Genomic DNA, 72089 nt, shown 5'->3' with positions numbered 1-72089 from the left:
TCTCTCTCTCTCTCTCTCTCTCTCTCTCAGAGAGAGGCTCAGAGAGAGAGAGAGAGAGAGAGAGAGAGAGAGCGCATGTGCATGTCTATTAGTTCTGTTCTAAAGGCACACAAGCAGGGTGAAAGAAAAAGGTAGCTACCTGTTTTGTTTGTATTTTGCCTGCAAGGTTCCTTGTGGGAGATTGGCTAAAAAAAAAAAAAAAAAGGCAAGGTGCACATTAAATAAAAGAAATGAATCCTATTAACCACCAGTTTTTTTTTTCCTCAAATCTGTGCAAAAAGTATTTTGTTGTTACTGTCTCAGGCCTAAAACAACCTGTACTGTTAGACATCTTGGTTATATAGATCTTACATGTTCAGAAGCATTGTACCTCTGAATAATGATTACTGGGTGAAGTAATAACAGAGGAAAGCTGTTGCCTCCGCGTAAGGACCAATCGCTATATAGTTCTATATGCAAACTATTGAGTTACACAGAACTCAGAATGGATACTCAAGAAAAACAAACTGTAAAGGGGGAAAAGAAGATTTTTCTGAGTAAAACCATGGTATGAAACTCTGGTCTGTTGGGTCTTTCAGTCATTTCTCCTGTGCATTTATAATTGATCCCAAAGGCAATCAGTGTCAGGAACTTGTCTCTAGCCACTTGCTCTGTACCATATATAATTTTATAACATCTATCCCTCTCAACCTCCTACATGTTGTCCCTCCTTTACCTCCACACTTTTCCGCCATTAGGGACTAGAAACTTACTTTCAATTAATCCTGAAGCTCTCGGGATGCTCCCTCACTTCAAAACCTGCTTGAGTCAGAATTGTGGGACACACACAGTGCTGCTGTTATTATCACAGGCTGATCATTATTATTATTCTGGGCATTTTCAAAGACCCTGAAATATTTCATAGGCTATTAATATTAAATAATCCAAAGGGACAGCTTCATTTATCCATGAAAAGAAGTTGGTTCTCTTGATTGTTTGATAGGTAACAACCTCCGGCATAGGGAAACACACACACACACACAACTGACACGAATGCATAGATCTAACTTAAGCCTTCTGTCAAGCGCCGATTTGCAAGCAGGCAGTTCCATTTTGTTAAGGGGCCTTATGAATCTTTCATTTATACAGATTAGCATCTGTGGGATATTTTACAGTTCACTAAACCGCAACATATAGGAAAGCCACATTTCCAGGGAAACAAACAATTAGGCTGTCATCTTAAAAATCATAAATCCCAAGTAATTAGTGCTCAGGGAGGAAAAAAAAAAGATATGAACACTGACTGAATCAGCCGTTTTGGATTGAGTTGATATAAAATTTGTAACATATGGGGCATTTTTTTTTATGTATCTGTCCTTCTTTGCTATGGAATTCACCCGTGAAAAAACTCCAATGATAGAAGGGAACATTGATGCAGTTCCTTAATAGTATGCATAAACTTGTGTATGCTAATATTCGCATGGCCTGTAGAGCAGCGATTTTCAACCACTGTGCCGTGGGTGACCCCAAAAAAACAGAACCCATAAAAATTTTATTAAATCCTACAAAGGTCCAGTAAATTTCAAGAAACTTACTGGACTCAAACCAAGACATATTGGGGAAGATTATTGTTCCAATATTTCATGCACAAAGTCGACTTGTATATCCTGAAAGAAAAAAGATGAAAAATTGAAATTGACAGTTTTATTCAAAGATTTGTGAGTTCTGTTTTTTTTTTTTTTTGGGGGGGGGGGTCACCTTGTACATTGGTGTGCCATGTATGGTCTGTAGGTATACTGTGGGAATTTGGGAAAAGGTCATATATTAGGAGGGCTATTGGAGGATGTAAGCCCCTGGACGGCAGTGCCCCCCCCTGCCGACAAATGCCTTGTCAATTGCCAAAGAAAAAAATTGATGGTGTGCCTTAAAAATTTATCACCTTCTCAGTGTGCCAGGAAATGAAAAAGGTTGAAGATCACTGCCATAGAGAATGATGTCACCAGTGGATTGTCACTGCCCAATGACTGCCAGGTCAAACTGTTTGTGAGACTGATTGAGGTAGTTACCTCAGACAGTGGATTGGGTGGGAGAGCCCCCTGCTCCCTGACTCCCCTGCTCCTCCTCCTCTTCCTGGATTTGCAAAGGAAGAGGGGGCGGAGTAGAAGAGGAGAGGAGAGTGGTGGGCTAGAGTCAAAAATGCTCTAGTTCACCAATCTCTCCTCCACACTTCTGCTCTATTCCCCCTTTCCTTTTCAAATTTCCAAAGTGGAAGGAGGAGTGGCAACTGCTAGTGCCGTTGGGTAAGGGGGTGGCATTTGGCGCATGACCTCGTGCACCAGGAGGTCCTGGATACACCCTCATCAGAAGTCAAGCTCTATCAACCAGGACCAGGGGAGGTCTATGTTAAATAATATTGTGCTTGCTCCACAAGTTAAAACTGGCACCACATTCATAATAAACAACACTTTACATGAACTGGAGTTTTATGAATGTTTGAATGGCACTGGTGCGTATATGACAATTCAATCACATGGACATCTTCTCATAATGTTGCTGTCATCAAGTGAGCAACAACCTTATCCTTAAACAGTGAAGAGAGGGAAGTTTTTTGCCCTCTCACACAACACCAGAACCAGGGGACAGCCACTAATTGAGTGGCAGGAGAGTTAGAACAGATGGAAAAAAAATATTTCTCTACCCAGTGAGTGATTACTCTGTGGAACTCCTTGCCACGGGACATTGAGATGGCACCTGACCTAGATATCTTTAAAAAGGAATTGGACAAATTTATGGAAGAACGTCCATCACAGGTTACAACCCATGATAACTATAAGCAACCTTCATGATTCAAGTTAACCTACTTCTGAATACCAGATGCAAGGGAGTAGCAATGGGACATGGGTAGCTTGTTGTCCTGAGTGCTCCCTGAGGCATCTGGTAGGCTACTGTGAGATACAGGAAGCTAGACTAGATGGGCCCTTGGCCTGATCCTACAGGGCTCTTACGATCTTATGAGCTACTGCAAGCTGCTTCAACATTTGAACATCTCCTCACCACCAGACCTTAAAAATCCCTGCTAAGATAGGTGACCTTTATATATAAAGCATCAAAAGTTTTGATTTTGGGGTATTGACTTATCTGATTTCCCATATGTTATTTCAAGAGTTATTGCAGCAAGCATGTTTATAAACTCCCATTCAAGTCCCTGACTTCAAATTTCCCAGTGCGTATGCGCTCGGTGCATTTGTATTCAGGGGGAAAAGAGTATAGGAAATGTATGTCTCCAGGTGGCAGGAAGCAAATAGTTCTCTATTGAATAATACAGGAAATTAGTGCTGGCAATTTATCAACAGTCGTACCTAATTCTGAATAATACAGAACTACAACATCCCTTTTAAAGACCCATACATTTCAGATGTGAGGCCCCAGACAGCATTAAAAAAAAAAAAAAAAAAGCAGCAGAGAGAATATCTTGAAGCAGTCCAGGATTTTCTAATATCATTCATGCTCCATCTCATTCCTCCTTCTACCTCTCTCTTTTCCATGCTCTTATTTGTTATTCATTTTGTCTCATGTTGTAATTTTAGGGTGGAATGAAGAGATAAACATGAAGTGCAGTCTTGGTATATCAGGGAAGGGGTTATATCCCTGCATTATTGCTCACCCATCGCCTTGTCACTCCTAGATTTTGAGCCAGTCCTCCCCCCCCCCCATGGTGCATCTGCACCAAAAACAGGTGCGCTGTATCCAGTGGGGGGGAGACAGAATGGAAGTCTTCAGGAGGGAAAGGGGATTTAAATTTCTTACCCCTGCATATGCCTTGTGACCTGCAATGGGTCTCCTCGGACCTGCGCTAGCTATTTCACTAGAGAAATTCCAAGGAGAGAAGTAGGGGGGATGGCAGCTGGAGGGGATACACCTTCAGGGATGGATCCACCCCCCGCCGCCTCCCCACCCTGTCACATCCCCCTTCTCACTCCTGCTGCTGTCTCACTTGCTCCAGCAGGTGTAGGCCACTCCAGCAATGGTCCCGGAGCACTGCTGCCTCGCTTCTAAAATGAAGCCTTGCGCAGCAGTGCTCCGTGCTCTGTTGGCAGCCATTTGACAACAACGGAACCAGTGGCGACACTAGGGCTTGCGCCACCTGGTGTGGGAGGCCAGCGCATCGCCCCCACAATGGACCACTTCCCATGCAGTGGGTAGGGCAACATCCTGGGCAGTGGACGTGGTGATGCACCATTGCCCCACTGGTTTTTTGACTATAACATTTGATAGAATAGAGCTATTTCGACATGGTTTGTTTCACTACATTCTACATGAAATTACACATCAAATGATATATGACATGATGGCATTATTCAAAAGTACCACGATTCTACAAATTTTGGCCCATAGTGGTGTCACACACACACACACCCGTGTGCGTCATCCAATGCAGCCGTTAGCTGCTCCAAATGCAATGGGGCAAGCTTCTAAGTAAACATGCATAGAATTGCACTCTCAGCTGAGATCCTTTTGAATGAAAACACCAGGAATTAATTCTGGGGCCTTATGTATGCAAAGTCAATGGACCTATGGGCTGTCCCTTGTCTATTTGGCGTTGCTAATGAGTTCCACTGTCAGGGGGTTTACTTTGAAATGAGACTCTTCCGTTTTGTCTATGTCCAGAGTGTAGTTTATTAGTCTGTGAAAGGACATCATCCATCATACAGCATCCCTTTGGCAGATGCTTATCCACCCAGTCATTAGAAACTTTCTGAATTACTGATCAGAAAATTATCCTATTAATAATGAATAAACGTGATGCACCAGACTCACCAATTCAGTCTCTTGCTGGGTATCAGACCACCATCAGAGGTGCTGCCCCCCCCCAACACCTGTGCCTCATGCCTGGGACCTTGGCAGTAGCCTTCGTTGAGATCCACTTCCTTCAAAGTGTTGAGCCTCACTATGCCAGTAGCAATTAGGACAAAGCAAGACAGACTTTGCCAAAAATTGGAGTCGCAAGATTGCAGACCAGAGTGCAGGTTAATTAACATAACATAATTGAGATTGAATTAAGTTGAGCTCGTTTAGGGCCAAATGAGATGAACAGTGGCAAGCAGACTGGGCCTGAGAATCCAAATCTCCAATAAATATCTAAATAATATTAGAGGGAGGGCTTGATAAGAGCATGAGAAAAGCACTACTAGGTTAGGTCAAGCGTCATCTAGTACAACATTCAGATTGGCCAAGTGGGCTGGTTATAGTTTAGTCAGGTGGTCGGAACTTACTGGTTTTGTTAGGACTAGACTGTGGTCCTTTTAAACCAAACTTGCTTGCCTTGGGCCTTATTGGAGCATGTGGACCAGTTTGGTTATGTCAATAAGAGCCAAAGAGCTTCTAGCTCACATCCTCCCATTTCCCATCAAGTGTGGTGAATTCTTGCTTATGCTAGCATTACCGGAGACCCTCTCCTCTATGGAGAGCTCCTCCTCTATGGAGAACTCGGGCAAGGAAAGCGCCCTACAGGTAGACCACAGCTGCGATACAAGGACATCTGCAAGAGGGATCTGAAGGCCTTAGGAGTGGACCTCAACAAGTGGGAAACCCTGGCCTCTGAGCGGCCCGCTTGGAGGCAGGCTGTGCAGCATGGCCTTTCCCAGTTTGAAGAGACACTTGGCCAACAGTCTGAGGCAAAGAGGCAAAGAAGGAAGGCCCATAGCCAGGGAGACAGACCAGGGACAGACTTCACTTGCTCTCAGTGTGGAAGGGATTGTCACTCCCAAATTGGCCTTTTCAGCCACACTAGACGCTGTTCCAGAACCACCTTTCAGAGCGCGATACCAGAGTCTTTTGAGACTGAAGGTTGCCAACATGACTGGAGACCGTGAAGCAAATCCCTGTACTGCTCACCATGACATGTTGGGCCCCTGTGCCCTGCCATACTTACCAAGAGTAGACAATGGGGAGGCAGGCAAGACTGACTTCTGCCCTTGCAACTGGCCTGTAAGAAGGTCCCTGTGATGATGCGGGGGACTGAACACATTCCAGATGCAACTGTGACTGGAGTCTCTCAGTTGGCTCATCCCATTACTGCCACTCGCCTGAAATGGGGAGAGTTCAAGAGCTGCCTGGCCAGGTGGATCCCCTGATGGCTGTGGTCTCTTGACCAGCAGCTAAGCTGGTTGTCTCCCCAACACCAAGTCAAGATGCTCCCTGGTTCCTATCTTGGTTTGAGGCAAACCACAGTTTATCATTTCCTCTGAACCACAAAATAGGATTTGCAACTGCCCTGCAAATTGGGGCCAGAAACCAGGACCAAACCCAGGTTTTGATGGCATGCAAGCCTGAATTCCTTGGCTCCTCAGAAACATCATTCCAGACAGACTTTGGCTGCAATCCTAACCACACTTTCCTGAGAGTAAGCCCCATTGAACAAAATAGGACTTACTTCTGAGTAGACATAGTTAGGATTGTGCCCTTTGTCATGATTGCTTCATCTTCTTGTGCTTTTTATTTTGCTATTTCAAATGACAATCATATATTACCCTGTTAACTGGTCAAAGAGGCACCTTTTAATGGGGCATCCTCTTATATTTAGTATGGGGAGAGCACCTTTCCCTCTTCACCCCAGCATGACATCTTTTCCAGTAGCTGTTGCATGTCACAAACTAGGGTTTGCACCTGCCCTACAAGGTGGGGTCAGAAAGCAGGAGTAAACCATCTTTTCCAGTGGCTGTTGCAGACTTTTCTTTTTTCAGATTGTGAGGCCTTTGGGAACAGGGAAACGCTCATTTTTTTGTTTAGCTACATCAACCAATGTGTGAACTAGTTTTGAAAAGTGGTATATAAATATTCTTGATATTAAAAAAATAAATAAGATTAAAAAAACAAAATCAGAAACCTCATAAGTAACATGATCAAGGACAAAGAGCATGAAACTGACGCAACAAAAAATGCCAAATGGAAACCATTCAGTATTTTAAAAATTAGAGTTGTACACTGTCCAACAGCAACTCTAACTGAAAGGTCAAATAGAAAAGTCTTAACCTGGTTCCTCAACTTTAATGAAGAGATACTCCAGAACATAAACAATCATGGTCAGACTATCTCCATCCAGGAAAGACCTCGGCTGGTGAAAGGCACATCATATCATAGATGCTACTTGTGCACTCAGATTCAAGGCCTTAGTCATCCATTAAAAACTGGATATACAAACCAAAAATACCCAACACAGATTTATTGGCTGCTTTTTCAACACCGGTTTCAAATGCTGGCAAACGAATCTTGAATTCTGATCCTAGACACATTTACTGGGAGGCCAGCGGGTCCAACTGGTTTCAATGGCATTTGCTTCAAAGGAAGGAAGGGGGAAACGCAACACAGACTAAACGATCAAAGAGGAAATTTGTCCTTGACAAGACTACAGCCTTGTAGTGTGTGTTGAACTGAATTGAATGATATCCTTCCTGTTTCCGTATGTCTGTAAAGAAAACAGAGATCTGTGAAGCCAGAGGAAGATCAGACTCCGAAAGACACTGGTGCTTTTCGTCATCGGTCGCCACACGTATTAAAGATTATGGTGCAGCTGTGAGATAGGCATTTAATAATTTCGTGCGCTGTCCCCCACAACAGGAATTACAACTTGGCAAGATGCAAAGGATCCCTGGTTCATTGCTGCCCCCTAGTGTGACATTCTGAGCTCAGCCTGGTTCCTGCTTTGTTTTTCTGTTTTCCTTTACTGCAGGGAAACAGCCACAGTCCTTAGGCCATATTTAAACTGAAAGTCGATTCAATGCAATAAGGTCATACTTAAAAACACATGCGCGCGCGCGCGCATACGCACACGCACATGAAAAGGAAGACCTTTAAAAATACGATACTTCCACCTCGCCACACCATGGTTCTCATAGGGAGTTTAGGGCACTCTCTTACATCCCAATCCTATGGGCCCTCTGCAGTGCCAGAACTAGCATTTCGGCAACACAGGACGCATTACGGCAGAGCAAAAGTCAGGCCTCTGTTGCACATTGCTGAGCCGCTGCTGCAGATGGCAAGAGGAGTGGCATGTGTGGCAACAGGTCCAAGAGGCTCCCAACTGATGCCAGTGAGTTGTCAGTGGGGGTGGGCCATGGGCAGGGAGGGGAGAAACAAGGCATGTTGGGTGAAGAACTGGGGCATGTCAGAGGAGGGGGGAGATAGATCTGGTGGATAGATCTGGTAGATCCCCCCACCACCAGCATGCAGCACAGCTCCTTTGGTGCAAATGCATAAAATAACCTGGCAGGGGATAAGGTTGGGCTGTTAATGCCACTTCCCATATACCCAAGAAGAACAGAGAAGGCATCACTGTCAGTGATAAACTCTCATGGGTAGAAACAGAATGCCTGCATAGTTCCAACCTTTACCTCCTTTTACTCTCCCCTCTTTACGGAGAGCCCTCAGGTAGCATCAGGTAAATGCAATACTTGTGTCTCTCAGGCCCTGAACTCATACAGCCTAGTGACACCATGTCTAACCTCCCTGCACAGCTACTTGGAGAAAGCCAACGTTGTTTCCCCACCTTGATTGATTGGAAAGCTGATTTAAGTAAAAGAACACATTTGGAAAACATCATTGTCTTGCAATAGATAGTTAGCAGCTCAAAATGCACCTCGCAACGTACATGCACACGTGAAATGTGGTGCCTTAGAGCCAGGACAAATACTGTCCGGAAGTTTCTTCATTTGGGATTTGAGATTGTTTGCCACTTCAAAATGCATTCAGATGTTCAGAGAATGGAGTCGTTCACCCACAAGTAACCTTATAGCTCAATCCTATCTGGGATTGGGCTGCGCTGCGGAAGTTACTTCCGCTGTTGTGAAATAGCTGTTGATGAAGCGCATTTTGCATGCACTGCTTCAAGCTGCAAAAGTGTCATAACTCCACTGCTGAAGTCCATCTAGCCCACCAGACCGCATGGAAAAGGATGGAATCATGGTTGGGAAGCCTTGTAAATGAATGACATAGCTAAGTCACTTGGCACCTGGGGCACATAAATTTTTAACACCCCCCCCCCCCATTTGACACCTTAGAACTTCAGAAAGGCACTCTGGTTTTCAGCAAAAACAGGAAGTGCCTTTCAGAGGCTCAAGGAGATCTTCTGAGGCCCTACCAGTCCAGGAAGCACTAGGTACCTTCTTCTGGGTACGATGCCTTGAAGCGGAGTCTTAGAGGCCTCTAAAAGGCACTTTTGGAGACTTTTAAGACACCCCTTCAAGCCAGGGTACCTGGGGCAATGTACCCCCTACTGCCTCTTAGCTATGCTACTGCTATAAATGGCAAGGCAAAAGAAACTATGAAAGTATCTACATAGAACAGACAGCTATAAAACCCACGTGAAAATATCCAAACGTCATGGCAGAAGCTATGTTTGTTCTGGCCTTTAGAGTTTGTGTGTATTTACATGAATGCGTGCTAGAGAAAAGATGCCGGCATCCATTCCTCATGCAGAGATTTAACTTCTATAGTTTCTCTGGAGATGGGCCTAAGAACCCGGGAGCTTCAAGGAGCAAAAATAGGGACCATAGGGTAACATCTGAGTTAAGAGGCATCAGAGTTAACTGACTGGTAAATAGGGCCAATTGGAGTATGCGAAGGGGTCTAATAACTCCTTCCTTCCCATTGCAACATCAACTATTTTTGTCAACCCTTCATCCATCTAACAGGCAGCAGACCCTCGGTGTAATGCTTTTAATTAGTCTAGAAGCAATAGATAATTCAAGCATTTGGAGGAGGATCAAGTGCGGCTCTTTCAGATGAATCCTTGCCAGATATCTGTAATTATATTTCTTTCATAATGGGGTCTTTCGCTGATTAGATCAGCATTCTGAAAGAAAAAGCTCGTGTCTTACAACCTGAATTGCAACCGTGTACCGCCAAAGGACTTAAAATGATTGATCTTGTTTGTAGTCTTCTTTTTGGGAGGCAGCAGGCATCCCTGATAAAATGTCATTTTAACCTTTTGAGGCAGGTGATACTGAGAAACTGTGACTGCTCCAAGGTAAACCAGAGACAGGCTTAGCAGAACAGTTATTTTAAGCCGAGTCTTCTTAGTTTATGTGCCAATTACAGTAGTTGTCCTTTCCCCCCTAAACTCTAAGGGCACATAATGCACTAAGGGTATAACAGACTTTATGGCTATGACAGACATGACTCTGATGGAGAGTACATCTTGGCGGTTGTCAGAAGTGGCAAGTGGCTGGGTCCCTGTGATGACAGATGCCCCCTGCTTCAGGTAAGGCTATATGGATACTGGGAAGGAGGCAGGGAGGAGTGGGATAGGGCAGGGAGTGGTTGGAACAGGGTGATGACGGGGCAAGGAGATGGGCAGATCAAGCCTGGGAAGGGGGCAGGTTTGGCGGTGGCAGCATCAGACAAATCCTGACCCCCCTTCCTGGGCCTGATCCACCTTCATGGGTCAACTCAGCCTTGAACCAGCAATATTACTGGTGCAGGTCCATGTTGACCCACCAGGCCCTCAGGAACTTACCCCAAGGAGGTCAAACTACCCTGGGGGATTCAGTGGATGCTGCATTGGAATTGCAGTGGATTGGACGGAAAGGCTGCAATCTTAGACACATTTACCTGAGAGTAACCTTCACTGAACATAGTGGAACTTTTGATAAAGATGCATAAGATTATGTTGTAAGACTCCCACAAACTTTATGTTTCTCCCCCCCACAAAGAATGTGCTCCAACTCCTTGATCATTTGGGCTTTGAATTAATACGTTCCAATTAATTAAGATTAAGCAAGTTGTGGATTAGTCTTGCTTGGGCATGTTAGTCAGTAATACTTTATTTACTGAAACCAAATATAGTGCCAGTGAGAGAAATCAAATCCAGGTGAGCTTCTGAGCAAGAAATCCGAGATGAATAATGCAAATTAGAGTTTAGATCATAAGCCTGGACAAATTTATTCTTGACATGATAGTTCCACACCAAGTGGTTGTTAGCAAGAGATTTAACATGTGCTTGTCTCTCATTCTCTCAGCCACTACCACAAACAAAACAGTCTTACACATAGTATATATATCAACCTCAACCAGCAAATAAATAATTCTGTCAAGATCAGTCATCCCAGGAAAATTTCTAAACGCTTCCACTAGGCATCAAATCTTTATTGAGCAGACAACAGGCAAAAGAGAGCACAATGTCTCTTTTGTGTAAATACAAGTGGAATTGTAGGAACACTAGAGAGTATTGTTAGGTTCTCAAGTTCTACTTCCCCACGTTTGAGAAGATCTAGGAAGTAAGCACCAGGGCCGGCCCATTCATGAGGCAGGGTGAAGCAGTGAGCGCAGGTTTGGGGGAGACAACGAACTGATAGAAGGTGGCCTGCACCCTGTCCTTTCTTGCCGGCCACCTCCTCTTCCTATACCCAGTAACTCTTCCACTGCTCTTCTGGTCAGCTCTCCCTGGAGAGAAAACAAGAGGAGGAGGGGGGATGCCTTACCTCCTCCTCCACCACTTCTTCAAAGCAGATCAGACATGCAGTATCCATTCCCCCCCCCCATCCAGCCTACTGCAGCCTAAGTGACAGCAGAGGAAGAACGTGATCACTGCCACCTTCTCCTCCTCCTCTTCCTTTCAAAGGAGACCAGGCAGAGAAGATGCTGGGAGCTCCCAGAATCCTCTCTGCCTAGCCAGTTTTGGAGAAATGGAAGCAGTGATAATGAGAATGAGAAGCCCAAGGAACAAATGTTACTGTGCATGATAAACCCAGGGGAGTGGAACTTCGAGCCCACTTCTGCTTTGACCGGGTAAAGGAAAGACCCAGATAGTGCTGCATAGGCCCTGTCTCTCCTTTGTGGGAGGAGATCCTTTGAGGATCTCCAGATCTCTCCTTGGGGGATCACTGGGGCTTAAGGTGTCTATAGTATACAGTATTTGGTTTACTCAGGTCTGATCATTTACATAGAGTCAGGTAGCATGACTCTGTGTTGCTTGCAAGAACTCAAGCTACATGCGTTTCCCACGCACATCATGCTAGCTGCCAGTTCCTCCTCTTACTGAAACCACATCTCTCTCACTCACAAGATGAAAAGCGAATCCCACAGCAGTATCTAGCATCTAAATATGCAGGTGGCATCGCTTGGAAATGCAATTTTGTAAAGGCCTTTCTCAGGAGAGTAAAGGTCGGCTCAGCAAAATATCTCTGCAATTCATGGTTTAATGAGTTCTGGGATTAGGCTAATATATGGAGGACAGGTCTATCAAGAGTATTAGGCAAGATAGCTAAATGGAACCTCCAGGTTAAGAGACTGTATTCCTCTGAATACTAGTTACTGGCTGGGAGGGGAGAAAATGACAAGAGAAGTCAGGAGCTTGCCGCGACCAGGAAGTGGCAAGGCAATGTGGAGTACAACAAAGAAGTTGCTTCTGGGTCACAATGGCCCGCATTGTATTGCACCCCATCGCACCACAGAATGCCTTGTAGGTAGCTTTGCAAGGCATTCTGGGGCTATGCCTATGACCATGTGGTCAACAGCATGGGTCAGGGGCTGGTGCAAATGTAGTGGGAACCAGCTTCCACTACATGCCCCAAATTGTCGCACAGCTTCCTGGTTGCGGCATGAACCTCAGGCAACTTGGTCACGGCATGCACCTCAGGCAACAAAGTGGGTCACAGAGATAAGTTCGGGAAGCCCTGTTCTAGGTAAAGGAAATATCTCCGAGGAAATTCACATGAACATTTGGTCTGCAAATAATCACGGCATGATGTTTGTACATGAATCCACCCTCAGATGGGGATTTCCATTCCTAAAAAGAAGAGCTTTCCAAGTTCTTTCTTGCATACTGTGACCTATTTAAACATTCAATGACTTTTTAGTGTCTTCATTCTCTTGCCCCCACTTATTATAAGAATATAAGAACAGCCCCACTGGATCAGGCCACAGGCCCATCTAGTCCAGCTTCCTGTATCTCACAGCGGCCCACCAAATGCCCCAGGGAGCACACCAGATAACAAGAGACCTCATCCTGGTGCCCTCCCTTGCATCTAGCATTCTGACATATTGTACATATCTACACTGCTCTCATTCTATACTCGCTCTTTATCTCTTCACTCGTCTAAAAGCATCATCCTCCAGGAACCCAAAATCAAGGACAACTCAATGAAGTGGGGTGTCTGCCCCCCAGTGTTGCTATTCCCCATTGCAGTGTTTCTCAAACTGTGGGTCGGGACCCACTAGGCGGGTCGTGAGCCAATTTCAGGAGAGTCCCCATTCATTTCATTATTTTATTTCAATATATTAGACTTGATGCTACTAAGGTATGTGACTGCTTTTGGGGAAATATTACAGGTCTGTACTTTTAACAAGCTACTCAGTATATTCTTTTAACAAGGATAGTAAATGGGACTTACTTCTGGGTAAGTGTGGGTAGGATTGCAGTCTAGAATTATTTAAAATTTTACTGCTAGATAATGTCACTTCTGGTCATGACATCACTACTGGTGGCTTCTGACAGATTCTGATTCTAAAAAGTGGGTCCTGGTGCTAAATGTTTGAGAACCACTGCCCCATTGCATCTTCTTTGTCTCCGCTCTCATACCTCTCCTTCCTTCCTGACTTTGAAAAGGCAGGAATTGAGATCAGAAGGAAGAGAGGACGAAGAGGAGAGTGGCACTGACAGGCTACTGATAGGAAGCTATGGGGGTTTCAGGTGGGGGGTAGCTGTAAGGGGGTCCAGGTTGCATAAGGGAGGGACAAAACCACAGGGGAACTAGATTTAACTGTATTTTTCTGCAATAGATGCTCTCGAAATGAATCTTCGTTGTCCTAATCATCACCTTGATTCTGCTTCCTAAGTCCAACATGGTGACAAGATCTTATAGAGACGTTTCACCAGTTTTTATTCCTCTCTTCCTCAGAAGAAGAAAAAACCACCCACAAAACAAAATCTTTTCTTGTATGTTTCCTATGGCAACGGAGGACCTTCTAAGGCCAGGAAAGCTTCAGAGAAGTGAAAACCTAGAACAGAGGGCTTTTGTAGGCAAGATTCATTAAAAACACCTTCCAAGCAGAAACCAAGGAGCAAGAGGTTGTCCATCTATCTGAAAGAAAGAAAGAAAGAAAGAAAGAAAGAAAGAAAGAAAGAAAGAAAGAAAGAAAGAAAGAAAGAAAGAAAGAAAGAAAGAAAGAAAGAAAGAAAGAAAGAAGAAAGCAAGCAAGCAAGCAAGCAAGCAAGCAAGCAAGCAAATGGCTTTTGGATTTCTTTTTTTCTGTGTAGTTCACAAACTGTGTTGGCTACCAGGCTACCAGCCACTAGTGGCAATGAACCAATAGGAAAAACCAATGGAAAGTGATGAAACCGAATTGTGAAACAACAAAACAATTCAATTCCTCATCAAAATCATTTCCTGGAGGCTGCTCAAGTACATTTACAGTCATCAGGGCAGGTAAAAGATCAGTGGTGTCATATGGCATTCGTAATACACCAGTCTCTTGTCTATGTAAGTGCGCCTGCTATTAGGTTTGTGACTGCATGAACCTAAGTGGCACAGTCAACAGGGTGAAATGTAGCTATCATTGTTTTCATGTATACCCCAGATCACCAATGGAGGGCAGCAAAGATGGGCCTATAGCAGCCAAAGAACCCAGCATGGGTTGCAGAGGGGAAGGCTGGGAGGCAACCAGTCTTCCAGGAGGGGAGTGGTGGGAATAGGAGAGAGGTGAGTGATGTATTATGGTGGTGACACCAGCTTTTCTCATCAAGCTCTTGCAAAAACAAGTAGGTCTTCCAGTACTGGCAATATAAGTCCTGAAATCCCACTGACATCAGAGTAAACATGCATGGGATTGCACTGTTTGACTCACACAACAAGTCAACCAACTAGGATTCTTTAACTGACACCCTAGTAAGTATGTTCTTGGAGCTCCATGGTGGAAAAGTGGGCTGGGGTTAATTTTGAGAGGCAAAAATACAGTCCACTCCCCTGTTATATCCCCTCCGGAGGTTGCTTTTCATTTTAAAAAACCTTATGCGTGCATTTGCTTGCTTCTGCTATATGTTGGCCTCAGATGAACCTGTGTTCTGATCTTGGGAGACGTTAATAGACTTTTAAACTCACATTCCGTTCTATTGTCTATCTTTTCCTGCACCAGATTCTGACAAAAAATAAATGTAAAGCCCATACTGTTTAAAAGTCAAAGCTACTGCAGCACCTGCCAGTCTCTGCTTGGATTCAGTAATAATTAAACTCAGAGATAAAATGTATTAAAAGGAATTAACGTACTCCAGCCAGCATTGATGGTGATTCATGCAAGCACTTTAATTTTTAAAGAAACAAAAAGAGAATGTTCGTTGCTATCCCGTAATTCTTGCATTGATGAGTGTTATAGACTGGTCCGGCTTTGCAATTCTTTTATTTATAAGAGGATAATCTGAGTCTTTCTGACACCAAATTCAAATACTGTACCGTCCCGTCCCCCCCGCTCCGTCTATTCTATTCAGTCATTTAATCACACCGGGCATGATGTAGCCAAAGCTAAGCACACTTCTGTCCCATTGATTCTGATGGAAAAGTTAAGCACCTGCTTAACTCTCCCCCATTCCAATCAATAGGATTTAAAAGAGCTTAATTTTGCTTAGAATGAGCCTGTTGTTTTCTCCATTAAAACGTGGCGCTCTCACAGTCGTTAAAGGTCAAACTAGATGTTACTTTCAGCATGTAGTTGGGAGCAGAACTTTCTTATTTTATTCAGTAGCTGGATTGGGGGCCCAAAGATTGAGATCATGGTACAGGGGAGGGATGGTTAACACTGTCGTCGTCGTCCCTCCACCATGGTTTTAATCTGGATCCCCAACACATATCACTTGCAGCTGTTATTTCTCCTTGAATAAATCTTCAGCTGGTGCAAGCTGGGGTCTTTGTTGTCCTGTGCAAATAGCAGCTATAAATGGAATCAGATTGGAACCATGGTGGGGAGGGAATTAAAAAAACCCTCCCAGACATCATTGTTTCAATCTAAAGTGGGGCCAATCTAACAGCTAGTTAGTAAATAAAAAACCAACACACCACCCTCAATCAAAATTTTGTCTATTTATTATTTGTTTTTCATGTTTTTATACCACCCTTCCTTAAAGCTCAGGGTGGTATACATAGTTCCTTCTCTCCTTTTGCCCTCACAACAACCCTGTGAGGTGGGTGAGACTGAGAGAGAGAATGACTGACCCAAGGTCATCCAGGAAGCTTCATGGCTGAGCAGGGATTTGAACCTGGATCTTCAAGGCTTATGTTCAACACTAGAACCACTATACCATCCTTTAAGTTTAATATAACCCACACTTATATCTCACTCATCCTCCAAGGAGCTCAGGACAGCAGACATGATTATCTTCGCGACAAGCCTATAAGGTAGAATAAGCTGAGTGATTAACCAAAGGTGAATTTCATAGCTGAATGGGGTGAACTTCCAGTGAGCTGCAGGGGTTGAGCCTTGAGGCTCAGTGAGAACTTGAACGTCGGTCTCCCCAATTCAAAGCCCTAACCTATTTAAGCATCTAACCACACTGTGATTTTACTCTAGATTTGTGGGAGATGGTGGTCTGCGATTTCATTCCATGAGTTATACTCTTATCAGTCAGTTTGAAATAGTTGCGATTAGGCCTTTGTGATTAGGATCAATGAGATTGAATGGAGGCCATTTTATCTGGCTGGATCCACCTGAGAGATGGAACAGAATAGCAGAAGCTGCACTTAGCTGTCCAGGACTGATGAAATAACAGACAAGATCTCTGTGACAGAAGGAAATGGTTCCAGCCTAGTAACAGATAAAAACTAAGGTTCTAAAACTAAGATGGAGATGATTCTAGGAACAGAGTCTCACAACATGTCCCCCTGTGCTCCATAACATCCTAGCTGGTACCAGGAAGAAAAGGCTGTGAAAAGCTAAACCAGCCATTTTCAACCACTGTGCCACAGCACTCTGGTGTGCTTTTAGCAGTCCACAGGTGTGCTACGGGAATTTGGGGAAGGTCATTTATTCGTATGGCCAATGGGGGATGTGAGCCCCCCACTGGCGGTGTGGTGTGCCTTGTCAATTATCAAAAACCCAGTGGTGTGCCTTGAAAATTTTAGTGCCTTGTCAGTGTGCCATGAGATGAAAAAGGTTGAAAATTGCTGAGCTAAACTGTAGCCTCTGAGGAAACCCACCAAAGTTGTGGCTGAAATGTAAGGTGCTAGTTTGTTTTTATGTTTGGTTTTAGTTCTTAGTTTTAGTTCTACTTATTTTAGTTTTTTCAATTTTAGTTTCTAGTGTTCGTTTTTAGTGCTAGCTTTTAACTCTTATTTTTAACTTTCATTCTCAGTTTTATTTTTTAGCTTTCCTATGGCAGTGATTTTCAACCAGTGTGCTGCGGCACATTGGTAAGCCATGAATGATCCACAGGTGTGCCATGGGAGCTTGGGGGAGGGTCATTTGTTAGTAGGACCATTGGGGGATGTGAACCCCCCACCAGCAGCATGGTGTGCCTTGTCAACAGCCAAAAATCTGATGGTGTGCCTTGACAATTTTAGCACCTTGGCAGTGCGTCATGAGATGGAAAAAGTTGGAAATCGCTATATTCGTTTATAGTTCTAGTTTTTTAGCATTAAAAATTATTTAGCTTTGAGTTCTAGTTCAGACCATGGCATTATCCCGAAAAAGCTATCATAGTCTCGTACAGTGTTTCTCAAACTGTGGGTTGAGACCCACTAGGTGGGTCGTGATCCAAGTCAGGTGGGTCCCCATTCATTTCAATATTTAATTTTTAATATGTTAGACTTGATGCTACCATGGTATGTGACTGCATTTGGGGAAATGTTACATACCTGTAATTTTAATAAGCTACTATGTACACTCTTTTAACAATGATAGTAAATGGGACTTACTCCTGGGTAAGTGTGGATAGCATTGCAGCCTGGGATTGTGAAAAATTTTCCTGCTTGAGGATGTCACTTCTGGTCATGACATCTGGTGGGTTCTGACAGATTCGCATTCTAAAAAGTGGGTCCTGGTGCAATATGTATAAGCACTACTGGTCTAGTAAGCTGTGAAAAGCTCTTTTATGATAACCTTGGACTAGACTCGCTTCTTCCTCGAAACCCAAAGAACCACCAGCCCACAGCCAGAGCTAGGGCCCAGAACACCATTGATCTCATCCAGCCAGGTAATTCTCATGCTCGCGTAGATGGTTTTGAATAGACTCCGGAAAATAATGACTCACATTAGATCACGGCCCGGAGCTTTTTGATACTACGGATTCTTTTTTTCCATGTGAAGGTTACAGACTGTTCTCTTCAGCAGTTTCAGAGTCAGCGCCCACACTTCCTGCTTGCGTTTGATGTCACGGTTGTCAGCTGCGATTGGAGAGTATCACAAAGAAAAGCAAGGACCCAGCAGGCATGCTCTCTGTTGTCCACCGAAATTTAACAAGCAGAGAACACTCAATCAGTGCAGCATGCCAGCTTGAAATAACAAGGAAGGATTTTTTAAATTATTATTTTGTTAATAGTTTCCTACCTTGCTCCCGGGGAGGAAAAAACAGCTACAAATGACATCGGAGCTCCCTTTGAGGTGAGCCTGACTCACTAATGGTGACTCACATGAAGAAGCATTATTTATTAATAATCCCTGGGAAAGCTAAATCACCACAAGCACGGAGATGTATTGATTCCCAAAGGAAAGAACCACACGTTCTGCTGAAGATGCTTGGAAGACACTGTCAGCAGGCATTCCGAGACCGCACTTTGTCAGCTATTCAGTCCTTGTGCATCGCAACCAAGGCTGTGATATTTGTGGCACGGTCCTCCTAAGCGTGCCTCATCAGAGATACTCCCTGTTGTGTTCCATGGGACTTCTTCCCAGGAACGTGTGTATAGGATTGCAACCTTAATTGATTAATCCAACGTTTCTCCAACTGTAGGTCACAACCCACTGGAGGGTCGTGAACTGGTGTGTGGTGGGTCATGACCCGATGCTCACTGTCATATTGGGAGTGGAAGCAACTTCCAATTTGCGTCCACAACTTCTGGTGTGCTTCTGTGACTTCTGGTTTGCTTCCACAAGGCATTCTGGGGCCTGGGAAGGCCAATGGAATGGGTCACGGGCCCGTCACAACCCAGAAGCAGCCTCCAGAGGCTCCCATTATTGCTTTGTGGCATGACAGTGAGCCTCGGGTCGCGACCCAGCACAGAGGACACAGTGGTACAAAGTTTGAGAATCACTGGACTAATCAATTAAAATATTTTTAAATTAAAATATTAAATATTAAAATATTTTTAACTGACTGAAAAGATGTCCCTGATGTCAAAAAATGCTTGGCAACCTTCAGTCTCAAAAGACTATGGTATAAGTCTACAGCACCCGGTATTCCCAGGCAGTCTCCCATCCAAGTATTAACCAGGCCTGACCCTACTTAGCTTCCAAGATCTGACAAGATCAGGCATGTGCAGGGTAACAGTCACTGATCTCATTAGTGATGCCATTTAGGGAGCAGGGGAGGGGACAGTTTTCCCCACAGCGTCTTAAACCATATGTGATTTCTCCTCAAAAATGTATCCCTCTCTGGTCTACTCGCAAGCTCTGCACATTGAGTGACCGCTGTAATGAAGAGATCATAAGAACATAAGAACATAAGAACATAAGAACAGCCCCACTGGATCAGGCCATAGGCCCATCTAGTCCAGCTTCCTGTATCTCGCAGCGGCCCACCAAATGCCCCAGGGAGCGCCCCAGATAACAAGAGACCTCATCCTGGTGCCCTCCCTTGCATCTGGCATTCTGACATAACCCATTTCTAAAATCAGGAGGTTGTGCATACACAACCCAGAAGCAGCCTCCAGAGGCTCCCATTATTGCTTTGTGGCATGACAGTGAGCCTCAGGTCGTGACCCAGCACAGAGGACACAGTGGTACAAAGTTTGAGAATCACTGGACTAATCAATTAAAATATTTTTAAATTAAAATATTAAATATTAAAATATTTTTATCTGACTGAAAAGATGTCCCTGATGTCAAAAAATGCTTGGCAACCTTCAGTCTCAAAAGACTATGGTATAAGTCTACAGCACATTATGGGCTTGTACCCCATAATGGATTTTTCCTCCAGAAACTTGTCCAATCCCCTTTTAAAGGCGTCCAGGCTAGACACCAGCACCACATCCTGTGGCAAGGAGTTCCACAGACCAACCACACGCTGAGTAAAGAAATATTTTCTTTTGTCTGTCCTAACCCGCCCAACACTCAATTTTAGTGGATGTCCCCTGGTTCTGGTATTATGTGAGAGTGTAAAGAGCATCTCCCTATCCACTCTGTCCATCCCCTGCATAATTTTGTATGTCTCAATCATGTCCCCCCTCAGGCGTCTCTTTTCTAGGCTGAAGAGGCCCAAACGCCGTAGCCTTTCCTCATAAGGAAGGTGCCCCAGCCCCGTAATCATCTTAGTCGCTCTCTTTTGCACCTTTTCCATTTCCACTATGTCTTTTTTGAGATGCGGCGACCAGAACTGGACACAATACTCCAGGTGTGGCCTTACCATCGATTTGTACAACGGCATTATAATACTAGCCATTTTGTTCTCAATACCCTTCCTAATGATCCCAAGCATAGAATTGGCCTTCTTCACTGCCGCCGCACACTGGGTCGACACTTTCATCGACCTGTCCACCACCACCCCAAGATCTCTCTCCTGATCTGTCACAGACAGCTCAGAACCCATCAGCCTATATGTGAAGTTTTGATTTTTTGCCCCAATGTGCATGACTTTACACTTACTGACATTGAAGCGCATCTGCCATTTTGCTGCCCATTCTGCCAGTCTGGAGAGATCCTTCTGGAGCTCCTCACAATCACTTCTGGTCTTCACCCCTCGGAAAAGTTTGGTGCCTTCTGCAAACTTAGCCACTTCACTGCTCAACCCTGTCTCCAGGTCATTTATGAAGAGGTTGAAAAGCATCGATCCCAGGACAGATCCTTGGGGCACACTGCTTTTCACCTCTCTCCATTGTGAAAATTGCCCATTGACACCCACTCTCTGCTTCCTGGCCTCCAACCAGTTCTCAATCCACGAGAGGACCTGTCCTCTAATTCCCTGACTGTGGAGTTTTTTCAGTAGCCTTTGGTGAGGGACCGTGTCAAACGCCTTCTGAAAGTCCAGATATATAATATCCATGGGTTCTCCCAAATCCACATGCCTATTGACCTTTTCAAAGAATTCTATAAGGTTCGTGAGGCAAGACTTACCCTTACAGAAGCCATGCTGACTCTCCCTCAGCAAGGCCTGTTCGTCTATGTGTTTTGAGATCCTATCTTTGATGAGGCATTCCACCATCTTACCCGGTATGGATGTTAGGCTGACCGGCCTATAGTTTCCCGGGTCCCCCCTCTTTCCCTTTTTAAAAATAGGCGTGACATTTGCTATCCTCCAATCTTCTGGCACCGTGGCCGTTTTGAGGGACAAGTTGCATACCTTAGTCAAGAGATCTGCAACTTCATTCTTCAATTCCTTAATAACTATTATTATTTGATAATAACTATTGATATTATTATAATAATAATATCAATGAAAGCAGAACTCCCAGTCATGAATCACACCCTCTCAGCCTTCCCGTTTGCCATATAGGATAGTCATATTTGCTGACCTTTCGAGGTTTTTGTATGGATTACAGGAAGATAACATCAGCGAAGTGCTTTGATCACTTCAAAGAGCGATAAATGCCACACATTATTAGATTACAGTTTGCCAAAGATAACAGGGTGATTGTCGATGACATTGCCATGGTTATTATGAGGCATGAAAAGGCAGCCACAACAGATCTCATAACATACACATCACATGTATGCAAGAGGAAGCCCCTGAGTCTCATTGAAACCTTTTCTTCTTTACTAAAAACTTTCCTGCAGTAATGTCACTAGAGGGCAGGGGAGGACCACACCATGTGACATCCTTGGGGGTGGGGATTGTCACTCAGTTGTGTGTCATCAAATTTGCCACTGGTTTTTTGGTTACTGATTTGTGGCATGTTGGGTGAATAATAAATATTACTCATTCATGGTTGCTGTTATTTATTTTTACATTATTATTACATTTACAAGGAGGTCCAATGGGATGACACCATGTGTTGGCCTGCCAGGTAACAGCAATCCTACTGATGCCAAAACCTAAAGTGGTATTCCTTGTTTGCAGCAATGCAGCAACTGTTACCCTGCACGTGCCAGATCTTGTCTGATCTCGGAAGCTAAGCAGGGTCAGGCCTGGTTAGTACTTGGATGGGAAACCACCTGGGAATACCGGGTGCTGTAGGCTTATACCATAGCCTTTTGAGACTGAAGGTTGCCAACCAGAACACAAGCCTGGTTGCCAACCTGGTTCCCAACGGATACCTGGTTGCCAGGTATCCGTTGGGTACCTGGGTTCCACCTCAAGAGGTTATTTTTCCTTCCCCCTCCCCTTATTTTTTTTTAATTTTTATTTTCTTTAATGCACCTTCCCTCCCCCATTTCTGTACTTTCCCTTCCACCCCACCTATTTCCCAAACCTGTTCAGTGGCACTTTGCATAAAATGGATGAACAGTGAGCATCAGCAAAAGAGGGGGGGGAGGAGTCATTGTGGCTGGTCTAAAAAGAGCAGTCACAACCCCACTCTTCTGCTTCCACTTCCATTTGCTGACCCTTACTCTGCCACTCTTGTCAAACAGCAGAAGCTAGGGAGGACTGGCTGGGGAAAGGAGGAAGGAAAGGTGGGCACAGAGCTGGTGGCAGATGAAGATGTTAGGAAACAGGAGACGGGGGGGAGCCATAAGGACTGGGGCATATTCTGCTGCCTTCTAATTGCCACTTGGCATTCAGGATCCATTGAGGCCTATTTGAGGGTCTCCCCAGTGTTAACCTTCTACCCAGGCCACAGTCACCACTAACCAGATCCTCCACAATCACAAGCAGTCTACCTGTGACAAGCAAGAGGAAAGGGCTCTGTCCTTCATGTTCTACTTAAGGGCTCCCTAGAATCATTCCTTTGGGAAGGAATTTGGAAGCATTACCCTTAGGCTATTCAGCAGAAGGCAGCAGCATCCTATGTCTTGCTTATAACCCAGGATCTCCCTGGAGAGACCATTGTCAGGCAAAGTGATGTGGATGTGATTGAATGAAAGCAAGGGAACTGAATATTCCTTACGTGGGCATCCCCGGCTTGCCCACATGCTCACGTCCATGCACAGAACAATGTTGCCTTATTAAAGCCATGTTCTTGCATTTAGTGACTTCCATCACTACATTCAGATAACGAGCACAATCGTTTCTAATGAATCCTTTGGCATGTCTTATTAAAGGCGCATTGGCCTCTTTAACCCAACTCTTTTATCATCTTAAGGACTCCCATGCAGACTTTACGTTGAAGATGATAATGTAAACCGGCAGAACAGAGGCAATGATAAGGCGCCTAATGACAGGGTACCATCAGATATGGGAGTCGCTCAGATGGCCTGGAATATTAACTCAATGAAATAATCAATTAGTTTTTGTCTATGCTCCTTGCAAGAGGCTTTGCTGATTTGTTAGCGGATTTCATTTTCTTTTATCGCAGCTCAATAGAAGCGATAAGTGGTCCAGCATTTCCAAAAAAGTCTCATACTTTGAAGTCTTCCACAATGGAGAAGATATCAGGTTTCCAAACTCTATATTATTATAACAGCTCTGTTGGGTTACAGTCACTTGTTTGCAAGATGACACAAAAGACACTGAGCCAACAATTTTAAAAAGGCTCTAAACTGAATCTTGCTTCTGCCATCCATCAGGTGGCCTTTGACAAACCACTCCTTCTCAGCCTCACTTCCATCCCACACTTAGCCTACCTTGCAGGGTTGTTGTACCGACTTTGAGAAGATAATGTCTGAGAACTGTTTGGTATGCTCAGAATGAAATATAAACAGTTTCAGTATTATTAACACATAGCACAATCTTATACACTCAGAAAAAAAAGTTGCACTGTAAACCACTCAGGCTTGCAGTCTCAGGGAAAAGAAGTGACTTAGGAAAATTTTATGAACAGTTCCAAAGCTTCTCTTGTGCTAGAACTAAATGTTTGACAGACAACGCACATGCACCAGGTACATCCTCACACTGCAAAGTAATGGAAGGCCCCAATACACAGAAGAGACACATAACTAGAAATGTGCCCTTCCTTTACTCCAAACCTTTCTCCTGCCACCATTCCTCATGCTCACTTTCCTCCCTTGACATAGAATTCTTATTACACTCTCAGTGCACAGAGTGTGTTACACTGAATGAGAGAAAGCAGTTCCGTGCCTGCCATTGACTTCCCTGGGGTAAGTGCCCCAGGAGCTGGCCGCTAGAACTCAACAGAAGCCTCATTGAGGCTCCCGATGGGGGCGGAAACGGTGTTTCCGGGTTGCCAGAAGCACAGTTTATAGCACCAGGGAACCTCACAGAGGTTTCTCTGGCGTGGGAGGAGGTCTCATGAGGCTCCATAAGCCTCTGGTGAGTGGGGGGGGGGGGGTAGATTTCTGTGCAAGGGTCAGCAATAGCCTGCAGGGGGCACCATCGCGGAGCTTTGCCCCAGGGGCAGGGCTGCAGAGGTCTGCAGCTGGAGGAAAGGTCCCTGCCCCAAAGGGCTTACAAGCTACACAGATACAAGGGAAACAACAGAGGAAGGTAAGAGAAACAGAGGCATGCATAAGCAGGGGGGAATTACGTGATTGTTCTATTGCATGCACTTTAGCTTAGCTACAATAGGGGAAAAGGACAGAAAGCACATCAGGAATCTTAGCTTGAGAGGAAAACAGCAGCAGAACAGGTTACAGGGGGTAGCACTTCCTTCTAGCCAATGCTTCTGTCCCACAAATGATCTCCACCACCATTTTGCAGAGGTGAAGTGCACCTGAAACATCAGATGTATAAGAATCAGGATGTCCCTGCAAATAGCAGTCTTTAGCAAGAGTTAGGGTGACATCTTGTGGTGCAGAGATGATATCCAGCAGTTTTCAGCCTTCTAATTGTTCTGCATCCCTGTGTTTCTTTTTTGCCATATGGTGTATCGCCCAAATAGGTGTCATCCTAAAAGTCAGGCTTTGAAAGGTACTTTATCACTGAATTGAGCACAACATTTAAAAAATCAGGAAAGAATGCAAAATGTAGCCTTTTAGGAAGATTTCATGGTTGATGTTTCAGAGAAGTGCTACCTTATTTTTTATAGGCTTTCCAGCAAAATCGCTATCTGAAACACTCTGCTGCTTTTGACGTCTGTAAATCTAAACTCTGACTTGAAACATAAAACACTAACTGCATAAGCAATGGGAATCAACCAGGAGTTTTAGTTTCTCCAATCTTCGATGGCTCAGATGGAAGTCTTGTTGCACCCTTAAGTTCTTAGGATGGGTGGGACAATAGCCATGTGTAATGGAAGATCAGAAGATCATCAGGTGGATGATGTGGTGTTGACAGTGATCCCATGTTTTGACAGCTGTTTGACAGCTCTGGGAAGGGCAGGGCTGGCTCCACAGCTGTAATCAATCAAGGCCAATGGAGACTCTGATGAACACTTGAGCTTCATTTGACCTTGATGAGACTTTGAATGGATGTGGACTCATGGACTGAAGAGATGGCTCAGCTGGCTAACTTGGACTTAACAAGGTAGCTCACAGCTGAGCTGAATTTGGACTTAACAAGGGGCTGCAGGATAAAAGGCAGCTTCAGAAGGAGCAAGGGCTGGCCAAGCAGGATGCTGACCCAGCCGGATGCTAACCAAGAGGGCTACCTGACCCAGACCTACAGGAAGAGAGGACTGCCAGGACTCTGTTGGAGGAGACACACTGCTGGAGAGAAGGAACTCTACTGCAGAAGACTGGACTGTGCTTTGGAGACTGGATTGGACTTGGACTGGAGGCTTCAGACCTCTACCCACTAAGTTAAGTGGAGTTTTGGGAAGGGAAAGCCTCTGGACAAGAGGACTTGCAGGGAGTGTATGTGTTTGTAGCAATAAATTCTTGTTAATTGCTATAGATAAGAAGTTCTGTATTCATTCCATTGCATACTGCAGCTGTTGTTCCTGGAGGGTGTTAATTAGCCGAAAAGCGGGCATTAAAAGGGAGTTGGGATATTTGGCAGAACACCATGTTGGAGGAACAAGATACAATGCTGTAATAACACTGCCAAGATGTTTCATGTACATCAGATACAGATATACTGGGCTTGAAAAGCAAGGGCTATAGCTCAGTGGCAGTGCATTTGCTTTGCATGTGGAAGGTTCCAAGTTCAATCCCTGACATCTTTAAGTAGAACAGACAAAAAAAAGTGTCTGAAATTCTAGAGAGCTTCTAGCAGTCAGTGTTGACAATGCTAAACTGGATGGATGGCTTGTCTAAGGGCACAATCCTAACCAGGTCTACTCTAGTTGTTCAATGGAGCTCACTCTCAGGAAAGTGTGGTTAGGATTGCAGCCTAACTCTGTGATGGCAGTTTCCTATATTCCGAATCAAGTGATACCAGCTACAGCCATAGTGTCAGGTATCAGCAGGACTAGAACCCATCACCACAAGTAGTCAACTTTCATAATCTAGGAGGAGCGGGAATGAAGTTTCAGTCCAAGAGTAGCACAGTCTTGCTTCTTCACATCATGCGTAATGAACTTAGAGAATTCCCTTGGCAGAATCAATGATTCCTTGATTCAAATCAAACCAGATTTTGCGCACTATTTTATTTGTTACATTTTTTTACCACTGTTCAATTAAACATTACCAAAGTGATTTGCAACTACCCCCACTAAAAATGAAACATACCACATAATCAGAGGATGTCTAAGAGACATGTGTAAGTACATATGTGCGTAACTGACATGGAATAGCCCTTTCACATAATTATATCGCCTTGAAACACATTTGGGGTAAGGTGGGGAAAGTGCTTGCTCAATACAAGTTTCCCACAAAATATATTTGCACAAGTCTCTTGGACTCTCTTTTTTGGGAAGTAATAAATACGAAGAAATAACTGTAAGGCACATTGAAAGTACGTATACAAAATAAAAGAATTTGTTTTCAATTTCTTTTTTCATTTCAATTGTCATATGCAAGGAAGGGGAGGGGGAGTTGCACAGGGGGCAGATCCATGCATAGCAAAAAGAATGTATGAGGCCATTGAAAAACTGAAGATGGCCATTATGCTAACCTCAGGAATATTGGAACATTTTTCATGCTTCTCTGAGCCCCAAGGAAGCAATGCTGCAGATATGTTTGCAGAAAAATGGCAGAACATACTCAGACATCAAGAACTGGCACTTTTTATTTATTGCTTCATATCCCCACTGCTACTTTATCTGTTCAACTCATCAGTGAATTTACAGTGCAAACCTATACACTTTCACTCAGAAGTAAGGCCAACTATATTTTAACGGGGCTTACTCCCAGGTATACTGGGCTTGAAATTGTACCGAATGTACAGAAATGTGCAGCATTGCAGCCTTCATTGTCTATATAATGATCTAAATGCGCAGGTATGTGGGTAACTGCCCAGCTCCTCTTTCTGAACCACTTCACTGGTGCGAGATGAAGCGTCAGAAAACAGAAAAAGGAAGGGCAGGATAATAGGCTGTGTTTGGGGAAACTTTAATCTTTTCCCAGGGAAAGTCTCTCTAACAGCCCATTCCTAACTAAACACACACTCCACTGTTGTAGCTGAGCCAATGGAGCAAGTGCTGCATCCTGGGGGTGGGGGGCAGTTACGGAGGTATCCTCAAGGTAAGAGAATTTTCATTCTCTTACCCTAGAGCAACTCCACTGCCCAAATAGGTCTCCTCAGATCTGCTCCAGTCATTTTAATGGCACAGATCTGAGGAGAGTAAGGGTGAGGGAATGGGGTTAGGATCTGGCGCAAGTCGCTGTTGCCAAGAACCATCCCCTCCCCAGTTCCACCTCCTGCCCAACCCCTTCCTCGCCCATAAACTCCCCTGTCCCCCCACCCCATCCATCACCCACAATGGCTTACCTGCCCCAGCACAAATTGCTCTACATGGCAATGTGCTGGGGCAGAAGCCGCCATTTGTAGCAACATTCCCAAAATGGCTACCAGCATCATGCTGTTTGCGATGTTGTAAAAGCATGCACTCTGTCATACATGCCTTTATTCCACTGCAAAGATCAGTTAGGATTGGGCCATAAATGTCCCATCCCATCAAAGAAAAACAGTGAGGAAAAGGTGTTCTCAGTATGAGTTAAGGGTTATATTGGCATTCCATGAACCTGAGTTTCCCATATCCAGCCATAACAGTCTATCGGTGATCCCAGGCATTATCTCTGCTTATTCACCTTGGCATAGATGGCTTGTACATTTTCTCCAGGTGGCATTGTAGAAGTTGTTTTACTATGAGGCAAAGCAGATGCTCCATTCAGGTGCACACCAGGGCTCTCAGCGAGTGAATACACACATTCATTTCTTTCTGCGTCATTGCGACTGCTTTCCGCATATGGGGAACCTGTAAGACACACACACCCAGCCGCCACCACCCCTATTGTATTAAAGATAGACTATGAATTTTTTACATAATAATAATAATACAGGTATTTATATACCGCCTTTCTTGGTCTTTATTCAAGACTTTATTCAAGGCGGTTTACATAGGCAGGCAATTTAAATCCCCGTAGGGATTTTTGCAACTGAAAGAAGGCTCTATCTTTCAAGTGCTACAACAATTCAGATGTTTTGTTCTGATCTGGCCTCCATCCTGGCCTCCATCCTCCCACACTCAGAGCAGATGGAAATAGCTCAGCTTGTCAGCTGCTTCAAGGTCGCACGGTGCCGGTGGCCTCGAACTGGCAACCCTGTGGATGTTCTCTTCAGGCAAATGGAGGCTCTACCCTCTAGACCAGACCTCCTGCCCTAACATAATCAATATTTTCTTCCTGCTTATTTCTTTTTGATGCAAGGCATGCAGGAGACAAGCATTAAACGTTTGTACTTGATGCTAGAGGACAAAGGGTCAGGTTGATATGCTGGACTGCAGCAGAAACCTATGCATGTCTACTCAGAAGTATATCCATTTGTGTTCAGTGGTGTTTACTCTCAAGAAAGTGTTATTGGACTAATGGCAAGAGACCTCAGATTCTCAGGTCAGGAAAGCCACATTTCCATTTGCATGTCAAAAGTCTGCCAGTGACAAGACTGAATGACATTAAAATGACAGCCCAATAAAGCACAACTTCCCCCAAACCAATGCAGCTGTGCTAGCATGGCTCACGCTGCATCCTATGGGGAAAGTTCACATGCTGGCAGGCTCCTTGAGGTAAGGGGACATTTGTCCCCTTACTGTGGGGTAAGTCCCAGCTGCTGCAGCGCGGCAACTCAGACTTGCACCTGCAAAATCACTGGCACACATCCACATTGTCCCATGTCAGCATATTGGGTCTGGGAAGGGGAATAAGATTTGGCGTGTGCCATTTCTGGTGATCCCATCCTCCTCTTGGGCCCAATCTACCCACCCCGCCACTGCCCATAGGACAGGGCTGTAAATGAAAGAGGTTTCTAATGCATGTATTTCAGTTTGGTACACAAGCCAACACATTATATGAAATTGATCATAAAGCATTGTGCTTACATTCATCTTGCAATTCAACTGTAGTCTGAGTCCTAAATAAAAAACAAAACGTGATTTTATTGGCCAGAAGGAAAAAAAGCACAAATGGAATTTCTTATTTTGTAAACATACTACCTTTCATGATGGAGTTCAGATGGTTTTCCTGTAACAAATAAATATGCATTGTGAGGTTTTCATAAGCGTTAGCAACTTCTGCAGATCACAAAATCACTTTTGCTTTCATAATGATCTTGTCTTTTTATTACCTTTGCATTTCTTCTTCTGGAAAAGAAAACATGCCACCCCACCGATCAGAAGAATGCCTCCTATCACTACCGCAGAGATGAGTAATCCATTCTTCAAAGCTTCTAAAGGATCTGTGAAATAATATTGCATCCGTTGGAGTAAAAACAGTTCAAGAAAACTGTTTATGAGGCATGCATTTTAAATGTATACATATCTAATTTTTCATAGTGATAATGGATATCAGGGTTGGCCCATGAACTCCTAGCTTCTGAGGCATTGCACCAAATGCCCCTCCCCAAACCCCATAGTGCACTGTCCATCACATTTCACTGTTCATCCTCATTACATTCCCTTGGTTTGAAAAGAAATGGCAAAATGGAGCAAAATAGGAAGTATAGAGGAGAGGAGAGGAGAATGCTGACATACTCTATTCTCTTCATCACTCACTCTTCATTTTTTAATTTAGGGAAAAGAAGGAGAAGGACCAGCAGTGATGGGCAAGCAGATAAAAGCATGTGACACCCTCTAATCTGCTGCCTCCTTAAATTGGCCTCATGGATGGGCTCCCCAAAGGACACCAAACACTGGTCTAGGAATACAAGCCCAGTGGAATGTGGTCTAGGAATATAAAAATTATATAGGAATATGGTATAGGAATATAAGACAAGCCAATATTTTCTACGCATTTTCTCATGTTCACAGGTGGAGATTGCAGTCAAGAAAATGGTGCATGGAGAATTCATTTCCTCCAGGAAAATGCTCCTCAAAATTATTTGAAGCTATACACAAAGAACTAGGGGTTCAAACCAAGAAATTCATGATCCAAATTTTTGGGACCTTGCTAATGAGCCACCTGCCCAATTACTGCATTTTGAATTTAGGAGATTGTTCTTGTTGTGGCTCTGCTCTTACTGTATACATGTGGTGTATTCTATACAGTACTTGGCAAATTTTTTTGCAATTTATTTGTTGATGATCATATACCTTTCTCATCAAAATCAACAGATCACATCCTATCATCAGTTCCATACTCACCTGGCAACCGCACTTCTACAGACACGTTAGATACAATCTTCCATTTGTGTTTTTGGTTCCAGGTAGAAATGACACATAAATATCTTCCACTGTCAGATGGAGTAGCATTGATGATGGTAATGTTATGTCTTTGATATTGGTCTTGTGGGTTTGTTGAAATATTGACCCTTCTGTGTTTGACTGTGGCATTAATACAGCAATTTGCATCATAAAAAGTGCCACCACCTTCATTTGTAAAAGAAAAAATGCATGTGCTTGGATTGGTATCCTTAATCCAATACACAGCAAAAGAATGCTCAGGAGTCACATCAAATTCACAGGAGAGGGTGAAATTCTTATTTTCTTCAACTGGCAATAGCTTCAATGCCTTCCTTGTTTCCACAGATATGCCCTGCTCTGTAATGCAAAATGAAGCGAACACATGAAATTATGAGAAACCCACAAATCTTTCCTATGAAATCTACTGATATTTATACCTTATTGAATGAAACACCACACTTGGGACACACATTCTCAAAAAATTATTTCAGATGAAAATATTCGTACAATGAAGATACGATGTTTTCTTTTGACGGGAAAGCAGTCCCATTTACACTGGATGCACTCCCAATACAGCTTTTCTACGGACCAAAAGTCCCGATATCTTACCTGAATTCAGTTTCAGATTTTTAGGTCATATCTGGTCTTTCAGTACAGGCAGACTCTCTGGATCTTGTTGGACAGATAACATCAGCTCTATCAGCATTAGGCTGACACTGCATCCCAAACCCCTGGAAGATCTCCTCTAACAATTTCATATAGATTTTCAATAGTATGAAAGACAAGACTGAACCTGGTGGACCCCAAACACCACCAGGCAAGGGGTTGAACAGTAGTCCCAAGGTGTCACTTTTTCAAAACTCCTATACAGGGTGGAGTGAATCATATGGTTCTTCACAACTCCATCCTTGCCAGACAGCCCAAAAATTTACTGTGGTTAATGGTTTCAAAAGCCACTTAGAGGTCTAGGATAACAGAGACACACTCCCAAGACTAATTCCTGCTGTAGGTCATCCATCAGATTGACAGAGTCTATTTGGTCCATACCGAAACCCAGACCAAAAGGGGCTCAGATAGCTGTCAAGGGTGACAGGGTCTAAGGAAAGCTTCTTCAAAAGAGGTTTTGAAGTGAATTCCTTTAGAACATTCAGTGCTCCAGCTCCCACCAACTCTCAAGAAGGCAATGGCAATCTCTGTAAGACAGCTTGTCAGGCTTCCTCCTTCCACCTTAAGCAGCCAAAATGGGCCAGGATCCAATGGGCACATGAGCAGGCTAAACCCTCCAAATTACTCCAGACTGAATAAACTGGAACACATCCAGCAAATCCTACTATTATTTGACACTGACAACTAGTTTGTATGGATTTGATCTAACCAAGTGTTCCCCATTCAAAGCAAAGACTATCTGTTGGGCTACCCATCTATGGTTCTCCTTTCTGGGAAAGTGGCAGCATTACATCATATCCTGTGGAGTGAAGCAAGTTGTGGACTTTTTGCTTTTGCTGTTTGCTTTTTCCCCAGGCACCCCTAAGAACTGCTCAGAAAAATCCAGCGATTAAACGGGCGGCAGTCATAATATGCTGCTGTTCAGAGCAGCATCTTATCCACTATCAAGCAAATGAAAAGTCTGCTGAAATAAGTGTTTTTCCTGCCTGACAAAAAGTGCAGGAGGACAGATGGGTGTTCTTCAGGTGGGCATTTCGCACTCTTGGTGCCAAAGCAGAAAAGACTATGTGCCTTGTGCCAACCCACTGTACTTCTGAAACCCTGGTGTCTGACCTGCCCATATACGTGTGCTGCTAAATCTACTTTAAAAGTGAATTTAGCAGCTTGTGCAAAGGGATGGTTCGGGTGAACCTCCCCACCACACACAAAAGCACACACCCAGGGCAGGTCAGTCATGAGGCCAAATGAAGCAGTCATTCAGGCATCAGGTTAGTGGGAGGCACCCATCTCTGTCCACCTACTGCTCCTCTTTCCCCCTTCCACTCATAGATTGCAAAAAGAAGAGGGGAATAGGAAGGAAGAGGAAATGTGGATGGGGAGTAGAATGCAGAATATTGGAGAGCTGGAGAAGCATAAGCTGGCATATCACCGGGTGAGGGGAGAGGACAGTATTTGACATGCCACTTCAGGCATCAGGAGACCTTGGGATGGCCATGCATATGTGACTAAGGGCCCAATCCTAAGTGCCCCTTCAGCCAGTGCAAGTCTCTTGCACTGGCCAAAAAGTGTCACCAGCATTCCTCTGGGAGATAAGCCAGTGCACAAACAAGCGGAGACCTTCCTGCGCCAATGCGGGACCCTGGGATGGGTGAGTTTGCGTTGGCCGAGCTCAGCCGGCACAGGGGTCTGTGGGGGGCATGGGAAGGAGGTGGGAAGGAGGCATTTCAGGGCTGGGGGAGAGAGGTGGTGGACATTCCCAAAGGCGGGCAGGCAGGGAGTAGGAGGCGGGACCAGACTCCTTCCCAGGCGGCCCAGGGTAGTCCACTGGGGCTGCTGTGGCTCTCCCTGGGGTAAGAGGAAATGTTTTCCCTTGCCTCAGGTTGAGCCTCAGACAGCCCAAAATGTGAGCTGGATACAGTGCAGGCCCGCCGAAGTTAGGATTGCACCGTAAGAAAACTGGCAGAGCCATGATGGGTGCCATGAAAAGAGGGACTGTGAAGATGCATAATCACATGGAGTCATTAGGATGATGAAAGTATCTGAACAAGCCCAAATGGGTTTACGTAGTAATGGGAATAAGAAGTTGATACCCTTTCCTGGCTGTCACAAGATGACTCCCAGTCTTTAAAAAACAAACAAACAAACAAGGGAGCATCAGCAAGCAGCCATTGGGATGAATGCACTTCTGGGATGAACATGGACAAAATCAGCACTTTGGAATGAGCCCAGCAACAGGTTGCTGACCAAGGCAGGTGACATCATAACAGCAGAACATGATTCTACTTCCAAGCCCCACTTAATGTTTTGGCAGCTGCATCTTATATGAACTGATGTTTCCACTCTGTCTCCAAGGCAAGAGTGGAATGGAAATGTGCAAGATTCCCCAAGGAGATAGGGGGTAGTGTCAACAGTGGTCCCTTGCTCTGGCAGGCAAGCATGGGGTTAACAGCAGTGGCCCCTTTAAGGGTTAAGGGCTGGGATCTCTGCAGAGGGTGTGCTGCACAGCTGCAGCCACTAGAGGCAATGAGGTCTCTAGGGATATAAGGAGCACCAGCTGCAGGGAGAGTTGTGTGGGTAATAGAAGGAAGAAACTTTGAGACTGGACTGATGTGGCTGCCTCCTTCAAGACCTGGTGAGGACCAAGGTGCTGCTGTAGTGGTGGGAGGAGTTGCTGGCAGGAGAGGGAGGACTTCTGCAGGTTGAACAAGCAGTTACCCTGGTGGTGGGTCCAGCAGTGTTACAGGGCAAAACTACAGCCATTTTGGGGGAAAGAAGGGGAGCTAATTAGCTTAAAGTGGGCATAGGTTCTCTAAGTGAAGACTGGAATCTGGAAAAACAGCATAATCTAATGTAAAGCAACTTTGTATCTGCTCAAAGGCTTGGAGGAGGAGAAGACTGTCATCCAAGCTCAGTTGTGTCCATTTCAGGAGAACATCTGAATTAGCCCAACCACCCAAGGTCCTTCAAGGTTCTCAGTCGAGCATGCAAAACATTCCATTCAAAGGCCTCCGATACTGCCACAGTGCCCAATCCCTTCATTCCTGGTCACTTCAGGGCTGGACTCTTTTCTGCTATCTACAGAGGTTCTCCCAGTTGTTACACTAGACACTGCCCTACTCGGATCTGCACCAACAAAATCGCTAGCACAAGCCTGAGAAGCCAGGAGTTGGGCTTTTAGGCATAGGAGGGAGAATAGGATACCATATGTACTGCTGCTGCCAATCCTGCCCCCCCAATCCACCTCCCTCACCCACACCTGTGCTGCCTGGCAGGCAGTGCCAACTACTCTGTTGGGCACTGCTCCTGGATTCAGCACTGGCACGATGGCACAGGCCTTCTCACCAGCATCACTTACTCTCCAGGTGCCACAAACATGCTTTATCATACTTTTGCTACACCCTAGGCCAGCACAGCAATTGCTGTGCAGGTACAATGTGAGTTTAGGATTGCAACTGCAGAGATTTCCAAATTTATCAAAAATAACTTTGATGGTGTGAGTGTGTGTGTGAGAGAGAAAGAGAGCGTGAGAGCAAGCGAGTGCATATGTGCAAAGTCCTCTCACCTGCTGTGCTGTCTATTATCGCGATAAGAAAGAAGTCATAAGTGTTACAATGATCTGAATCAGTAAAAAGGGGACATAAATAGTCTGTTTTGTCAGTCATCCGGCTCTTGCATGCAAAGATTCCACCAGAAGGGAAAGCAGTGATGGATACATTCCTTTCTGTGCACAGTGACTTAACATCCTTTGGTTTCTCTGCACATGGTTGAAGCTTGTCTTTTTTAACACGATTCAGGCCTTTTCCATTGCAATTCATCAGCTCAAATGTTAGCAGGGATGAACAGTCTTCGCCTCCATACCAGACTGTTCCGTCTTTACCAGCTGCTTTGTTGCAGACCAGTGTGTGATTTCCCTTTCCATAATGATAAAAGAAGGTATCACCTGTTTAAAATGATAATAATTCACAATGAGGCAAGATCCAAAAAAGCAGGCTCATCAAGCAAATGAAGGCTTGCATTAGTTTTATGACACTTTAACAATGTCCTCACCTCCCCCAATGAATCCTGGGAATTGGTGAGGTGCTGAAGAGCTTGTGACTGTGAAATCAATTGAACACCCAATCCTATGGGTAGAGAAGACAGCAAGGCAGCTTCTCTTCCAGTCTCAGTGGTGCCCCTAGGTGCAGCAGCTGGAAAGCCATGCCCTGCCAGCAGCATGCTATGGATCAGCCACCAGCAGAATTCTGCTGGCAAAGGGGGCAGATCAGGGTGAGGATCAGAACCAGGGCAGGCAGGCCAAGGCAGGGGCAGATCACGCCAATACAAGCATCTGCTGTATCCCAACCCCCATCCAGCCTCAGTCCTTGCTGACCAGTCTTCTAAGAGCTACACCAGCAAAAAAAAACTGGTGTAGATCTGAGAAGTCCCATTGGGGGCCCTTTGGTAGCTGATACAAAGTGTTTCCCTTTACTGAGGGCCCCCATATCAGCTGATCCTGAATCTGATCAGCTCTGCTCACTTCCGGAGGGTCTTCTGAGCCCCATAGAGGCCACATGCATCTACCCGTGGCTTCTGGGGCTCACAATGGCCATTTAGGCCAAAAAAAAGTGACTTGTGTTTTTTTCATAAAAGTGGAAGTTACATTTTTATGCCTTTAAAGGGAATTATGAGGACCAGGGAAGCCCTCAGTAGCTTCCCGGACTCTCATAATGCCTTTTAAAGGCATAAAAACATCATTTCTGGTTTTACGAAAACCCCTAAGTGATGTTTTTTGTCTTAAACAGCCATTCTGAGACCTGGCAGAGGCTGCGGGAGGATGCATAGGGGGTGTCCCTGGTATCCACAGTTTCAGCTACAGAACCCTGTACAGTTCCAGAACAGAACCCCCAAGGAAACCGGGGCACACCTGTACTTCCCTTTCCTGACCAGCTGTGTGCAGTGGCCCTGGATCCCTCACACCAGCCCGTGATAAGTTTGGGCTATTAGTCTGCCATATGGATAAGCCCCTCACCTTTTGTTGCTACTGATGGAAGACCATTCCACAGTCCTCAACTATTACAACTGTTTTGTGTGTGCGTGTGTTGTGAAATTTTATTCTCATGCAGGAAGTCTCAAACTTTATGTTCTCTGACCCTGATAAGTAATATATAAATGTATGGAAACCCCCCCCCCATTTTATCACTATCTGAGACATGCTTTCTGAAATCCTTGAATAGGACAACTGGTCTATCTACTTCAGTACTGAGTATACTTACTGGCAGTGGCTTTCCAGAGTGTCTCACAGGAGACTTCTCCATCTCCAACCTGGAGATTCTAAGAACATGGGCAGGAGGTCTGGTCTAGAGGGTAGAGCCTCCGTCTGCCTGAAGATAACATCCACAAGGTCGCCAGTTCGAGGCCACTGGCACCGTGCGACCTTGGAGCAGCTGACAAGCCGAAGCTGAGCAATTCCATCTGCTCTGAGCGTGGGAGGATGGAGGCCAGAATGTGAAGCCAGATCGGAATGAAACACCTTGAATGTAGTCGTTCTTGAAAGAAAGAACCTTCTTTGAAATTGTAAAAATCCCTATTTAATAGGGATTTAATAAAGCCTGCCTATGTAAACCGCCTTGAATAAAGTCTTGAATAAAGACCAAGAAAGGTGGTATATAAATACCTGTTGTTATTATTATCTGTGTGATTCCCTTCCAACCTCCCTGTGGGTCACAACCAACACTTTAAGAATCGTTGTTCTAATGAACTAGTTTAGTGTTTCCCAAGCTGTGAATCATGACTGATCGTGAAACTGAATTTGACAAGCTGACAGCTGGCAAAAAAATATATTGAGCCCTGTGGAAAGTGAAACTGAGCTGCAGGTGTGCATTTACTCATAGTACTGCCGCCATCAGACACCTCAGATTTATGCTTGTTAAACAACAGACATAGATCCAAACAGTCCCATGGCAGCAATGAAGGCTTTCCCTGGGATAAGTGAACAAACATGCATTTACCCTTTTCCAATCGCCCACCCCCACTGATACAGGGCATGCTCTGTTAGTGCAACTGCATCAGCAGGGGAGGTCAGGGTACGATTGGGGAAGCACTGTATTATGCAACCACGGCTGAGTTGCTCAGATGGCATTATCCCAACAAGTGCCCCTTCAGCAGTCTAAAGATCATTACTTAAAAGCACCTCAGCAGCAGCAGCAGCAGCAGCAGCAGCAGAGTCTCTCTTGCCCCAGCAAGCAAAACTATTACTCTAGTAGCTGGAGATTGCCATGGGCAGCACATAACATGGCCGCCAGGTGCATGAGACTACAGATCCTGAGCATTAATTTAAACTTTTTGAGTGTTCAAAGTGCTTCATGTACATGATTAGTCATGTACCTTACAAAAACCCTGTGATGTCGGCCAGGAGTGCTATCTGCATATTGCCAAGGGAGAGGTGGAGTCTGAGTGGCTGGCCTAAGGCCACTCAGTGAGCACATGGCTGAAATCTTCTTGATTACTACTTAGCCACCACATACACCAGCTGTCATGCTGCTGTACTTGACCTACCCACCTAATTCCATTTTTTCCTCTACCTCTTTCCTAGATGTAGCTATTTGCATTCAGGACATTTTTGGCACAGTCAGAGCTGACTGTAGCTTTTGACAGGGTGGCTCCTTCCAAGATGCCCCTACAGATATTACACTGTTTGCAGCAATAGCTCCTACTTCACTATGTATCTATCATGCACTTGGAGAGGGAAGGCAGTATTTCCTGTTTGCCTCCACTCTCTACAAATGGTCAGCGTGGATCAGAAGCCACTTGCTGCCCATAGCTGCCACTCATACATGTGATCTTCAATGGCAAGAAGCAGGTTCTCCTGGTTACACCCTGACAGTAGAAAACGGGGCCTTCACAAGCAGCAGCTGAAGACTGAGGGAAAGGGGAGAACCTTGGAGGGGGGGCAGTCTTCTCAGAATATTTTGTGCTGCAAGAGATATAGCAGGATACTAGCTGCTGCACATTCTCCACTATGCACTGGGGCTCACAACACCTCCTGGGGTGATGGGACCTTGGTAGCTTCCTCAGAATCCCAGCCCTGCATGAAGTCCACAGAAAACAAAAACTGAGGATTGGTGGACTGTTAACAACAACAACAACAAAAACAACAACAGTATTTATATACTGCTTTTCAACAAAAAGTTCACAAAGTGGTTTACAGAAAAAAATCAAATAACGAATGGCTCCCTGTCCCAAAAGGGCTCACAATCTAAGAAGATGCAACACCAGTAGACAGCCATTAGAAAAGACACTGCTAGGATGAGGTGGGAGGAGCACCCACTTAAATGAAAAGAGGAGAACCCACTTAAATGAAGAAGGAGAAAAGAAAGAAGAAAGAAAAGAGTTGATTCACCTTGAAAAACACATACCTGTGGATTCTCTAAGAAGAACAAGGACCAGTAGAAACATCATGATCCTAAAGTGAAAAGCCAAGGAGGCCTCCCTTTAAGTTCTCTTGTTTCTTCCAAGTATAACCTGGAGAAGGGTAGAAAGCAGAAGCTTCGCCTCAACAGATAACTACAACAGGAAGTCACTTGTCAAAACCACAACTATATCCAGGATAAACTTTTTGTCACTGAACTACTTTGCATGCAGCTGTTAGCACCAAATACTACTGGAGCACACCCTCCCTCCACCACAGTGAATGACAGATCCATTTCTTGTGCTTCGCCAGGATTCCAGGAGCCACCAATTACACACTAGGCCATCCCAGGTTTCTCCTGGTCTTGTAGAACATGCTGGAAGGAAGAATCAAGGTGTTGTTTTGCTGTACATCTATGCAGAACCAGAGTCATTAAGAATTCTAACTTGTGTCAGCCACTGATTGCATCCCTTCTTTGACATCTATTACTTCTAAGGTTCCCAAAGCAGAGGAACTCCATGTACACTTGCCTGGTACCAGGGCTAGCCCAAAACATTTTATTGGTGGAGGTTAATGGAAAAGTCAAATAGTTCTCACTGATTGAGCACAATCCACTGGGAAGGAAGGTCTTTTGCACAAGCATAGCGCCCACCAATCTCAATGAAGCTAGTGCAGGAGAAGGTCCTGTTAGATTGTGTCCATGGCTCAGAACTCACATTAGATCACTTTCTGACACCTAAAGGTATTCATTTAGAGCAGCCATTTTCATCCCCTGTGCCATGCAGGTGTGCCATGGAAGTTTGGGGGAGGGTAATTCATTAGTAGGGTCATTGGGAGATGTGAGCCCCTTCACCAGCAGCATGGTGTGCCTTTTCAATTATCAAAAAACCGATGGTGTGTCTTAACAATTTTAGTACTTTGTCAGTGCGCCGTGAGACAAAAAAAAGTTGAAAATCACTGATTTAGAACATGGGTCTCACTTATTTGCTGTTGAGGTTCTAGAGCAGCAGTCTCCAACATGCATGCCAGTAAAGCTATCCATGGCATGGATGGAGCTTACCATTCCACCCGGGGGCCTCTCTTTGGGGCCACAGATCGTCCCCGATCTTTGCACCAGTCAGTTGCGCATGCCCAGAAATCCAGGCACAAAGCCAGCTGGGGCAAATGACCCCAGAAGCACAAAGCAAGCACCAAGGTCCTCTGCAGTGTGAATGAGAGGCTCCCCCTCAGAACAGTATGTACTATTCACACAAGGAAGGGATTCGGCAGGGCACTGGATCCGGCCCTCGGCCTGGTGTCTGGGGAGTCCTGTTCTAGACTAGAGGAACCTAACATTTTCTTGGTGCTCCAAGTTGATTAAAAAACAACACAGGCTGTTCAGCCTAAGAGACGTGTACAGAATAAACCAAACGGAGGGAAGAGGAAACAGACCAGATATCGAGATCAATATTACTGGGCCTCAACCCAATAAATGTCCAATAAAAAGAGACCTCTCCAAATTGCTTTGAAGATAGCATGGTGGAGATGTCTGCCAAAGTGTTGACACCACAGTATGGACAAAAGGACCATAGCCACTGCTGTCCTGGCTGGGTGGAACAGACAAGATCCCCGCTGGACAAGATCTTCCTCTGGAGATGTCAAATATTTTGCAGTCATGTGGGTGCTGGCTGATTAGAGGATCTTCCAGGGCAGGGTACTTATGACAAGGGGAGAGAAAAATTTGAAGTACCAGCTCCGTCCAGTGGACTCCCAACACTATAAACACCACTGATGGAATTAAGGACTCTTTAGAATACCTGCCTCTTGCCAGTACAGTCATGGGGCAGGTGATTTCACCCCATCTGGGGGAGTAGGAAGAGGGAAGATCCTGACTTACCATTGGTTTGAGGCTCTGAGAAGAGAATTGGGTGTCTTGGGATCTGCTGCAAAAAACTGACGTTTATAAAGTCATGGCCCTATATAGCTTTCTAAACTGGCAGTAATCCTGCATGCTTTCAGGATCTTTCCACTAGGGGGAGCCATGCTATGTTTTTTGGAACTAGGCAGAACAACTTGGGGACACTTTGCTGTGCTTCTATTGATGAAAAGCTTGATTGGATTATCTTTGAGGAAATGATGTGTGTTGCTGGGATAAGATCTCATGCTGTATCCCAGGGATGTCAAACTTGCTTCACACCAAGGGCTGAACAGCATTCATGATGCCTGCTGAGGACTGGAAGTGATGTCATTAGGCAGAAAGTGAGAATGGGATAGGTATATCCCATTCAAGATATAGGAGAGCCAATTTTCATGTGGGCTGTCCTTACAGCAGTAACATCTTAGCACTGCTCAGCCACTGAAAGCCTGAGGGCCGGATAAAAAACTTCCATGGGCCGCATCCAGCCCCCGGGTCTTATGTTTGACACTCCTGGATTACACTTTTAATTCTTCCCTAGGGCTCACTGTAGTCAAAGGCAAGTTAAGTCTTGACGGAAAACCAACTGATTGCCCAATCCTTTGCTCCTACTCTTTTCTCCCTCAACAAAAGTTGTTTCTCTTCTACTCTTCCACACCTCCCCCCCCCCAAACAAAGAAAACTTCCCCACACTACTGTGGTTTTCAATTCATCCATGACTTGCTAACTGCTCCAGTATGTGGCAAAGTAGGCAGCTGGAATCGTTTACTGGTCAGTAGTATTGCTGATGCATGCTTTGCGGACGTATTTCTCATGGAGAAATGGCTTCAACAAACAACCGGATTCATGCTCAGAACCCATGCAAAATCCCTGAGGTGGTTCTGGAACAGCCTGAAAAGCTCAGAACCCACCTGAGACCCAACATGTGTGTCAGGACCCACCTGAAATGCTCACTTCTGGAGAGTCCTGACCCACCTGGTGGGTTTGGGGTGGGTCCTGAACATTTCTGGTAGGTCCCAACTGACCTGGTGGGTCTTGGGTGTGTCCCAAGCATTTCCAGTGGGTCCTGACCCACCCAGTGGGTCTCAGATGTTTCTCAAGCATTTCTGGTGGGTCCTGACCCACCTGATGGATCTCGGGCGAGTCCCAAAAATTTCTGGTGGGTCCTGACTCACCCATTGGGTCTCGGGTGTGTCTCAAGCATTCTGGTGGGTCCTGTCCCACCTGGTGGGTCTCCAGTGTGCTCCGAGCATTTCTGGTGGGTCCTGACCCAGGCGGTGTCCGTGCGTCCCCTGCAGGTCTGTGTGTGTGTGGAGAGTGTGCAGAGCTTGGCACTGTCCGGCTGCAGGAGCTTGTGGTAAAGCTGCAGAGCTGCACTTCTCCCAGGCTCTCCCCCTCAGAAAGGGGGGCTGGGAGGAGAGGGCGTGGCGCTGGGCGTGGCCTCGCCTGTGCAGCTCCTGCCTTCCTTTCCCTTGGCTTTGCTCCTGGCGAACGCTTCCCTTGCTGGGAGTTCCGGAGACGGGAGCGAAGGGGGAGGGGAAGAGCAGCGGGGGCTTCCCTTCAGGGCTGGGCTGGAGGGAGGAGGTGGAGTGAGCCCTGCACACTGCCCTGCTGCACTGTGCCTGGCAGCCCCCCTCTCCCACAGACCCAGGTGCTCCAGCTGGTCCCTGCCTTCTCCTGCCCTGCAGGGGTGCCAGGACCCAGGGGGAGGCAGAAGGTATGGGGGGGTGAGAGACAACAGAGAGGGAAATAACCTCTGAGCATGTGCAGAGCGCATTACCCAGGAAATGTATTTGTCACTAGCGAAAGAGAGCAGGGTGCCTCTGAGCCTGTGCAGAGTGCAGTGCCCAGGAAGTGCCTCTGTGTGAGTGTGTGTGTGTGAGAGAGAGAGAGAGAGAGAACCTCTGAGCTTGTGCAGAACACATTACATTACACAGGAAATGTGTTTGTCACTAGGAAAAGAGAGCAGGGTGCCTCTGAGCCTGTGCAGAGTGCATCGCCTGGGGTGCCGTGTGGTGTGTGTGTGTGTGTGAGAGAGAGAGAGAGAGAGACAAACAGAGAGAGAACCTCTGAGCTTGTGCAGAACACATTACATTACACAGGAAATGTGTTTGTCACTAGGAAAAGAGAGCAGGGTGCCTCTGAGCCTGTGCAGAGTGCATCGCCTGGGGTGCCGTGTGGTGTGTGTGTGTGTGAGAGAGAGAGAGAGAGAGAGAGACAAACAGAGAGAGAACCTCTGAGCTTGTGCAGAGCACATTATTCAGGAAATGTATTTGTCACTAGGAAAAGGGAGCAGGGAGCCTGTGCAGAGTGCATCATGGGGTGAGAAATGGAGAGAGTCTCTGAACGTGTGCAGAGTGCTTCACACAGGAAATATATTTGTCTCTTGGGAAAAAGAGTAGGGTGCCTCTGAGTCTGTGCAGAGTGCATCGCCAAGGGAATGTGTGTGTGAGTGAGAGAGAGAGAGAGCCTCTGAACTTGTGCAGAGCACATTGGCCAGGAAATAGATTTGTCACTAGGAAGAGAGAGCAGGGTGCTATTGCGCCTGTCATAGTGCATCATCTGGGGGGAGGGGTAGAGAGAGAGAAATAACCTCTGAGCTTGTGCATATCACATTACCCAGGAAATATTTTTGACACTAGGAAAAGAGAGCAAGGTGGCTTTGAGCCTATACATTGTCCAGGGAAAGAGGTGGATATGCAGTGCCAGGAATAGAGAGGGTTTTGAAACGCAAAACCTATGAGAGGGATAAGGCATCGGGCTGTGTCTGAGCCGAGTGCACCTCAAGGCCAGAGGTCCAAGCCCTAAAATGCACATAGTGCTGAGAGAATCGAGTCCCATCTCAGAGGTGCGTGTGCACAGTGCTGCCTGATTGAAGCCAAGACCCTTCTGCATGCAGAGAGCATGTTATGTGCTGCACAGATGTGGGGGCCTTTCCTAGGAAGCAGCCTTATGCTGAGTCAGACCACAAGTTGATTTAGATCAGGATTAGGACCCCAGTGAACCCTACAACGGAAACACTTCCTTCCAGTGCTCAAGTAACACATCTTGTTGAATATAAAGAATGGGAAAACCTTGGTAGACCATCAGAAATCTCCTATCGAAGGAGATTTCAATTAATTATGTATTGTTTTAAAGTTTAATTAGATAACATATTTATAGTCTGTTTGTCATATACCCTTGCAAATATTCAACTTGGTTATTTTTTTTCCTGCTTTTTATTTAGCATATACAAAAAAAGAGAAAATGTTCATCAACAATACATAAACAATGCAAAAAATGTGAATTGTTGTTCAAAATTGTTATGACAAATTTGGATCATCAGGTAGTTTTTTTTATAATGTTGATCAATGTACTTTACCATTGGTAGATCCTTTTTATGTTCTTCCTGCTCTCTTGCAATCCCCTGCACACCACTACATACATATGTGTGTATGTTTGTTTTGTTGATTACTCTGTATTCGAAATGCTTGGGACCAGAAGTTTTTTTTAAAATTTTGGATCTTTCTGGATTGCGAAATATTGGCATAAACAGGCAGCCCAATCCTGAGCTTCCTGGCAGCCACTGGTGCAGTGGTACCAAAGCTGCTTCTGCTGTACCCAGCAGCTGCCAGGGAGCTGGAGGTCTCTTCGATGAAAGGGGACTTTTGTCCCCTTCCACCTGAGAAAGGCTCAAGTCCTGCAATGAGGCTTTTCAAGTCATGACCTGGAGACAGGGATAAGCAGTGAGGTGGCCAAGTGTGCCAATGACACTAAAGGTGGTGAAGACCAGAGGGATTGTGAAGAGCTCCAGAAGGATCTCTCCAAACTGGGAGAAAGGGCAGCAAAGTGGCAGATGCGTTTCAGTGTAAGTAAGTATAAACTAATGCACAGTGGGGCAAAAAAAAAAAAATCAAAACTTCACATATAGGCTAATGGGTTCTAAGCTGATCTTGGGGTGCTGGAGGACAGCTCAATGAAAGTGTCAACCCAATGTGTGATGGTAGTGAAGAAGGTCAATTCCATGCTCGGGATAATTAAAAAGGGGATTGAGAATCAAACAGCTAATATTATAATGCCATTGTACAAATCAATGGTATGGCCAAACCTGGAGTATTGTGTTCAGATCTGGTCATCACATCTTTAAAAGGTTATAGTGGAACTAGAAAAGGTGCAGAAGGGAGTGACCAAAATGATTACTGGGCTGGGGCGCTTCCCTTATGAGGAAAGGCTACAGTGTTTGAGGCTCTTCAGTCTACAAAAGAGGTGGCTGAGGGAGAACATGATTGAGACATACACAATTACGCAGGGGGTGGAATACACGCAGGGATACTTCTTCTTTCTGAAACTTTTATTGGCATATCAAACGATTAACAATTGTACACGCAGGGATACAGTGGAGAGAGGTATACTCTTTTCCCTTTCACGAAATGCCAGAACTAGGGGACATCCACTAAAATTGATTGTTGGGAGCGTTAGGACAATAGAAAATATTTCTTTACCCAGCGTGTGTTTAGTCTGTGGAACTCCTTGCCCCAGGATATGGTGATGGTGTCTGACCTAGATGCCTTTAAATGGGGATTAGAGAGATTTCTGGAGGAACACTCCGTCACAGGTTACAAGCCATGATGGGTATGTACAGTCTGAGATTAGCTGATTGCTCTTCATGAGAGCCAGGTAGAAATTTTTTCTTTCATCCGAATTGGCTGTGGATGGCAGTTTTTTCGCCTACCCCTTACTGGCGAGGGAAGAAAGGTGTGTTCAGTAGGTTTCATGCATTAAAAAATGGTCACTTGTGTTTTAAAAAGTGGCCCAAGTTAAACCCAAGTGCAGTGTGTCTCTTCTTTGGGGGTGCGAGGATAAAGAGAATGTCAGATGCAGGAGAGCGGCAGCAAGATGTAAGTATCTTGTGATCTTGTGGGCTACCTGAGGCATCTGGTGGGCCGCTGTGAAAAGTTGGAAAAGATGCATCCTGGGCCTGATCCAGCACAGCTCTTCTTATGTTCTTATGATGTATTGCATTTGAAAGTATCAAAAGGCCTTTGGTGCTCTCTCCTTGGCAAAGGTAGCAAAACCATCTAGACTGTAAAGTTCTTTGCAAATATTTGCATGAATTGGATGCATTTTCACTCAAGTAGCAGTAAATGTGAGAAGGAGTTGGCGTTTCAGCCACAGGATCTCGGACATCTCTGAGTTCAGGGCAGATCGATGTCAGACCACTGGCAAGGGGCAGTGTTTCACTCTCAGGAGCATAATGTGTAGTGGGACACTCCATGAGACCAACTGAAGTGATCGCCTCAAGCAGCAGATGGTTGAGGGTGTCCATTTCTGTATGACAGCTTGCCTCCACTGCACCTCCTTTTCCTTCCACTTCCTGGATAGGAAAAGGAAGAGGAGGACAGAGAGAAAGAAAATATGGAGAAAAAGAGGGTGCTGAGATAGAACACTAGAGACTGGAAGGACCAGAGGTTAGCACATCATGGGATAAGGGGGGCAGAATTTGATCAAAAAGCATTGCACTCACATTAATCTTGCAATCCAGCTGTAGTCTGGGGACTAAGATTTGGCGTGTGCTATTTCTAGTGATCCCACTCACCTCCTAGGCCCAGTCCACCCACCACTGTCACTGCCCATAGGATTGGGCTGTAAATGAGAGAGGTTTTGTAATGCATGTATTTCAGTTTGATTCATGAGCCCACACATCATAGGAAATGGATCATAAAGCATTGTGCTTACATTCATCTTCTTGCAAATCATGTGTAGTCTGAGTCCTAAATGAAAAGAAAAGGTGATTTTATTGACCAGAAGAAAACTAAAACACAAACTGGATTCCTTATTTTGTAAACATACTACCTTTCATGATGACGTTCAGATGCTTTTCCTGTAACGAATAAATAGGCATTGTGAGGTTCTCACAAATGTCAGCAGCTTCTGCAGATCATAAAATCATTTTTGCTTTCACAATGATCTTGTCTTTTTATTACCATTGCATTTCTTTTTCTGGAAAAGAAAACATGCCATCCCGCCAAGCAGAAGAATGCCTCCTTTCACTCCAGTGGAGATGAGTAACCCATTCATCAAAGCTTCTAAGAAATCTGCGGAACAAAAAAAATCTTTGAAATAATGTGGCACCAGTTGTAGGAAAAGTAGTTCTAAAACATTTGAACTTGTTACGAGGCATGAATTTTGAATGTACACGTGTCTAATGTCTCATGGTGATAATGGACATCAGGGTTGGCCAATGAACTCCTAGCTCCTGAGGCAGTGTACCAAAAACGTGTTCATCCTTGTTCTTCAGTTCTATTCTCTTCATTTTAGGATTTAGGGAGCAGAAGGAGAAGGAACAGTGGCATTAGACAGGCAGATAAAACCCAAGTGTCCCCCTCCAATCTGCCACCTGAGGGACCTCCTTAGTTGACCTTATGGGTTGGCTACCCCAATGGACACCAAACATTGGTCTAGGACAGGGGTGTCCAAAGTTTTTGGCAGGAGGGCCACATCAGCTCTCTGACACTGTGTCAGGGGCCGGGGAGAAAAAAGAATTAATTTACATTTAAAATTTGAATAAATTTACATAAATGAATATATTAAAGATGAACTTTATGACTGAATGAAGGTCTTGCAATACCTCAAGGCCTATAAAAGGCCTTGCACAAAGCAAGGCTGGCCTTTCCTTTGCTGCTGCTGCTGCTGCATCACAGACATGAAACAACAAGCAGTGGAGGGAGCCCTCATCCCACAGCTCACGCAAGAGGTCAAACAGTCGCCCTCACACTGAGATCAGTTGCGTCAGGCCAGTGCGGGCTCCAACAAATCTCCTGAGGGCCAGAGGCTCATTGGAGACTGGGGGCTCCCTGAGGGCCGCATTGAGAGGCCTCGAGGGCTGCAAGTGGCCCCAGGGCTGGGGTTTGGGCACCCCTGGTGACAAGGTAATATTTTCTGCACATTTTCTCATGCCTGCAGGTGGAGACAGGAGTCAAGAAAAAGGTCCCTGAAGCTGAAAAGAATTTCCACCAAGAAAATCCTCCTCAAAATTATTTGAGGCTATCCACAAAGAACGGTCAGGAATTTCGGGGGTTCAAACCAAGAAACCCGTGAATTGGAGGCTGGGACCTTTGCTAATGAGCCACCTGCATTTTGGATTTAGGAGGTTATTCTTGAGGCTTCACTCTTATTGTTTACCTGTGATATACAGGTGTGCCCTGGTATCCACAGGGGTTTCATTCCAGACCTTCCCCCCCCCATGGAGGACCCCTTTGGAAACCATGGATACAGGCAATGCATCAAAAATAGTGCCCCTTGTGCCCCTGTGTCCTTTAATTTCTGTAGTCGTGCTACAGGCGTGAGTGAATCTTGCTTTACTTTGTTGTTAAACTGAAGAACAGAGCCTGTGGGCAACAAGCCTGCACACTGCAGGAAGGAAATTGAACGTTAACAGGAAGCAGGAGCTTCCTGTTTAGTTAGTGCCCTCTTGTGTGAAGATGGGTTAACTGCCTGCTCTGTTCTTCCATTTAACAACAAAGTTCAGCAAGAATCACTCACACTTGACTACGCCACTACAAAAATAAAAGCATGAATACAAAAGTAAAAGATGAACTTAATGAGTGCAGTGGGGTGTGGGGGCCTCTGGATCCGCATATGCAGATAACGGGCAACCCAATCCAAAGCGGCCCAGGGTGCACGGCTGCGGTGGCGCCAAAATTGTCTGCTGCTGCATCCTGTGTGCCCCAGGTAAGCACAGTAGCCCCACAACGGGGCTGCCAACAAAAAGGTCGGTGGTGAATCAAGTGCCTCCGTGTCAGGCGGTGAGCCCAACACGGAGGTTTTTGATCTGGTGGAGCATCGCTCCACCGGTCCCGCCTCCCTCCCCTCAAAATACCTCCCCCTGCCCTCCCCCTGCCTTCCTCCTCCCCAGCATGCCTCCTTCACTGCCCTCTCCCCACCCTCTGCCTGACTCCCCCCTCCCTGGAACGCCTCCTCCCCACCTTCTCCCACGCCCCCGCTTACCTCTCTGCTGCTCAGCAGTCCATGCGACTGCCAAGCAGAGGAAGTCAGTGCCCACTTGGCTGTAGCCCGGGGCCAGCCAGTGCTGGTCTACCACCTGCGTTCACCTGACGGTAGGACCCACAAACATGCCTAATGGGCGCACCAAGCCCAGGATTGGGCTCTCAATCAGCTGATACCGGAACTTCGGATTCAGGGGCCCATCTGTATTCTATAAAGCACTTTTCATTTTATTGCAGTTTGTTTGGGGCTGATCATGTACCTTTCTAATTAATATCAGCAGATCACATCCTATCATCAGTTCTATACTCACATGGCCATTGAGCATCCCTCACTTCTACAGACACATTCGATGTGATCTTCCACATGTGTTTTCCATACCAGGCAGAAACAGCACATAAATACCTTCCACTGTCAGATGGAACAGCACTGAGAATGGTAATGTCATGTCTTTGATGTGGCTCTTGTGAGTCTGTTGAATTATGGACCCGTCTCTGTTTGATCGTGGCATAAATACAATTGGCATCATAAAAAAAATGGTCACTGGCTTCATTTGTAACAGAAAAAATGCATGTGCTTGGACTGGTATCCTTAATCCACTACACAGCAAAAGAATGCTCAGGAATCACATCAAATTCACAGGAGAGGGTGAAATTCTTATTTTCTTCAACTGGCAATAGCTTCAGTGCCTTACTTGTTTCCACAGATACGCCCTGCTCTGTATTGCAAAATGAAACAAGCACATGAACTTAGAAAGATGAGATCGTTTCTCATGCAATTATCTCAGAACATACAACACCTTCCGTATGACATCACAGTTACTTACACCTCATTAAAGGAAAACACTACATTTGGGACGCTCATCCTCAAGAAGTTATTGTAGATGAAAATGTTCATATGATAAAAAGGCAAAGTTTTCTTTCAGTGGAAAGGTAATCCCATTTGCATCAGACCCACTCCCAGTTCTGCTTTTCTACTGACCAAAAGTCCCACTGTCTTGTCCAGATTCCATTTCAGTTTATTAGGCCACAACTGATTCTTCAGTACAGCCAGTCTCTCTGGATCTTGCTGGAAAAGAGAGATGGAGCTGATGTCATCAGCATATTGCTGACACTGCACCCCAAACTGCTGGAAGCAGTTCTTTTCTGGTAATTTCATACAGATGTTAAATAGTATGGAGGATAAGACTGAGCATGGCAGACCCCAAAGACCACTGGCCAACAGGTTGAACAGCAGTCCCAAGACATCACTTTCTCAAAACTCCCTGACAGGGTGGAGTGCAACCACCATCATATGGAACATCACAACTCCATCCCTGCCAGGCAGCCCAGGAATATACCCAGTGGCGTCACTAGGATTTGCATCACCCAGTGCGGGAAGCCACCGTGTCACTCTTATGATGGACCTCCTCCCATGCAGTGGGCAATGCAATGCCCCAAGTGGTGGTTGTAGTGATTTACCACTGCCCCACCCCACTGGTTTTTTGGCTATAACGTTTGATAGACTAGAGATTTCCAATGCGGTTTGTTCCATTGCATTCTGCATGAAATTACACATCATTTGATATATAACATGATGGTATTGTTCGGAAATACGAAGGTTTTGGTGAGTAGTGGTGTCGGCCCCTCCCTCGTACGTGTCAGCCAGTGCGGCCCGCACCCCATAGTGATGCCCCTGAATATACCATTGTTGATGGTTTCAAAAGCCACTGAGAGGTCTAGCAGAACTAACAGAGACACACTCTCTAGTTCTTTGTGTAGGTCGTCCATCTCATTGACCTATTGGTTCAGTTCCAAAAACCAGGCCTTAACTCAGACGGAAAGGGATTCAGATAGTCTGTAACTGTCAAGGATAACAAGATCTAAGGTAAACAAAAGAGGTTTTACAGTGGGGTGAAGAACAGAGCAACCAAAATGATTACTGGGCTATAGGGCATCTCCCTTTTGAGGAAAGGCTGCAGCGTTTGAGGCTCTTCAGTCTAGAAAAAAGTGCCTATGGGGGGAGACATGATTGAGACATACATAATTATGCAGGGGATGGATAGAGTGGATGTTCTTTCCCCTCTCCCACAACACCAGTACTAGGGAACATTCACTAAAATTGAGTGTCAGGAGAGTTAGAACTGACCAAAAACAAATTTCTTTATCCAGCATGTAATTAGTCTGTGGAACTGCTGACCACAGGATGTGGTGATGGTGTCTGGCCTAGAAGCCTTTAAAAGAACATTGGACAGATTTGTGGAGGAAAAGTCCACCACAGGTTACAAGACATGATGAGTATGTGCAACCTCATGGTTTTAAAAGTAGGCTACCCCAGAACTCCAGGTGCAAGGGAGTCGTCAGAAGTTGCAGGTATCTTGTTATCTTGTGTGCTCCCTGAGGCATTTGGTAGGCCAGTGAGATACACACTGAAGACATTTCTATTCCAAAAAGCCTTTGGGTCTTGTTAAAGGATATGGTGACTGCTTTTAATAATTGATTTAATGTTTTAATAGATGGTTTTATTGCTGCTGCTTGCCACATGCTGACTTTTAATGTCTATTTTCCAGTTTGTGCATTTTTTATGTATTTGATTGTTGTTAGCAACCTTGCATGCCCTTCAGGGAGAAAGGCGGGGTTGAAATCAAATAAAGTGGGGCATTGTGACTATACCTTTAACCATTGTACAGAAGAGAGGATTTTGGCAAGGGCAGCTTTTTAAAACCTTCTATGCTGAGCTGCACCTGCCAAAATTCCATCTTCTATCTATACAATGGCTAAAGGTAGAGGCACTCTGTCTCACTTTGTATCTGGTAACCCTATGTATGTATAATAGGTATAAAGTCCTCTCACCTGCTGTGCTGTCTATTATCGCAATAATAAAGAAGTCATAAGAGTTGCAATGACCTGGATTAGTAAAAAGGGGATATTTATAGAATGTTTCATCTGCCATCAGGCTCTTGCATGCAAAGATTCCACCAGCCGGGAAAGTGGCAATGGATACCTTCCTTTCTGTGCACAATGAATCAATATCCTTTGGCTTCTCTAAACATGACGGAAGAGGTTGGTCTTTTCCATCACAATTCATCAGCTCAAATTTTAGCAGGGATGAACAGCCTTCGCCTCCATACCAGACTGTTCTGTCTTTATCAGCTACTTTGTTGCAGACCAGTGTGTGATTTCCTTCTCCATAATGATAAAAGAAGGTATCCCCTGTTTAAAATAATGATAATTCGCAATGAGGCAAGATCCAAAAAAGCAGGCTTATCAAGCAGAAGACGGCTTGCATCCGTTTTGTGACACTTTAGCAGTGCCCTCACCACCTCCAAGGAATTCTGGGAATTGGTGAGGTGCTGAGAACCCTATATTAGAGATCTTAAGGACCACACACAGAGATGCACTGAAGAGCTCATGACCATAATTTAACACCCAATCCTATGGATAGAGAGGCAGCATGGCAGCTACTCTACCAATCTGAGTAGTGCTGCCCCTGATGCAACAGCTGGAAAGCCATCCCTTGTCAGCAGTTTACTGTAGATCAGCTGCTGGTAGGATTCTGCTGGCAGAAGGGGAATATTGGCATGGGGATCAGGACAGGGTGAGGGCAGATCATGCCAGCATAGGCATCTGCTGTATCCTAAACCCTTTTGCAGCCCCAGTCCACACTGAGAAATCTTAGAGATATACTAACAAAAGAGCTGGTGTAGATCTGAGGAATCCCATTGGGGGCCCTTCCACAGCCAACACAAAGTGTTTCCCTTTACTTCCCTTTTCCAAGCAGACTTGTCCAGGCTTGCACATAGGATGCAGTGTCCAGCGCTCTAGTGACTCTCTGTGTGATGGTAGAAAAGGAGAAGAAGGAGTTTTCACAAGCAGCAGTGTGAGAGTAAGGGGGAAACAATACTTCCAGGGGGCCAGTTCTCCCTGCTGCAAGAGATAAGTCAGGCCACTGGCTACTGGTTCATCCTCTTTAATAAATCAAGGCTCAGAATACCTCCTGTGGTGCTGGGACCTTGGTAATTCTCTCAGGATTCCAGCCCCCCATGAAGTCCTCAGGAAAGAAAAACTGAGGATTTGTAGGCTGTTAAATGTAGAAACGAAAAGGATGAAGGAAGAGAGTTAATTTGCCCTGTAGAACACATACCTGTGGTGTCTCTGAGAAGAACAAGGATCAGCAGAAACATCATAACCCTAAAATGAAAAGCCAAGGAGGCTTTCTTTTTAATTTATCTTGTTTCCTCCGTGACTTGGGGATGGGTAGAAAGCAGAAGTTCGGCCTCAAGAGATGACAACAGGAAGCTACTTGCCAAAACCTCAAACAGCTATAGGCTAAGCTTTTTACCACTGAACTACTTGCATGAAACTAAATTTTTGTCACTTTTTGTTACTTTTTGTCACTGTCTGACAAAAACATCCATGCAGCTGTTGGCACCAAATGTTGTTGGCATCCTTCAGTCTCGGAAGACTATGGTGTCACGCTCTGAATGGAGGTTCTGGAACAGAGTGTCCTCTCCAGTGCACGAAGACTGGGTAAAGTAGGTATGGAGGATAGGCTGTTACCCATGCAGCAAATCCCCCCTCTCCACATCGCTGAAATGGTCCAATGGAAAGGCAGAGGCCAATACGGTTGGTTCCAGCGGCGTCACAGGAGTTGCCAGAACGTGACTGTGTTCAGCCATGAACTGCCTCAGGGACTCCGGCTCCGGATTTTGCCTCGAGGTTGACTCCTGAAGCCTTTTCCATAACTGGATGTAGCCACAAGGCAGTGGAGGTTTGGGATCAGAGTTTTCCTTCTCTCAGATGAGCTGCCTTCCCAGGCTGACGAGTCCCATCTACCCGGTGGCTGTTTAGTCGCCTCTTACGACAAGTACAGCCAAACTAAGGGCCTATTCTTATCCCCAGCCCCCAGGCACCAAATATTATTATTATTATTATTAAGTCTCACTGTGCTCAACAGGTAAGTGTATATAAGTGCAGGTAAGTGTATATAGGACTGTAGCCAAAGACAATCAAAGAGAGAACAGAAACAGGTAGAAAGCAACCCACACAGCTAACTGTATTTTATTTATATAAGAATTTATATGCCACAATTGGTCCTGAGAATTTACATTGTTTCCAGCAGGCTTTTTTTTTTCTCCCCTTCTATAATATTGGTTGCCTTCCAGCAGAGAGTGATTTACATTTTTCCTTTGACATTGTACCCAAGGGCTGATGTAATCATTTGCATAGTTTTCCACTGTCTGAGCTCATGGAAAAGGCACCTCAAAAAAGCAACAATATTGACGGCCTGCAGACTCAATAAATATATAGATCACAACTCATGAGAGCTGGAAATGTGGACATTGGTTCCGCTCACAGCACGCTCTGGGGCATGTCTACTTAGGAGTAAACCCCGCTGAGTGCAATGGGATTTACTCCCTGATAAGTATGTATAGGATCGCAGGCTTACTGGTGTATGAGCCTTATGTTTGTCTGCCATCCTGCTTTCAGGCAGTGGTGTTACTAGTGGTGTGCAGGGGGGGTGGGCCACACCAGGTGACATGCATAGGGGGTGACACCACTACAGGCCAAAAATTTTTAAATCTTCATATTTTCAAATAATACCATCATGTTATATATAGTATGATGTGTGATTTCATGCAGAATGCAATGAAATAAACCATGTTGAAATATTTCTGTTCCTTCAGAAGTTATAGCCAAAAAACCAGTGGGGGCAGGGCACTGGTGCATCACCATGCCACCACTTGAGGCATTGCCCTGCCTGCTGCATGGGAGGAGGTCCATCATGGGAATGACTTACTGGACTCCTGCACTGGGTGATGCAAACCCTAGTGATGCCACTGCTTTCAGGTAATATTTCTGCCTTCATGAGGGATAGAAACTTACTTTTTAAAAACAAGGGAAATGAAGACTGGCATTGTCACTATTTTAAAGAGAACTCGTGGGCAGTCCCAGGGGATCTTGAGAATCTTATCAAAAATAGCAAGTGAGATGGGGAGACAAAAATTACAGGCTTATGTGATACCATGAACAGAAGTAAAAGTGGGAAGACTGGTGCATGCATTCAGAATAAGGAGCCCAGGGGGTGGATCACTACTGGGGCAGAGTGAGCACTGAAGCCCAGCCTCAGGACATCTCCTACAGCAGGAACTGTTCGCTGCCTCCAATGTTGGGCCAAAAGGTGGCATAGAAACATTTCAGTGAATAAATGCCTGCTTTTAGTCAAGAAAGAGTTAATGCTGAGGTGACACCTGCCTCACATGAATGACTGATTTGCATGGCTGGTGAGAAAAGAACCCCCCACTCCAGGCCACCCTACCCTGGCCACCATTTTGTTGTTCCTATCTTTAATAGTGTGCAAATGAACGAACACAAAGGTGCTGTTGCAGCATGCAAAAATGTGTAACAGCTGTCATTCAAATGCAAATATTGTGTGTTTCCATTGTGGTGTAGAAGAGGTTCAGGGATATGGTGATCTGCAGTCAAGGGAAAGCAGGCTGGATCTTAAGTAGCCATGCTGAAAACGCAGCTTTCCCAAATGTTGTTTTCCTCATCCCTGCGTAGATCCATCTGCTTAAATTCCCACAAACACAACTGTTAAAGTCAGTCCATGAGGCTCACAGAGGAACAGATTGGGAGAGAGGCGCCATCCTCTGCCCCGTTCGGCTCTGTCAATCCCCCTTCTCCCCCCACTCCCTGGATTCAACAGGAAAGAGGCAAACAGAGCAGAACAGGAAATGTGGAGGAAAGGAGAGTAGTGGGCTAAAAGGTCTGCTGCTCTAGCCCACCACTCTCCTCTCCTCTACACTTCCTCTTCTGTTCCATTCCCCTCTTACTTTTCTAATCCAGGAAGAGGAAAGGCAGAAGTGGCAGCTGACATGTCACCATATTAGGGATGGCAATTGCCTCAAGAAGATACCTCACAAGGGAAGGGTTGAAACATGTGGCATGCTGCCTCAGGTGCCAAGTTGTCTTCAGTCGGCCCAGGACCCAAGAGCTCCCTTGGCCTCCTTTGCCTTTGGAGACTGGAACATTCAGCATGGCCAGGGGATAAAAGGAGCCACTGTTTCTCTTTTAAGAAGGGGTGGTGGAAAGGCTCAGTAGCTAAGTGATGGGGGCATGTGTTTTGCCTACACTGCTAGCTCCAGGTTGGACCTGGAGTAAAATAACTGCCTGACGTGCTGGAAAGCTGCTTCACGGCCCAATCCTAGGCAGGTCTACTCAGAAGTAAACGCCATTGTGTTCAATGGAGCTTACTTCCAGGAAAGCATGTATGGGATTGTAGCCTCAGTCAACAAAACCCACACTGGCCTAGATGGAGCAATAATATGATTTAGGGGAAGGTTGAGGCACCTGGTCAGGTAGTAGTGACACCATGGTGATTGATAACAAGCAAAGCTGGTTATAAGCAAATGAGATCTCCTGTAGGCTATAATACGTACAGCACAACGCTGTGCCTTGCCTTTCTTCAATTGTTCCTGTTTCATCTCATCTCGGAGGGAGCATGGAGAATAAACAGCCAGCATTTCTTTTAGGGAAGGAATCCAATGTGGAAACTGAAAACCAGCCGTCTGAGATGCTCAAGCACCTGGTCCTGCGGTGGTTTCTAGAGACACAGGCGCCTCTTATATTACAGGACGGCCGTTTACCGGAGTGGTTCCACGGATTCATTACAAGGAAGTAAGCAAAGTTTGAGCATATAGTAGAAGTTTAGAAGGAAGGAAATGAATATTTTAGCTAACAGTCTCCAACTTCTGAAATAGGAGATGCGCCATTTGATGGGCACAGGCTCAGTATGGGATTAGCAGTGCAATCCTATGCAGCTTTATGCCCAGGTGAGTGGGAATAGGATTGCAATGAAGTTTCCACCTTTTAAAAAGTCATCTTCTTCCTATTTTTCACTTGCTTGGCAAGCAAAAACTGCGTTTTTTGGCGTGGAGGTAGGCAGGAAGTGTTCAGTTTCGGCATCTTGATAATGACAAGGAATATTCATATAATACTTTTCAACAAAGTGGTTTACATAGGAAGAAGAAGTTAGAACCAAAGGGGTTCAGAATCTTTAAAAAAAATAACAAGGGAGACATAGGTAAGTAAGCATCCACTAGGATGGCTACTCTGCTGGGGGCAGTGGCGTTGCTAGGGGTGTGGGGGGTGCGGGCCGCACTGGGTGACGTGCACAGGGGGGTGACGCACACTGGTGGGGTGACAAGCTAAAATCGTAGTGGTTAGGAGTAGCCCCATCATATTATAAACCATTGGATGCGGAATTTCGAGCAGAATGCAATGCAAAAATCCAGAGTGAAATATCTCCTTTCTATCAAAAGTTATGGCCAAAAAACTGGAGAATAAAAAATGCATGGATCCCTATGGAAAGTGAAAGTGAGCTGTATCATGTGTTTACTCGTGAGTAAGTGAACTTGTCTTAGTCCATTGGAAAGGGCAGGCTGAGAGGAATCCAATGACACCAGAATGGTCCTGATCCAATGAATGCAGCCCCCAAAAACACCTGAGAAGGAAGTCCCTCCCTCCAAGCAGATGAATGTATTGAGCCCTATGGAAAGCAAAACTAAGCCTCATTGTCGCATTTACTCATGAGTAAGCAAACGTGCCTTGGCTGGTGTGGCAGATCAAGTGAAGGAGAATACAAAGCTACCAGAATGGTCCTGATCCTATGCACCTGCAGCTAAACAAGTGCTCCAGAAGGCAGCCTCCCTCCACCCCCACTAAAGAGTATCGAAACAGAGGCTTCATTTGATAAGGTGAACCTTTTTGAGACCTGCAAAGCCAGGTGGATCCTGACAGTGATCTGGTTTAAACAGATGTTCTTAAATTGAACTGGGCACTGGGTAGGGCTGAAAACCTTAATGATTTTGGAGGGGGGGTGTTATTGCAGGCAGTCTACAGAGGAAATTCACTTGGTGGAACAGGGCTGACTTCTACCTATTTATTTGTTTTACTTTAAATATTTATACTTATTTATTTTAATTTGCCTGATGATGTCACTTCCACCATGACATCACTTCTGGTGGGTCTTGGACAGACTGTCATTCTAAAAAGTGGGTCCCAGTGCTAAAAGTTTGAGAACTGCTGTAATAAGGTGTTCGTAAGTTGACACCCTGGGGGGGGGGTGACACCACTAGTGACTAAAATCACTAAAATCACTAAAATCACAGTTTGGAGGAATAATACCAGCATGTATTGATTATGTATCAATCAAGGCGTAATTTCATGCAGAATGTGTTCTATCTTTGTTCTATCAAAAGGTACAGGCTTTTGCTTGGCAAGCAAAAACTGCGTTTTTTGACGTGGAGGTAGGCAGGAAGTGTTCAGTTTCTGCATCTTGATAATGACAATGAATATTTATATAATACTTTTCAACAAAGTGGTTTACATAGGAAGAAGAAGTTAGATCCAAAGGGGTTCAGAATCTTAAAAAAAAAAATAACAAGGGAGACATAAGTAAGCATCCACTAGGATGGCTACTCTGCTGGGGGCAGTGGCGTCGCTAAGGGGTGTGGGGGTGCGCACCGCACCAGGTGATGCGCACAGGGGGGTGGCACACACTTAGTGGGGTGACAAGCTAAAATCGCAGTGGTAAGGAGTACAGTGGTACAACCAAAACGCCAGTGGGGACAGAGTGATGGTACATCACCATGCCCACCACCTGGGGTACTGTCCCACCCACTGCATGGGGGGTGACGTGCTGGCATCCCGCACCCGGTGACACAAACCCTAATGACGCCACTGGCCGAGAGTGAATAGGAACAGTTGCTCCCCCCCCCCCGCTAAATATAAGAGAGGCATCTCTGCAACAGTGTCTCTTTGCCCATTTAATTAGGCTGCTGCCAAGGACGGCAATCAGAAGTAAAGAGGAAGATCTGTGATTAGGGTCTCCTGTGACTTGGAAGAAATTGATAGCAGCTAGGAGGAGGATGGACTGAATCAGGACCACAGTGCTGGAAGAGGGAGGGTTAATTCTTTTCCCCCATTTCCCTGATTTAAGCTCATTCCCCTAACCCCACTCCTATTTACCTTGTTGGGAGGGGTATGCAGGTACCAGAGGAAACAAATAATACCTTTGAAAGAAGAATCAGTTCCAGAAAAATGGCACAGGGGGAAGAGTTAAGAAGCCCTTCCTTAGCACTGCAGCCTGATCTCTCCCCTCCAACTGCCTTTGCATTCTGAAACACATATATAATTATTTTTAACTAAGTATTTTAATTGCATATTGATTTATTATTTTATTTTATGCTATGAATTATAATACGAAACAATTATTTATTGTATTGTATATTTATATATTTATTATTTTATTGTAATTCTAAAATATTTATATCCTGCTTTCTTTCATCATTCAACAGAGCAGCAGTAAAATACAACAAAAAATTCCTCTGCTGAAGGAGGGGAAAAATCAAACCTTGGCACAACCACCCCTTCACTTTCAGTGCCCACCCAGCTTCATAGGAGAGTAGCCAAGTGGGCCCGGAGAGGGAGAGCTCCCTTTCCTTTCTGCACAACCTCCTTCCTCGGTGCAGGTCCCGCTTCAAATGAATGGAAGAGCAGAACATGCTGGGAGCATTTCCATCGTGCTCCACTTTTCCTGTGCATTAGAAACAGGACCAGTGTTGGGGCAGGAGGCTGTACTGAGAAGGGCACAAAGTAATCTAGGGGGTAGGGCACTCATCTCCCTTCCTTCTTCTTAATTACCCAGGATGGCATTCAGGTACACTAATGGTGCCTGGCCTGGACGCCTTTAAAAGGGGGTTGGACAAGTTTCTGGAGGAAAAATCCATTACGGGTTACAAGCCATGATGTGTATGTGCAACCTCCTGATTTTAGAAATGGGCTACGTCAGAAGGCCAGATGCCAAGGGAGGGCACCAGAATGAGGTCTCTTGTTATCTGGTGTGCTCCCTGGGGCATTTGGTGGGCTGCTGTGAGATACAGGAAGCTGGACTAGATGGGCCTATGGCCTGATCCAGTGGGGCTGTTCTTATGTTCTTAATGTGCAAACAAGGTTTTTTTCTTTCTTTTTCGGGGGGGGGGGGCAGGTCAGCAATCCTGAACTGCCACAGGCAGTGGCTGAGCTTCATGCCAGGTCTGTGAAAAAAGAGCATCTTTAGTGTTCACTGACATAGTGAAAGGGATGGGGCCAAATAAACTTTCCGAGGGAGGCAGTTCCATAAGGAGAGAGCCCCCACCAAGGAGGCTCTCTCACGTATCCCTGCAAGCTGCATTTCACCCAGAACGAGAGAAGGAAGACAGGAGCATAGTATCCAAATCATGCTAGATTTGAGCCTACAGCTTCTTGAGGTTGAGCCTGTCCCTAAGGGCCTGTGTGAGATTTTAATCCCATTCATGCTAAACAATTTTCCTTCCCTCATTGAAGCTGACCTTCAAACATTCCCACAGTTTTAGCCCCCTAAAGTTAGAATGTTTGTGAACATTCTGGCTCTGCTTAGCCAATAAACATGCAGCTAAACCATGAATACTGAATGTAGTATTCAGGGGACTGTAGAGAGGGAAGCTCAAGTGTAGGACCTGCTGGCAGGAAGAGCCTACCCCTGCTTACGCGTAACCTTACAAGTTACTATACTAAGAACGCCCTTTCTTTTAACAGGCAGACGGAGGATCTTCTGAAAGACAAAGACTTTGGCTGTTTTCTTATCCGGCTTAACGAAAGAGCCCTTGGCTACATTCTCTCCTACAGGTAAACGTTTGAATTTGGTTTCACCCTTGGGAAAAGTCACTTTTTCAGAATGGCAGAGCCACCCCACCCAGTTTCCCTGAGCAATACAAAGTTGACTTTCTTTGAATATGAGAGTCCTGGAGGTTGATGGTGTCTGCTGTATTTGCAAATATACAGGTGTGCACCACTTAACAACCATTTGCTTAATGACAGACCACATATATGACGATGGTTCAAGCACAATAAAGATGCTCTGAATGAGGTAATACTGTCTCCCGTAGCCTGCAGCAGAGTGTCTGTTTACACAACAGAGAGGCTCTTAATGCAAAGAAGAGGCAATCTATCTCCAGTAGCCTGTGCAGCCAGCTAGTGTCTGGCAGGGAGTGTCTGCTTACATAACAAAGGCAATACATTTGACTCAATGTTCACTTAATGACCTATTCACATAACAACAGGGATTGGAGAATGTGTTCCCGTTGTTAAGTGGCACACACTTTTACAATTATAGCAGAAGTAGCTGAAAACAGGAAGCACTCCTACATGGCATCTGCTACACTAAATCAGATCCTGGGAGAAAGGCCTCAAGAGCAGCAGTGGGGGGCAGGGTGGGTGGATTGGGCCTGGGAGGGGAGAGAACTGGCAGCGCAGTGACACTTTCCTGGGCTTGATCTGCCAACATGGATCAACTTGGTCCTGCACCAGCTATATAACTGGCTCAGGATCAAGTTGATTCATTGCTGCTGCTGGGGCTTAACCTGGGGCAAGGGAAAAAATGTTCCCTTACCCCAAAGAGACCTCCAGCAGCCAGAATGCTGCATCACCACGTGGGAATTTAGTTAGAATTGGGCTGGTATTGGAGTGTGGTGATGGAGTTGGTATCATGACGAGTCTCTCAAGTATCTGTACTTCCAAATTTACCACTTCACCCTGATCTCTACCAAAAATGGAGAGAGAGCGAGAGTGAGCGCAATGCTCATGCAAAATGGAGCTGGTGAATGTCATTAGTAGGATGACCTCATTGCAAATGTGGCTGCTTTGTGGTCAAATGCAAAAATGGTCTGTGCTCCTCTGTCCTTTTATGTCGGGTTTCATCTCTTGTTACTACACTCCATCTCTGAATTCAATCCACCTTGGGTGATTTGCCATGAGCGTAGCCTGTTTCTCACTCAAAAGGTCAGTGTTTCTTATAAACCTTTTTTCTTGGGAATATTTTCTGGGAATACTTTGGGGTGTTTTCAACAGACCAAATCAAGACTTGGGATGGATGGACTGCTCCCATTCTGTTCCATCATTGTTCTAGGGGCCCTGCATTCTTTTCCAGAATTTGTGGTTGTTGAACTAGGAGAATTTCTAAAATTAATTCTGAAATTGAGGAATGCACTAGAGCAATGGTTCTCAAACTGGTGGGTTGCGACCCACCAGCTCATGTAAAGCTCCCCTCAGTTCTTTTAAGGGCCGGTGGAGGGGGTGAGGGCAGTGATGCAATCCCTAGGATCGTGTCGCTAACAGGGGTGGAAGGGGGGTGCTTTTACCTATTGATGTGTGCAGGACGTCGCAAAAGAAGCAGGGAACCCGTGCAGATCTCTGCAGGGTTCCCTGAGTCTAGAACATTGGAAAAACACAAGCGCAAAGCACTTCCTCATTGCAAACACAAAGAGGAAGTGCCTTGCGCTCACATTTTTCCAAAGTTCTAAGACGGGGAGCCCTGCAGAGGGCTGCACAGGGCTCCCTGCTTGTCCCTGAAGCTCAGTAGGTAAAAGCACCTCTCTTCCACCCCCGTTAGTGATGCAATCCTGGGGATCGTGTTGCTGCCCTCACCCCCTTCCCTGCAAAGACTAACCCTAGAAGTAAAGATCCTGGGAAGTCTGAGAACCACTGCGCTAGAGATTTTGGTTCCATCAAACTGCTCACAGGCTGAACTGTACACATAATTCACAAATTAAATTAAATCAGTTCCATTTGGGAAATAAAACCAACTCATTCCAGATGAGCCTTACCTGAGGTCACAAGATGGCTATACCCTTACAGATGGTGCTGTAGAGCACAAGTTTTGTGTAGAGCTTATGCTTTAGGTACATAAGGAGCAGCCATGCTTAGTCAGGCACCTGGCCAATCTAGTTCAATATTGTCAACACTGACCAGCAGCTACTCTCCAAGGTTTCAAATGGAATTTTCTTTTCTGCTGCACCTGGAGATGCTGGAGAGTAAACATGAGGCCATCTGTATGCAAAGGAGATGTTTATCCACTGAGCTACAACCCCTCTCACTGGTAATGCTAACAGTGTGCATTCAACTAGGTCATTAACAGCTCAATCCTATGCCCATCTACTCAGAAATAAGCCCCATTGATTTCAGTGAGAGACCCTCCCAGGTAAGTGTGCATGGGATTGCCCAATCCTATCCAACTTTCCAACACTAGTGCAACCAAAATGCAGCCCAATGTAAGGGAACAAATGTTCCCATACCTTGAGGAGGCGTCTATGACTGCCTCTCCACAACAAGATGCAGTGCACATCCCATTGGCACAGCTACACCAGCACTGGAAAACTGGATAGGATTGGGCCCTAAGGCTGTAATTCTGTATACACTTTCCTGGGAGTAAGGCCCATGCAGGCTTACTTGGAAGCAAATGCTGTTGTATTCAGTGGGGTTTACTCCTAGGAAAGTGCATATCAAATTGCAGCCTTAGTTACATTATGATTCTGGTTCTGTGTAACATTTTCTACCTTTTGTATCTGAAAAAAGCAAACTAGTTGCTTAGTAGAACCTTGGTGTCTTGAATTCTTGGCATAAATTAATAACTGTCATACTGTACCTTGTCCTGAACCCATGGAAGCAGCAAGGTACATATTTCTTATAATATGTTTCATGCCTTTCAGCTTCCTGATTTATGGTTTATCTAAATACTGGGGATGTGCAAATCTTATCTACATATAGACAAACAGTAAAACCCATAGCTGAAACTTCACCCCAAAATCCTGCTCTCCTATGTCACTGGCTTGTGGGGGTTGCATCCCTAAATGGGTAGGCTTCATAGCCCTCAACTGATACTTTTTGGATTGCAGAGGGAAAGACCGCTGTCGACACTTTGTCATCAGTTGTCAACGGAACGGACATTATGTCATCGCAGGAGACACCCATACACATGAAAGCCTTGCTGGACTGATAGGCTACTACCGGACTTCAGAAATTGAGCCTTTTGAAGAAAATCTGACAACAGCCTGTTCAAAGGTGGGTCGAAGGCAACAGAGATTGGGCCCATTTAGATGATATTTTTAACCTCAACATGCCCTTGCATAGTAAGGCAAAGAGGCCCCCAACATAAGTTTAATGAATATGCCCCCAAACTCTCTGGGATAAGAAAGGAGCCAGGGTGTGCATGCTCTGTGAGAACATGGTGTCAGTTCAAGGTGAAAAATATCATCCCAACTAAGCCCTTGGTATGTTTCATGATTAAAAAGCAGTGTTTGATACCTCCCTGTTGCTTTTAACCAGGCTGGTTCATCCATGAAGCCAACTGAAGCGGCCGCCTTAGGCACCAGAGTGGTGCTCGGTCACCCAACTGTGTCTACCTACTTGCCTCCACTGCCCCTTCTCTTTCTAATCCTGAATTGGAAAAGGGGGATAGAGAGGGAGAGGAAATGTGGAGAGAAGAGGGTGCTGAGTCAGAAACTTGGAGAGTAGGAGTGTGCCAGAGGCTGACACATCATCAACTAATGGTGTGTGGGGGGGTACCTATTGGCATTTTAACTGCAATTTAACTTCATGGAATAAAGTGAGATGCGGTCCAGTTCAGCTGGTGAAGGCCCACTGAAGTCAACAGTACACATTTTTAGCACTAGTTGGTGAACTATGATAGAATTCAGTGGTCTCAGCGTGTGGTTGGTCTGTGGAACTCCTTACCACAGGATGTGGTGATGGCGTCTGGCCTGGACGCCTTTAAAAGGGGATTGGACAAGTTTCTGGAGGAAAAATCCATTACGGGTTACAGGCCATGATGTGTATGTGCAACCTCCTGATTTTAGAAATGGGCTATGTCAGAATGCCAGATGCAAGGGAGGGCACCAGGATGAGGTCTCTTGTTATCTGGTGTGCTCCTTGGGGCATTTGGTGGGCTGCTGTGAGATACAGGAAGCTGGACTAGATGGGCCTATGGCCTGATCCAGTGGGGCTGTTCTTATATTCTTATGTTCTCTTCTCATCTGTCGGGTTGGTACGTGTGTTTACTCAGAAGACACTTCCGAATGTGTCCGATGGTACTTGAAGACCTCCCCACTGATTTAATTATCCATTGATATTAGTATTAGTAACCATCAGGATTCCAGAAATAGTTTCCCTGCGGATTCCGAGGGCCCACTGTATTGCCTTATCTCCCCATGATTTCATGGGGGACCAGGCAAGAGGTTTATAACAGCCCCTTGCATGTCATTTTGCACCCCTTACACCTCCCAGTCACTAGGGCTGGCCCATCTATGAGGAATTGATCATACTTTATATATTTTTTTTCTCCACTCTCCTTTCCTCCATCTTTCTAGGCAGAGGACAAAGGCATCTACGATGAAATCTCTTTAGATCGGCAAGCAACTTCTAAGCAAAGTTCTGCATCAGCTACCCCTCTACTGACCAGTCAAACATCCAGCAGCTCACCAACCAGCAAGCTAGAGAAAGACAGTACCAGCAATCCACCTGCACCTTCAAGAAGAAAGGTTCCAGAACCGCAAAAGTCTTTATCCAAGGACAGGCAAAGTTTGAACACAGAGGTAGGTTTTGGACAAGAGCATGAAACACAAGCTACAGGTCTGCTGGTGGTTTGCTGACGCATAAAGGCATTGGTTATGACCTAGCCAAAGTTATGTTCCTTTAGGGGTGCAATCTAGAGGTGCCCTTGGGCCAACACAAGTCCCTTGCTCCGGCCAAATGTTCTCGCAAAAGTGCCGTAAAGCACTTTACGCTAACATAAATGGAGTTAGGCCGGTACACAGACAGGCACCAGCCTCTCCATGCTGACATGGGTCCCAGGAGAGATGAGTTTGGTCGGCCGAGCTCGGCCAGTGCAAGGATCGGGGGGGGGGGTGAGGAGGCTGGAGAGAAGGAGGGAGGGAGTTGTTTCAGGTTGGGGAAAGGGCGACATCGAGCATTCCCAGGGTGTGTGGGTAGGGAGCAGGAGATGGGGCCAGGATTTGGCACTTATGCCGGATCCTAGCCCCTTTCCCAGGCAGCCTGGGGCAGTCCCAGACTGCTCAGATTTGCACGACCGATTTAGGTGGGGCAGATCCGAGTAGCCCCATTGGGGCTGCTGTTACTCTCTCGGGGTAAGGGGAGAAGCCTCTCCTTGCCTTGGACTGACCCATGAGCAGCTCAAAACTTGTGCTGGGTACAGCACATTCCCACCAGCCTGCCTGTTCAGTGCAAGATAGGATAGGGCTGTAAGTCTCCTTTATTTCAGAGGGAGTGTTGCATATGTCGGGAGAGTCAAGCTAATTTTTTTATGTGAAAAATTCTTATCCTGGAACTCTTTTCAATGTCATTACTGCTGCTGACCATCAAGGATCATTCCTTCAGCTAGGAAAATTGTTTGTTAGCAACCCAGAATGATTGGCTGATGGAAATTCATTATTCAGAGACATTTTTTGGTAGCTGGAGATCTCTTGAGTGTTCCGGAGTTGTTTTCTAGCTCAGAATAAGTGATACCTCATCTGGACCAACCCAAGGCTCCCCAACAACTGGTGTGTCAGTGAACTACTTTGTGAACTTTTTCCACAGAAAAGTGGTACATACCCTTCCCAACTTATCCAGCAGCACACTAGGTGCTGCCTCTACCACTCCTCCACTTCTCTCTACTCCCTGAATTTGAAAATGAAGAGAATAGAATGAAAGAGGAAGTGTGTTGGAAATGTTCTAGCCCACCATTCACTTCTCTTCCATGCCTCCCATTCTGGTTCCTCCTTCCTTTCTGAATCCAAGGAACAAAAGGAGGTGGTCTGGCAGGCAATATTCCCTCTATGGCAGGGTTTCCCAAACTATGGGTCATGACCTGCTAATGGATCGTGAGCCCATGCCAGGTGGGTCACATACTGGGTCTTCACACCTGCCCTTGCCTCCATTTTGGCTCCATAGAGGCCATTCTGGAGGTATGGGGAGCCCCAGAGGTCTCTTCCAGGTCACACCAGGCCAACAACTCACTTTACAGGCCTCTGTGGGCCTCAGAATGGCCTGCATAAGCCTCCAAAAGTTACTTCCAGGTTTTAGAAAGCAACTTCCAGTTTGCTTCTGAAAATCAGAAGTAGCTTTCAGAGGCTTCTGCTGCCCAATCTGAGGCCTTGCCACTTCTCACCCCTCAGAGAAGCATGGAACATGCAACAAGATAGTGTTTGTGTAGACCAGACTCCTTTAACAACTGGCCATCTATCTCAGTAGTATATTTCTTTCTCTGTCTTGCACCCATTCACCCCATCAGGACCTGGATGCAGCCCCACCAATACCAGATCGGAGCCGCTTGCTGATGACCAAGTCCTTTGAGGAAGACTCGGGTGATGGAAGAAACAAGGTCTATGCAGCCCAAAAGAAAGACAACAAGAGCCTGGACATGCCAAAAGAGGTAGATAAAGCCTTCACAGACAACTCACAGAAACGAGACGAGGCAAACCAAGGGAGCAGGAAAAAAACAAGCAGTGTATTTGCACTGAGCAAGCAATCGGATAGGTTCTACAGCAACAAAATCAGCCCAAAAGAAACCTGTTCCCCAGGGACTATTTACTCTGAAATCAGTCTAGAGAAAAGCTCTTTGACCCAACCTGAGCCCCAGGGCAGTCAATTCTCTTTCAAGCCACCAAAGAAAGCAACATTAAGCTCTCCACCCATAACCCCTCCAAAGTTGTCTCCTAGGTTACCTAATAAGCCCAAGACCAACACTGAACGACAACAGTCAGAGTCATCCTATCCAACTTCCTCAGCATCTCCTGCAGTCGATGAAGAGCATAGAAAACCAGTTCATGATCAGTCAGCAGCTAACTCACCAAAGGAGACCCTGTATGGACAGGTCAATAAGATGAAGCCCCAGAAACCAGCAGCATCTGCCAGTGATAACACAAGCAATACTTATGAATCAATTCCTTTTGAGCAAGATTCAGAAAGGCTTCCCATGTCTTTATCCATGAAGCCAACAAAGACTTATGATCAAATCTGCTCCAAGTCTGGACAACCTTCCAGGGCACAGATCTACACTGAAGATCCGTATGAAAAGATCCCAGATTTCTCCAGAGACTCATCAACAAAGCACGTTTCCACTTCGGAGAACACCTATGAGCAAATTTCCTTTGGTTCTGGGAAGGGAGCGCCAGCCAAGCCAAGCCACAAGGTATAGAAATTTGAATGTTCAGCCTGTATGACTGAAGCCTGACAGTGTTCTAGATTCTCATGGGAGTTGCTATCCAAGTAGTGTATATTCCATGCCACACTGGGCAATGAATTTTGATTGGCAATCTAGGATTGGCAATCCTATGTTTGGCAAATCCTAGATTGCAATCCTATGCACACTTTCTTGAGAATAAACCACAGTTAACATGACTGGACTTGATTCTGAGCAAACATGCATAGGACTGTACGGTAAGTTGGTCATGATCCAGTCCATTTTAATTATGTTTAAGTCCCATGGTCAGGAAGACCGAACTTCCTCTTTTTCCAGGACATGTCCTCTTTTTTAGCCTTGTGCCCTGGAAAAGAACTGAAATGTCTTCCTTTTCCCTGTGAGCAGGTCTCTGCAGGCAGCGCATAGCCTTCTTGTAATTAATAATTTATATGTAATATAGTTTTAAATTCAAAACTATAAATAATATAGTGTTTAACAACATTAAATCAATATACAAGTGTTTTAGCTTTTATTTTGTCATGTGCTACATTTTTCTTAAGTGTCCTAAATTTTTTGGTGCCTAGTCCTCTTTTGCGGTTATGGCATCTGATCACCCTGCCCATGGTGGGTGAGTCTCACATATTTCAATAACTTTCAGTGAATTCAACAAGATTTCCAAATGCTGACTGGATCATGGCCATCACCTTTCAATAGAAAAATAAGAAAAGGTCACATAAGGATCTATTTTAAGTATCCAAATCTTGGTTTGTGGCATTCTCTTACATCTGCTCCTATAACTATTACTGTAAATCTGCTTGAGGAATCTAATAAAAGGTGGATCAAATGGAAAGCAGTGTAGTGTAGTGGTTAGAACAAGCTGTCAGATGTAAGGCCTGTGGGTCAAATCAGGCCCACAGAAGCTCTTCATCCAGTCTGTTGAAGATCAGGTTGTTGTAGTTGCAGAGTTCTGCATGGTCAATATTTGGAGGCTGTTCCTATGTCTCGTGAGAACCAAAGATTTTGAGGAATCTCATGAGATCTTAGGAGACCAATGATGGTGATCACCCTAGCAGAGGACGAAAGGCTGGGAGGCAGAAAGGATGGAAGAGGCAGGGGGCAGAAAGAAGATGGGAAGGAGCAGAGAATGAGCGAGGAAATCCTGCAAGGTGTTTGGCAAACAAAATAAGGAACTCACTTCCTCCTTAATGACATGACTTCCTGCCATTAGTAGGCGCCATGAGTGCTATTTAGCCCTCTGTATGAAATGAGTTTGTCACCCCTGAGTTAGGTCAGACAAAGACCTGGGTTGAATTCCCCATTCAACATGAAGTCTCCTGAATGACACTGGGCATCTGTCAACCTAACCTACCTCATAAGATTGGGGGGAGAAGGGGAGAAGCACCCATGTGAGCTTCTTAGAGGAAGGGTGGGATATAATTGGAGCAAATAATACAGTACAAAGTGTTGGGAAGTTCTCTTGCATTGCATTGCATTTAAAATTGGGTATAACTTAGAACATGGGACTTTGAGATATGAATCAGGAGGTTCCCAAGCTGACTCTCACCTTTGTTGTGAGCTCACAACAAGGGATTTAAATAAAGCCTGCCTATGTAAACCGCCTTGAATAGAGTCTTGAATAAAGACCAAGAAAGGCGGTATATAAATACCTGTTGTTGTTATTAATTATTATTATTATTATTATTATTAGCTCATTAGGTGACCATAGGTAAGCAGGAGGAGAGGAGCCATAGCTCGCTAATAGATTACCTGCTAATATCAATAACAATTCATCAAAGAACACTAGTCCAGGGAATGATCTGTTTTCCTTTAATTTTTTTTCTGAAAATAATCATATCTTATTTAATTTTCCTGACAGAGTGGTAAACCCAGAAGATTCCTCTTTACAGACAAGAAAACTAAACTCTGAGCCATCAACCCATTTTATTCTGAACTCTAGTCTGTATTGAAGAAACCTGGATGAAAACCAGAGGCAGCTTCATGTTGTAAGGCATTTAGAGTACAACCGAGATGAGCCTATCCAGAAGCAATCCCACTGTATTCACTGTCTAGAAAATATGCAAAGGATTGCAGCCTTCTTTAGCAAGTTTTAAGACAAGTTCCAAAATATCATCATTATCTAATTTTTGGCTGAAAATACAACATTTCGAAGCAAACTACAGTCCTGTTTTTCTATCACAAGCAGAGAGAGAGAGAGAGAGTCTGCAATGACAAGACCAAATACATTTTTTAATTTGATTTTTAAACCTAATTCAACCTTCTCTAAATTTAACACACATGCCCCCCCCCACCCCATCCCCACAAATCTGTATGGTATTGTGCTTGTGACTGTGGCACTGATTGGCTGAGCTGAAACAGAATGTTCAAAAACATTCCAGTTTTCCAGGAACAAAAACTGCCAGACTGTTTAAAGACCAGCCTCAATGAGGGAAGGAGCTTTGTTAGTATGACTGGGATTAAACACAGGCCTTTAGGGACAGGCTCAATCCCAAGAAGAGACTTCAGGAAGTAGGAAAACCAAAGGGGAAGGAGTCTAGAGACAATATGGCTGAAGCATAAGCAATGGAATGAGAATCAAGAACCTGAAGGAAAGACAGGTACAAGGGATAGAGGCTTAATAAGAACATAAGAACAGCCCCGCTGGATCAGGCCATAGGCTCATCTAGTCCAGCTTCCTGATTCTCACAGTGGCCCACCAAATGGCCCAAGGGAGCACACCAGATAACAAGAGACCTGCATCCTGGTGTCCTTGTAAGCCGGAATGGATTTTTCCTCCAGAAATCCTCCAGGCTTGAGAAGCACTAAGACAATTAAGGAAAGAGGAGTTAATGAACAATGAAAGCCATTGGTAAGGACACATATAGAGGCTTCATGTTCATAGGCAATGTACCGTTGAGGGGGGGGGGAAACCTATTGCTTTCAACCCCTGCTTGAAAGCATCTGTATGGCCATTTTGAGAGGCAGAATGCTGGTCCTTTGATCTGATCTGGCAGGGCTAATCTTATGTTATTGAGGAAGTAGACAGATAAAGGAGGACTTGGGATTCTGGACTAGGTAGCACAGAATTCTGAGGCATATTCGCCTGGACAAGAATGCTTTTCAGACTTGCATAGAAGGGGGATTCTGGGTGCGCAGTTTCTATTGTATTGAACAAAACAGACCTGCAGCACTGAGATCTGGCAACCAAGAAGAGAGCCAAGAAACAGTGAAGGGTGTTGTACAGGGATGGGGTGAACTGAATTTCACATCTTAATGGTAACTGATTGGTCCATTCTTTATCTACAGGTGTTCTTTCAAATGTATAGGCAATGTCTCCATTCCCTGCCGTTTGGTCTTTCCATGCTTGAACAGTACTGTTAAAAGTTTTGCTTCAGTCAGTGAGTTAAAAAAAAATATCACTTCAGTGTTCCTTTTTTAGTGCCTTCCTTTAGACCACTTAATTGAATGACACCAGGGTCCTATGGCAATAAGATGTCTTATTGTGTTCTTAATCTCATGGTGTGCTTTCCCTGCAAGTCACTTCCCAAATGCAGTAGTTGACCCATATTAATCTTGTTTCTCATTTGTTATAGAATCAGAGCTGGTCCAAGAGTTCCTGGGACCTGTGATTGTGCACCAAATGCTAATGTCATTCCCCTTACCCAACAGTGCACCAACTGACACCATACTTCTCTTCCCACTCTGTGACCTTGAAACAAGGGGAATGGTGTGAACAAGGAAGCCTGGAGGGGAGAAGAGTTACTCTAGACCACCACCCTCCTCTCCTCTGAGCTTCTTTTTCTACTCCATTTTCCCTGTCCTGAGTACAGGAAGAGGAGAAGTGGTGGAGACAGGCGAAGGTTGACACCCCTGCTAATATACCACCTGAGATGATGGCATGGATGAGCTGACTCTGTTTGCATCTCAGCTACATGAAGTAACAGTTACTATGAGCACAGGTGGTTATGGGATCAAAGGATGTTGAGAAACATCTCGCTGGCATTCAGGGTCCACGTGCATGCATTTCTGTACCTGTGCCCTAGAGTCAAAACCTGCCCACTACATATTCAGATTTAACATCCAGGTGCAGCAGGAGGGGCTGAGGCTTGCAAAATCCTTGTGCGCATGTTTACAAGCAAACCAATGTTTTAAAAGGCAACCTGCCACCCCAGCCTCAAAAGGAAAAATGAGAGCAGTGATTTTTCTAGGGACAGGTACCAACAAACAAGGTTTGTCCCTGATTGTACATATCAGTTTATATATA

At 45.2% G+C, this 72089-nt stretch overlaps 1 protein-coding gene and 1 long non-coding RNA gene across 3 annotated transcripts; one reads left to right on the top strand and one right to left on the bottom strand.

Moving 5' to 3' along the window:
* Positions 1-46662: 46662 nt before the first annotated feature.
* LOC136658310 (uncharacterized) lies at positions 46663-49327 on the bottom strand. The gene is made up of 3 exons (XR_010794780.1): positions 49128-49327; positions 46795-46905; positions 46663-46691 (listed from the first exon to the last, which is right to left on the bottom strand). It is a non-coding gene; the product is annotated as an uncharacterized lncRNA (long non-coding RNA).
* Positions 49328-54462: 5135 nt separating this feature from the next.
* SH2D7 (SH2 domain containing 7) lies at positions 54463-69943 on the top strand. 2 transcript variants are annotated; one of them, XM_066636263.1, is made up of 7 exons: positions 54463-54642; positions 56328-56472; positions 60412-60501; positions 63546-63711; positions 65016-65240; positions 66938-67837; positions 69705-69943. In XM_066636263.1, the coding sequence occupies exons 1-7, from the start codon at positions 54612-54614 to the stop codon at positions 69753-69755; spliced, it is 1608 nt and encodes a 535-aa protein (XP_066492360.1). In that variant the 5' UTR covers positions 54463-54611; the 3' UTR covers positions 69756-69943. The 2 variants fall into 2 exon arrangements, with proteins under 2 accessions (XP_066492360.1, XP_066492359.1); XM_066636262.1 differs by lacking the exon at positions 54463-54642 and having other exon boundaries at positions 55984-56472.
* The last annotated feature ends 2146 nt before the right edge of the window (positions 69944-72089 follow it).

Source organism: Tiliqua scincoides, chromosome 8, assembly GCF_035046505.1.
Source record: "Tiliqua scincoides isolate rTilSci1 chromosome 8, rTilSci1.hap2, whole genome shotgun sequence".
Lineage (NCBI taxonomy): Eukaryota > Metazoa > Chordata > Lepidosauria > Squamata > Scincidae > Tiliqua > Tiliqua scincoides.
This window is presented reverse-complemented; position numbering and strand designations above follow the sequence as displayed.

Bases quoted from the DNA above. Each gene is read 5' to 3' on its own strand.
- SH2D7 (XM_066636263.1), top strand. From the start codon at position 54,612: ATGCAAACCCTAGTGATGCCACTGCTTTCAG. The intron at 63,712-65,015 runs GTGGGTCGAAGG...CCATCTTTCTAG, and splicing joins TGACAACAGCCTGTTCAAAG to GCAGAGGACAAAGGCATCTA. The intron at 65,241-66,937 runs GTAGGTTTTGGA...TCACCCCATCAG, and splicing joins GGCAAAGTTTGAACACAGAG to GACCTGGATGCAGCCCCACC.